The sequence below is a fragment of the Dermacentor andersoni genome, chromosome 1 (assembly GCF_023375885.2).
Source record: "Dermacentor andersoni chromosome 1, qqDerAnde1_hic_scaffold, whole genome shotgun sequence".
In the NCBI taxonomy this organism is placed as follows: domain Eukaryota; kingdom Metazoa; phylum Arthropoda; class Arachnida; order Ixodida; family Ixodidae; genus Dermacentor; species Dermacentor andersoni.
Window position 1 is genome coordinate 183,931,392 of NC_092814.1, and position 67,255 is coordinate 183,998,646.

General features: G+C 45.9%; 1 protein-coding gene across 1 annotated transcript; it reads left to right on the forward strand.

Annotated features, from left to right (window-relative positions):
* The first annotated feature begins 23,454 nt into the window (after window positions 1–23,454).
* LOC126547278 (uncharacterized) lies at window positions 23,455–39,875 on the forward strand. Its single transcript, XM_050195245.3, has 4 exons — window positions 23,455–23,609; window positions 35,131–35,319; window positions 36,233–36,325; window positions 38,859–39,875. The coding sequence occupies exons 1-4, from the start codon at window positions 23,534–23,536 to the stop codon at window positions 39,149–39,151; spliced, it is 651 nt and encodes a 216-aa protein (XP_050051202.1). The 5' UTR covers window positions 23,455–23,533; the 3' UTR covers window positions 39,152–39,875.
* Window positions 39,876–67,255: the final 27,380 nt, after the last annotated feature.

Consider the following 67,255-nt stretch of genomic DNA (forward strand, 5'->3'; position numbering starts at 1 on the left):
GCGTCCCAGAAAATGGGTGCTATGACTATAAAAGAGCTAACCAGCTCACTCGTGCATTACATCAAATACCTGCCACAGTACCTTAGTGGCTATGGCATTGAGCTGCTAAGCTCTAGGTTGCGAGTTTGATCTTAGCTGCAGCAGCTTCATTTTGATGGGGGCAAAATACATTAACACTCATGTATCTCATTTTAGGCATAGGCACTGACTATGGGGGGGCTCCAGGGCACGAGCCCCCTTCAAAGTTTTTTGAGGAGGACAGATCCCCCCCCCCCCTAAAGTGTCATTACCAGAGTTCTGTTACCCACATAATTTGAGGTTTCTTTTGAGTTGCCTCTACCTTTTCACTTAAAATTTTATTATGATGGTGGTCGCGAGCTGTATCAACAGGCAGGTTTAGCCTGGTGATCAAGGCCGGCAATTTCTCCGCCCAAGCGCCTCTTTTATTATCACTGCGGTGTTTCACAACACGTCCATCAAACCAATCTCCCTTGAAGATGCGATAAGGAGACGAAGTTTCTTTGTGGGCTATAACGGTTCCTTTGGGGAACACGAGGTGCTGCAGGCACGTATGTGGAAGGTCCGTGCATATTTCCTAAGAGAGCACGCCCTTCATCTTGGAATTTTGGGCACGACCACAGAAAGTGTTTTCTCCTGTCTTGTCGCATTCCGTACAGTTCGGAGAATTGATATGCTCTGTCTTAATCCTGTCCTTATTTGATATAAAAGTGAGGCCTCTCTATGAAATCTCTTGGTTACGCAGGGCATATTTGGTGGAACCCAAAGTGATCCAAAGTGATTTCGAATGTCAGATTTTTTAAACTTTATTACTGTTTGGGGCCTTGACTTTGGTAGGATGATAGAGCGCTGCATATGCAAGAGCATCATTTTTTCGTTCCCAGCAATACCAATGTGGGGGTGAATCAACTGAAATGTTACTGTGAAGCCTTTGTTGCCGAGTTCTTTCACGAGGGCTAGTGATTTGCGCAGGAACTTGATGGATGGTAGACCACAGTAGAGAGTTCGTAAGGAGAACCACATTCTGTGGAGGCAAAGTCTTTAGTTTGTGCAAAGCAGTAGCTATATAGTCACTCCTTCAACAACTGTTGGCGAGGCTATACATTCTAGACAGCCAGACCACGCATATCTCAGAGAGGGAATATAGAATGCAGCTGCACAGCGGTCTTCGTCTACTTTGACAGAGCCATCTGTGTATACTTGGAGGTGATTCAGGAAAGTTGTGTTCAAATGTTCCAGAACAAGTGACTTGGCTTCTGTAGATGGAATGCAGCTCTTTGACTGCAATCGTGGTACACTTAAGTTGCACGTCATATCTTCAAATGTCCAAGGCGAGTCTACCTTTTCCCTCTTGTCTTGAGCAGCGCTATCTTCAGTGCTGCAAAAAAATGTGAGTGCAGCCTGTAACCTACATCTATCTCATCTGATTTGATCTGATGTCACCCTCAGATAGTCAATCTAAGCGCTTAGAAGCGGTACACAGAAAATGTCTTCGACTGTACCTGGGAGACTGGGCTGGCGTCGAACAAAAAAAAAGTGCTCTATGGAGCTGAGTCACGCCCTCTGCAACTTCAGGCTTCCCAGGCTCTTATGACCCAGCTAATAGGTTTGAGTGAGTCCTTGCCCGGCAAAGCCCTCTTAAAAATTTTATTATGGCTAAATGCTTATTACATCATGGTTAGCGCGAACGTGCATGGCATTTAATTCATATATTCAGTTTATTTCTGCAAATTGCAACAATAGGAGGACAAGCGCATTAGAAGCACCAGCAGCGGCTATCTCATCCACATTTTTTCAGTTAGTTTCTTTTTTTAATTTCTGCTGTGAACACTATGTACAGACAATATATTTAGATATATACAGAGGACAAAGCTTACTATATTTAAGTTCGTAAAGAGGGATAAGGTGCCTCAGAAAGGCTGGCCAACGTTTCGATAGGAGGACCTATCTTCGTCAAAGGCGGCCTCGTCATCCTCGGCATGTTAGTTTTAAATGGTTAGTGCAGTGATGTCACGTGCGGGTGTTGTCGCTCGTGGCTGGTTTTAAAGGGAGAGACCAGCCGCGAGTGACAACATTCACACGTGATGTCACTGCACTAACTGTTTAAAACTAACATGCCGAGGATGACGAAGATAGGTCCTCCTATCGAAACTTTGGCCAGCCTTTCTGAGGCACCTTATCCCTATTTACAAACTTTATACCACAGTGTGCTATTCCATCTGTCAGCCCCTTTCTTGATATTATATTTCTTTAAAGATTTTAAAGAAAAGGAGGTAGCCAACTAAATTATTTCTAATGGTATGGATAGTGTATGCCTAGAGAATGAATATGTTGCTGTATGTTCGCCTCACTTCAAATTGCTTTGCATGCTTTCTTGGCCCTGAAAAACAGCTCCAGGCTTCAGTGACCCCTTCGACAGAGTCTTTTAACGACTTGTGAAATGCACATGAATGATGTGTCTCAGTATTGCTCTCTTTCCAATAGGCAATGCTAATGACTCATGAAAAAAGATGACCCATGAAGACCTACCTCGAGGATAGAGCATATTCATCGACTCGAAGGCAGCCCTGCATTGTTTGCTATCCGCTCTACGTTGTGGACCACAAGACCAACTTGTGCTAGAAATAAGGCAGCTATATCACGAGCTAGCAGAGAAAGGACATGAAATCACTTTTCAGTGGCTCCTAGGCCACTGTGGCATCAAGGGCAATGAAAACGCCGATGAAGCTGCTAGGAGGGCTCATGAAGACGCCGTGAAGGAACCCATTTCACATCAAGAACTGACGCAGCAGCAAAGCTTTGCATACTAGCACGTGATGCCACACGATCCATGTGGAACACGCCAGCTTTCCGACATACTCAACTGTACTGCCTGGACCCATCCCTCCGACTACGCATTTCATCTGGACTATCCCGAATTGAGACAACTTTTCTCTGCCGAATATGGCTAGGAGTGTCTTTCACGAATGCATTTGCTTGCCGCATCAGAATGACTGGCAATGCTACCTGTGATAGTTGCAGTAGCGAGAAAACAATCCAACATGTCCTCTGTCATTGTCCTCGCTACAGCTCCCAGAAACAGTTGCTCGTGACGGCGTTGGCACTCCTCAATGACCCGCCATTTTCTGAACAGACAATCAGAGTGCCAGCTGATGCGACCTTCACACCAGAAGGTGGTGAAGGCGCTACTGAGGTTTCTCCGGTCAAGCGACCTGCTTGAACGACTGACACTACTGCGTTACTGTGTGTGTTCCTAATTTTTCTTTCCCCTCCCACTCCTTTCATGTGTGTGCATTTTTTAAAGATCTTTCTGTCTCCTCTTCCCCAGTGCAGGGTAGCAAACTGGATATCTGTCTTCCGGTTAACCTCCATGCCTTTCTCATCTCTTTTATCTCTCTCTCTCGTGAAAAAAATTAAAGCTTTTAATAATTTGCATTTATTAGGGATGGAAACATCGCCACTTGCATGCACAGGTCATAAATATATCGAAGTAACTCACTCACTGTAATGAGGCCAAGCCGGATTCACTCGACATCAGAATCACTATAGTAAGATACAACTTGAAAAACAACAGTTGGCAACCAAGGCACACGAACCGTGCAGCGTTGTGCTACTCCGCTAGCCAATCACAGAAGCAAACAAAGTTGTCATCATGCGACGTTTTCAAAATGGCGTCGTACTTGATACCTCTGGAGCGTCTGCTGTTCTTGGAGAGTTTTTTTTCATCGGTGGAAACGATGAGATGTACAACAGACACGCACAAAGTGTATGGAGTCTGAGTATTTCACTCTTCAAAAGTCCGCGCTGAGCCCGTTTTACTTGTGAAACTTCAACGCCAACTGAAGTGAAACTTGACAGTAAATAGCTGCAACGAAGCAAGCATCTTATATCAGTTCAATAAAGAATTAAGGCTTTCACCGTTCTGCTATAATAGACGAGGGAAAATTTATAAACTTACGCTCATATAATTTTATTTTTGTGGTTACCGCCTTATTTAGGTAACAGGAAAAGTTTGAAGTACAAACTATTTGCAGCCTCGCGGAGCAACAGTGGCTGGCGGACTCGTAGTAAAAAAGAAAGAGAGAGAGCGCAAGAAAGAGGCTGTAGCTTCGCCGGAAAGGCGAAACTGTATTTGTGATAGCAAAGTATAGGAAAATTACACTAAAGAAGATTCTTAACGTATAAATACACATCGGAGCCACACCAGTGTAAAGGCCGCACCCTCAACTTGACAGTCAACATTTAAAAAAAGAAAGAATCCAACCGAGAAGCAATCGCATTTGGCCACCGAACATGATTGCTGCTCGGTTGGATGTTTTCAAATATTAACTGTCAAGTTAGGGTTGGGCCCCTTACAAGGGTGTGGCTCTTACACGGATTTATACGGTAAGAATCTTCATTTTTGTGATTGTTTTATACTTCCCTAATACTTTCTTATATATTAATGAACGAGAAGAAAGGAATCCGAGGAGCCCGGTTTTTGTTAGTCATATCGTAAGAAGCCAACAAACAACGACAGCAATGACAGCATACAGGAAATTACTTGTGCTTATCAATTGAATTAAAGAAATGATAAATGAAGGAAAATGAAAGTGGATGAAAATACAACTGACCCAGAGTGAGTTCCAGTAGATAAACATAAATGTGAGTTCCAGTAGATAAACATAAATTCCAGAAAAAAAAACGGCGCCGCGGTGACAAGAGCATCACACGCACGCGTAAGGCAAAGACGTGTGTTTGTATCCCCCCTGCGGTCAGTTCTTTCATCCACTTTGCATTAATTTATGATTTCTCTAATTCAATTAATAAGCAAAAGTAATTTTCATTATGCTGTCCTTGGTGTCATTGTTTAATTGTTGGCTTCTTATGATATATACAGGGTGTTTCAGCGAGCACTTTTAAAAGTTGCCCCTCTGTGGCAGATATAAAAATTCTAGTTCATGAGCTGGTCTACTCGAAGCGGCTGACAATACTTGACAAAAAAATCGATATGCAAATCGACTAATAAGCACACAAGTAACTGGAACGCCAATGCATTTCTCCGCAGAGTTCGGGAATTTACATATCGAAACTGGTGTCGTCCTGTGAATTTGTTCCAAGTGGATCTGCCTTGCAAAGTCCACTGCTAGAATTTGTAAATTGCAATATGGGTCATAAGATAATTAGCTAGGAAGTTAATTAGTAAATTCTTGTTAATTAGCCAATTATGCATTTCAAATTTTTTTTTCAAGTGGTGTCCGCCGCTTCGAGTAGACCGGCTCATAAATTAGAATTGGGCTATCTGCCACAGGCAACCTTTAAAAAAATCTAAAAGTGTTCGCTTAAACACCCTGTATATATGAGGGGAAGTCAAAAAGTAAAGGGACTATTGAGAAAAGGTACATTTATTCTAATGATGGAAAACTGCAAGATGCATTATTTTTCTACGTAACCTCCCTGCACTTCAACGCACTTTGCCCAACTATTTCACAAGTTTTTTTGATCCCGTGGAAAAAAAGTTTTTGGTATCACCTGCAACCAATTTTGCACTGCATGAATGACTTCTGCATCGGTTGCAAATCTTCCCCTGAGCGCTTCCTTCAATGGTCCAAACATATGAAAATCGCATGGAGGCAGGTCTAGACTGTATGACGTGTGTTCCAGCAATTTGAATCCCAATTCCATTATTGTTTCAGCCGTCCGTTTGGCAGAATGTGGCCGAGCGTTATCTTGCTACAGGACGACACCTTTTCGCAGTTTTCTACGACGTTTGGATGTGATTGCAGATTTCCGTTTAGTTCGCAACACATCACAATAGTTCTCACTGTTCACAGCTTCGCCTCTTGGGATGAAATGAACGGCTACCACACCTTCCATGTCCCAGAATAGGGTTAGCGTAATCTTACCAGCTGATGGATGACGTTTAAAGTTTTTAACTTCTGGTGATGATGAGTGTTTCCAAACCATGCTCGCATACTTTCTGGTTCGCCATGATGTACCCAAGTTTCATCTACTGTAACGATTTGCTGTAAAAATCGATCTCCCGCGCTACGATAACGGGCCAAATGTTTGAGATGTCCAACCTTTGTGCCTTATGCTGCGCTGACAATTCTTTTGGTTTCCATCTTGCCATAGGCGCCAACTACGGGGGGGGAGGAGGGCTCCGGTCGGCCTTGAGAGATGGATAATAACTGTGACGTAGATAGGAAGGAATAGCTGCAAAGCCGCGAAACCTGCTGTTGGTGCTCCTTCCGTACCATAATCAATGGGGATGCGCTGTCTCTTCGGGTATGCGACAGACAATGCAGTTGCTTTCAATAAGGTTATTTGAGGGCGCTGATTTATGGATGCGGTTGTCCCCCCCCCCCCCCCCAGCGCAGTCACGTCGTGTTTTTCATATTTCGTGAGGTTTGTTTGCCAGTCGGAAAAAATTGCGCGCAATTAGTACGTCGTTGCAAACACAGCAGTTAGATGTCATTTGGAGGTGCCCGGGGGTCCCCACAAATGCCTCATTGACACTTTGATAATTAGGGAAGTACTTCTCGAATTAGATCATTAATTTCAATTATCGAAATAAATTCAAGGAACGAAAGAATTACTGGCGGCCACTCCACTGTACTGGAAACAATATGCACTAGGTTTTCTACGAGTAACGCAACTGCTCTTAATTTAAGTCTTGCTACATGGTAGTTGGGGCACCCTGTATAATTCACTCAGTAACCGAAATGAGGCCAAGGCGGATTCACTCGAAATCAGGATCAACAGCAGTCATGCGCAGAGCGCTTATACTCGAACTCACAGAAAAAGAAAAAAAAGATAGAGAGAGGCTGCAGTTTCGCCGGAAAGGCGAATCAGCAGTAGTGGTAGCGAAGTATACGACAATGACACGAAGGAAAATTACACCTCCGAGAGACGCCATATTCTTGGTGGTGCGAGAGGACTCGGGCCTTGAAATTGAACTGTCTCCTACTATGAGGTCTTGTTCAATACTCATATAAGGTCGTCACTTCAGTGAACAGTGCTTCGAGGTCATCGTAGTTTCATAAAGTGCATTTTACACACACACACACACACACACACACACACACACACACACACACACACACACACACACACACACACACACACACACACACACACACACACACACACACACACACACACACACACACACACACACACACACACACACACACACACACACACACACACACACACACACACACACACACACACACACACACACACACACACACACACACACACACACACACACACACACACACACACACACACACACACACACACACACACACACACACACACACACACACACACACACACACACACACACACACACACACACACACACACACACACACACACACACACACACACACACACACACACACACACACACACACACACACACACACACACACACACACACACACACACACACACACACACACACACACACACACACACACACACACACACACACACACACACACACACACACACACACACACACACACACACACACACACACACACACACACACACACACACACACACACACACACACACACACACACACACACACACACACACATATATATTGTCCGTGTGTGTGTGTGTGGTGGTGGTGGGGGGTTAGGAAAGCTGGTTGCCCCCCCCGGAAAAATGAAAATTTTCCGCCTATGGTTTTAGGCGTACCTCAAAGAAACTCGGCAGGTCAAAATTAATTTGGAGTCCCCCATTACGCTGTGCCTCATAATCAAATTGTGATCTCGGCATGTAAAACCCCGTAATTTAATTTTTACACTAAACCAGGTGCCTGGCATTGCCATACCAGACAAGCATACAGTTATTGTAACTCCTCTTATGCATATACCAAGAAGGGCCTTTCTCAATATCAGTGTCAAATTAAACGGAAAACAGTGTCAATTCGACAAGTTCAAACAAGCACCTTACCAACACCAGTTCGATTCCATCTGGTATGGGGCCTTCCCAATGACCCCTCCGCACATCGCGCAGACTGCGAAGAATACCTAACCCGTCACAAGTACTCTGGCTCCTGTGTGCCGCTGCCCTTACCTCTGCCCCCAAACTCCAGGTGGCTGACTCAAGCCGCCACACCAGAAGACTAAGGGTGCCTGGTGGGCTTCATTGAGTCGGCTCCAGTGGAACTCGTCAGCAAGGCTGAGGGCTTCTCAGAGCCTAACCACTTTAATAAATTAAGCTTTTTGCTCTCTCTCCTATGCAGATGCTTGCAGTTACAGCTCTTTTTTAGGTGAACAACTGACATTTTACTTATTTGTGTTTGGTTTATTGGTCAAAATGGTGCATCTCTGTTACTAGCATTAATGGCAGCCGGGTGTAGAAAGCACCTCACAGGTGGTTGAAATTTTGCTGTATGAAAGGGATGCTCTTGTTGAGTAAAAGGTATTCACCGTTCTGCACAGGTCTATGTTTAGGCACAAAACTAACATCTATCTCATGGTAGTGCTAGGCCTGGTTTGAGACATTGCATTTTATCTTGCTTTCTTTGCTAGTTGATGCATTTATGCTTGAATTACCTCTGGAATGAAAAACAGTTCAATGCACACACTGTAGGCAATGAAGGGCCACATAACAGGTGCGTTCTGGAAAGCCAATACATCTTTCAAGAGAAAGTCAAGTGTGGTTGTACTTCGTGTAGCTACTTCTGCACATTCTTTTTTTTTCGATATAGTACCCAGAGGTTACAGGTTCAGTGCCCAGCTGCAGCTGTATTGCATTCGAATACCAGGAAGCTGGAAGTGCGTTTTCAGCAAACACCAATGATTTGTCATTAACAGTTAGGCAATACCGTATAACACCAAGAACATAGAGGCAACTAACTCTGGGGCTGTTACATATCCCAATGAGGCTGTGTTTTTCTATCACTACTACTATATATTTTTTTCTTTCCCAGTAAAGTCGCAGTTTCTCCCGAAAGGCGAAGCATCGATTGCGATAGCAAATTATTAGACAGCTATGCGAAGTAAGGATAGCAGTTTTGCAAACATTTGCTTCCTAACTAAATTAACAAGCAGGGTGGCACGCGCGCACAGGCAAGCATGAACACATCTCGCTCAATAACCGTGGGCACTAGTCAAAATGCTGGCTTGCGGAAACGCAGCAGCAGCGGCGAGCGAATTCTCCTTCATGTTGCCTCGCGCTTCAATGCGAACTAGGCGCGTGAAAACAACGCACACGAAGCTGTCAGCTTTATCCGGCCGGCTAGCCTTCGACGCCAGCGCAGATTACCTCCAAGATAGGACATGGGCGGCTGCGCTTCAGCGTCGCAGCTGGAGTAGAAGATGCGTGCTAACCTGCCCACCCCCTCCAGTGGTGTACCAACTACTTCTGGAGTGGGGAGAGGCAAACCGCAAATTATTTTACCTCTCTCTCTCTCTCTCTATATATATATATATATATATATATATATATATATGCACTTAAAGAAGCGCACGTTTATTTCGCCGTACCAGACAGAAACAGGACTATGAATAACAGTACATTTAATCAAAGATGGAGGAGACATAATGCTTGGAAAACTGGCGGCTCTTTATACGAAGTGTGTATCGACTGCAAGGGTCCCAGAAAACTGGAAGAATGCAAACACATAGATTGCGAATTCCTATTCATCATCATCACCATCATCATCAGCCTGGTTATGCCCACTGCAGGGCAAAGGCCTCTCCCATACTTCTCCAACTACCCCGGTCACGTACTAATTGTGGCCATGTTGTCCCTGCAAACTTCTTAATCTCATCCGCCCACCTAACTTTCTGCCGCCCTCTGCTACGCTTTCCTTCCCTTGGAATCCATTCCGTAACTCTTAATGACCATCGGTTATCTTCCCTCCTCATTACGTGTCCTGCCCATGCCCATTTCTTTTTCTTGATTTCAACTAAGATATCATTAACTCGCGTTTGTTCCCTCACCCAATTTGCTCTTTTCTTATCCCTTAACGTTACACCTATCATTCTTTTTTCCATAGCTCGTTGCGTCGTCCTCAATTTAAGTAGAACCCTTTTCGTAAGCCTCCAGGTTTCTGCCCCGTACGTGAGTACTGGTAAGACACAGCTGTTATTACAATAAGTTAGTTTTATATTTGACAGATATATAGCTATGTATCAATTACACATGATGAACCATGGATGCCAGAAAAATAATTTGAATTTACATTTATTTTTTTAGAACTGTACAAAATCTCAAGATGATGCCCGGATAAAAGGCAATGAGTGCCTGACAGAGGGCCCTAATCTCGTCCAGTAGCAGCAGTACAGCGCACATAAAAAAGGAACATTTGCTACAAACAATTTTAATAATTAAAGAATTGTCATCGGTGTTTAAGTCTACAGCATAAATATATCGTTAGTTTAGGTAATAGTATACACAACGACATATAATCCACATAACTGACTTGCAATATTCCCAACAAAAAAGACATCAGATGTGTGCGACATTGGAGAATTACAACCCATTTTCCAGCTAAGCTTTATCTTTCGAACAGTTGCAATAAAAGTTTGAGGTTCTTGTAATTACATAACATTTACTGTAATTTATTAACACTTACCATGGTGCCCTCCTCCTCCCCCCCCTTCAATTAATTTTCGCTAGATTTTATATCAGTTGAGTTCACAGTTCTCCCAGGGCAGCGGGATAAATTCTTCTTTGTTCGTAAAACTCATTCATAAAGCTCCGCATCGCTCGCTCGGGTAATTAGCGCAAATGTCATAATTAGTCCCCTGTCTTAGAAGTCTACCTACATATTACCCATAAAGCGCTCTTTATTTTCGCCAAATATAAACAAAGTGTCGTATTTATTTCACCGAGGACATCGCTGAAACCAATAGGATCGTCTTATGACGCATGAAAATCGGGGGACCAACGACGGCTCAGTAATTATTTGCAAAGCTTCTAACTGGGAAGAGAACGAAAAAATTTGCCGCATGTTGCACTTACCATGACCCCTCCCCACTTTCTACGAAATATAAACCTGTTGTAACCTTCAGCTATGCCGGCACACTGGGAAGCATAGCTGATAGCGGCCATATCATATATCACATGTCATATCACGCGCTTTAACACTTGAATAAAACATTCTTACAAATGCCGTGCTTGATGCAACTGCATTTAACTTCACACAAAGAGTATCCACAGCGTTCCAACAATTTTTGTTAAATTTGGTCTTGATAGCTTGTATAGTTCTGCCAGGGCAGCGGACTCAATTCTGACATACTCGTTAGACACGCTCATAACACTTTAGGGTGCTTGAATACGTAATTCATTGCGAAAGCCCGAATTAACCCTCTATATCGAACTTTACCTGCACATCACCCATTACCTTGTCCTTACAGTCACCGAATATAAAGAAGCTGCCTCTTTCGGTTCAGTGAGGACACCAGCCGCACCTAATGTATCACGCATGAAAAAAGTAAAAAGAAAGTGCTGCCTATTTCTTCAAAGTATAAAATATCTGAAACGCAGAGTTCCCTTTGGACGTTGGTAAACCTAGATAATAACCGCAGCGTGACACTTTTGAATATACTTGCCTACAATTTTCTTTTAAACCTATATTTAATCAGCACGCATTTCCATCACAGAGAAACTTGGCGTATTGTTTCCCTATGTTCGCAAAATTTGACCTCAGTTGTAGCTGTAATTTGCCAGCGCAGCCAAGTTTTACACCGCTCGTAAAAGGACGACTAGTAACGCTATGGACATCTTGCATACCTATTATACTGGAAAAGGCGCATTTAACTCACCCATTTGGAACATTGTCTACACATTAGCCATACCATGACCCTAATTTTACGCAGATATAAACAAGATGCCTTGTTTAGCTCACTGAGGGCACCGGAGGAACAAACTACGAATCTCGTATGATGCGCTGAAACGCATGGAAAACGAAGGTTTAGTAATTATTTGCAACACTTGTATTTAGAGCAGGAAAGAGAAAGTTTGGAAACACATTGCGCTCAAAATTCTTCGTATTTTCATGAAATTTCAAGTCCGTATCTCGTGCTGTTGTTTTAGGAGACTGGGAAACATGTCGATTAGCGGCAGTATGACATCCTGGAATGCTTTGATGAGTAACTTTCTACAAAGGCTGTATTTAACCTACAAAGAATAAACATTTATCGCTCGTCACTCAGATCATTGCTTGTACTTCACATAAATATAAACACCGTGCCCAGCATCGATTACCGCAGATACAGGGGGAAAATAATTTAATGTTGTGTATAACGCATAAAAATTGGGAGAAATCGAGTAGTCAGCAACTGTTTCCAGAGCACATAAGCAACATATATACAGAGTTCAAATTTTCTGTACACGTCACCCTCACTTCTTCAAAATATGAAATGTCTTTCGTTTTTCACTCTTGCTGTGAAACAAGTATTAGCACTGCTCTTATTTAGAAACAGCCTGGGAATTAAATCGACAGAAGTGACCCACGCCTTTATAAAAAAATTCAAGTCAGTGTTCTATGGTATTGAAGTAACTCTGTACGTTCGGTCAAAACCATTTTCACGAACATATCTACGATAATTAGGGATTACACAAGGAAATTCGACAGTTATACCTGTAAGAGGTTTCATTAGAATTCTGATGTTCATAAGATACCGAGACTGCAATGCTATGTAGACTATCACTACACGGAGATAAAATAGTTGCCGCATTTGATAATCCAACGATTTCATGCCGTAAGGCACACCAGTCGTAGGGTGCGGCTGATTATAATACTTTATGCGGACATCCCCGTCGCCCGCTGATTAAATATAGCAAGCTGACTGTGCTTTCAAATACGGATATACCTGCCCCTAAAAACTGGACATGATGCAAGTAGCGCAAGCTGACATTTGTTGGGGCGGAAATCGCCCAGCGCCAGACCTTCTGCGCAACGCGAAGCGTATGTGGAAAATCCCGCGCGTCGTCCGCTATACAGCGCGTTTTCGAGGCGCCGCAAAAGGCAATGCTCGCTGCCCAAGCAGGGTATACGGAGTAAAGAAAAGCATTATTTACGTGGCCACTTTATTAAGAACGAAAATTGAGCTTCAGCTATAGTTTTGTATATGGTACATGCTGTATTTTTGCTGGTACATGCTGTATGTTTGCTGTATGGTTTCAAGCGTGCATGCCGAAGGTGTCCGCTTTCAAAAGCGTGGGGGGAGGGGGGTCAAATGGCATACTTTACACCCCCCTCCACACTTTCCCCCAGTAAATACGCCTATGACCCCCTCGTCCTAGCGTGCATACAACTCCCCCGCTCCCCCTCCTTGCGCGTGATGGAAGACTGCGCGCTTCGTCCCCGCCTTCCTCCCTAGCGCGCGCGAGATCGAGCCACCATGCTCGGCTCACCATCGCACGCTTTCACTCGCACACTTAGAAAACGACACGGGGCCATGATGTTATCGCACTTGGACTTTGTACAAACTTCACGGCGACGGCGGAAATGCGCCTGCAGAATGTCCATATAATTGCTATCGCAATAAAAAAAAATGGGCCCGTTTATGACAGTCACACATTTAGTGTTCACAAAGCCCACCGACCGAACATGGGATAGACACAAAGTGTCGCACAATTCAGCAGGTGATCATCATCACCAGTGCTCGTACGTTAAATTACAGTGCGTGCAAGTGCACACTGCAAATGGTGCGCTTATGAGCTCTTGTGCAGTGTGACAGGATGTTCAGCAACAGTGACATTGACCTACTGTTGTGAAATATGTTCCACTTTGTGGGCATAGGTCTTCAAATGCGTTACTTCCATATGCGGAAAGAAAGGAAGGTGTAATGTCTACAAGAGCAGTTGTGTTGCAGCATTCCTGAATGAAACAACCTTCAGGTATGCTGCACTTTTCATAAACGCCATAAATTTATCCACTTTGTCACTGGAGGAAGCTCTAAAGGGCGGAAGTCCACCCCCAAATATTTTATCCTGCCTCCCCCCTAACCTCTCCCCCTCTTACCAAGTGATGAAGTGTCCTCTTGCATCTCCAACAGAAATGACCATGCTCTGCACTCGCTGAGCAGAAAAATCCTGACTGCATAGCTCCTTGTCACTTCCTTTTTCAAGTTAAATGGATAAGACTTCGTCGCTCTTGTGCATTTCAATCTACAGTGGCCGCAATGGTGGCGTCACTAAAGTCTGGATGTCATCAATGTTCGCTGACGTGTGGCACTTAGTATGTCTTTGGTACTTATTTCTGAACTCAATGCAAACGATTTTCAAAGAAGAAAGTTGGAAGGCGATTGAACGTCTAGTTGACATCGATGAAAGACAATGTCTGCCTTAGCTAGTTCGCCGTGAGAAAGGGGTGGAGTCACTGCGCACGGCACTCTGTGGCGTCACGCCTCGCGTGAAGAGTAGGAGCGTCAGACTGCTAGCATACTCTTACGGTTCGCCGTGAGCACATCGTCGCTTTGCACATTGGATCGCCCGTTATGGCGCTAATTTTTTTACTGCACTTTCTTTAGGATCTGCCCACATTTTTAGACTGCACATACCCACGAGATCGGCCCACATTCTACTAAACTACCTTCGGGATCGGCCACATTTTTAGAGTGCACAACCTTCGAGATCGGCCCGCGGTTTTACTGCACACCTTCGGTATCGGCCCAGATATTTAGACTACACATACCCACGATAACAGCCCACAACTTTAGACTGCATTACCTTTGGGATCGGCCCACATTATTAGACTGCACACACCCACAGGAAGAGCACGCATTTTTAGACTTCACAATCTTCAGGATCGGCCCACAATATTCACTACACACACATTCAGGATTGATCAACATTTTTAAACTGCACATGCCCATTGGAACAGCCCACATGTTTAACCTTCTTTACTTTCGGGATTAGCCTACATTTTAGATCATACTCACGGGAACGGCCCACATTTTTGGACTGCATTACCATCGGGATCCACCCACATTTTAAACTGCATTATCTTCTGGATCGGCCCACATTTTACACTGCACAGCCTTCGATATCGGCACACATAAAATGACTGCACATACTCATGGGAACTGCCTACATTTTTATGCCACACTGCCTTCGGGATCGGCCAATATAAAATGACTGAACATGTCCATGGGAATGGCCCACATTTTTGACCGAACTTTGGGGATCGACCCGCATTTTTAGACTGCACAATTTTCGGGATCAGCCCCTAAAATTACTGCACATATGCCTACGGTAGCAGCCCACATTTTTTACTTCACAACCTTCGGGATTAGCCCACATTTTCTCACGCCACAGTCTTTGGTATTGGCCCATATAAAATGACTACGTACCCAAGGGAACGGCCCAGATTTTTACACCGCACTACTTTCGACATTGGCCCGCATTCTGTAGACGGCACATTCGGGATCAGCTACATTTTTAGACGGCGCATATCCACGAGAACAGCCCACATTTTTAGATTGGACTGTATAACGACACGCATTTTTAGATTGCACTGCCTTCTGGATCGGCCCACATTTGTACCTTGGGGATTGGCTTGCATTTATATACTGCACATACCCACGGGAACGGCCTACATTTTAAAACTGCACTACCTTCGGAATCGGCCTACATTTTTAGACGTCACAAACTTCGAGATCGGCCCACATTTTTTACCTTACTGCTTTCGGGATCGGCCCACATTTTTCACTGTACTACCTTCGGGAACGACCAACAATTTTGGCTGCACTATCTGCCCCAATGCCCCAAGAATGTGGCTGGAAACATACCCGATACAGAAAAGGGGGTTAACTGGCAAAGGAATACAGTGTATTCAAAATAACGTGTACTCTTGAAAACAACTTATACCCCAGCTTGATTGGCCAATTTTGTGTTACTTGGAGCATGTGCGCTTCGCTTCACTGAATGCCAGTTTGGTGGCTTCGTGCTACATTGCAAAACAAAGCGTCATACTTATTCGATGGTGGTGCTACAAAACACTTGAAATTATTAGTAGCCTATGGAACGTGGTCAATAATGTTGTTTTATTTATTATGAAAGACGTATTTTAACCCCACAATGGCCAACGTACAATTTTTCCTGTGCCGAGTTTCATACCTTAAAATTCTGATTAAGCGCTTGAAGCAACACAAGGCCCAAATATAGTAGCTTTGACGGTACATTGTAGCAAGGCTTCCGCCGCGTATAGTTAGCAAACCTAATTAATGTATTGATTAATTTTTACTCAAATGTGTTTTGTACGAATGTAGTCTCGATGGCCAGAAATAAACACGTTGTACTAATTTTCCTTGATCTGAAATGCCGTTCGGGCTTTGCGCGTTTAAATGGTGTTCACAGTAGCTGCTTTGGCGGCAGCACTATCAACCACCTGCGTAATTTTATCATTCGCTGTGATAAGGTTGTCGAACCGAACCGGCACTTAACTCCAAACCGGAGCTGAACCGTTATCTTAAGCTGAACCAGAACCGTACCGAACCGCTGTCTTCTTGCCACCGTGGAACCGAACCCGCACCGAAATTTTTGGGAGGAACAGTTCCGAACCGGTTCGACCTAAGGTTCAGCCCAGAATCGTTTTGAAGTTCCACGATCGTGCATGCCGCTGCGTTGACGAGAGCAGACGACGCCTCTTGCGTGAATTCGACGCAGCGCGCAGAGTATTGCCTTAAGAAGAGTCACGTGGCTCACCAGTCACCAAATTTATCTAATTGGCTCACTCGAGTGTACGCGTGGCCAACTCAGTTGTACATTATGGTCAGCGAGCACAGCCTATATACTGAGCGTTGCAGACGCTGCGTCGTCGTGCAAAAACGCACTGCTCACGCTCTCCTGTACGCGTGTTGCTGTTTGAGCGATACTTTCGGTAACTTGTTGATTCTGCCAGAGTGATTGGGGCTTCGAGGAAATTTTCCACGACAAGCGCTAACGGCGAAACTAAAAAAATTATGCAGATACAACACACATGTTGAACTTATGTAAAGCAAAGCTTTAGTGACGCTATTAAATATTCGCAGCTAAATTCAATGCATACTAATGTGTTTATTTTCATCCTATACAACCTGTCATCTCATGCAATGTATGTTTTGCATTAATTAGACCGTTAATAAGCGTTGCCAAAATGCAAATACCAAATTTGGCGCATGCACAGTACGAGACGCAAACGGTGAGGTGCATATGATGCTTGTGGGGAGGAAGAACGTACTTACCGTCACATCACAACGTACAGGTGTACAGGCGCGATCAAAAGTTTGGGAACCAAAGGTGCCGCGTTTTTCTTTTTTTTTTCGAGCCTGGGTATTTCGGCTAAAATCAAGAGCGCTCGCGCACGCACGCGTGTTTGACCAATACAATGTATTAAACCAATTCCAGGTCGCGAAGCTGAGCTTCAATATATCTTTTTGATCGCGACCGTACGTATACACTGATGACAGCATTACTTTCTGCTTCAAACGACATACATTCACTCTATAAGTTCGGCAGACGTCTTTGAATGACATTGAAGTGTTGCTTAATGGACTACACATGTCACTATCAGGGTCAACAAAATTGCACTCCTGAACTTTTCCTGTCCGAATGTGTGATATACAGTCATGAAATTTTACCGCAGATAGATTCGCTAAAATACCTGAGCGTATAGTATAAACATAAAAATTTAATTGACGTTCACACATTGAGTACATCGCATCTAAAGAAGTACGTGCGTTTGGATTGGTAAGAGTCAGCATTAGACTTTTCGGAATGCGCAGAGAGACTCTGCAGATGACTTATTGTATGTATGTCCGGCCCCATTTTAACGGTTGCGTATTTTTCTGTGGGGGTCCTGCTTACAAATTTCACCCTCTTCTTCATTTATAGCGTAAGCGCAATGCTGGCTCCTGCCATAATCGTTGAATTTGATAATATATTTCCTAACAATGCTAAACTCATGCCTATTCGATACCTAAAGGGCTTGTTGGAAGACCATCGCGAGATCCTCCAAATAAATACAGAGATAGCCACAGGTGCTTCTGCCAGTGAAGAGAAGGCAGGAGGGGTAACTTTTTTGCCATCAATAAACTGGTCTTTTTCGCATAGAATGCCCGACTTCACATATTCCAGGCAGAGTTACTGGCGTTCTATAGCACTACGACAACGCTCCACATCTACTATTAAGCTGTCAGAATGATCAACTCCTTGTCCGTTTCTTCTACTCTGAAAGTGACAAATTTTCTAACGTTCTCTAATAATTTCGTTCATATATTTCCAAACACTTACGCCTCGTCATTTTGGTAAGGATACCAGGCCAGACGGGCTTCGCTTTAAATGAGTCAGTGAATGCACTAACGGCGGCATCCCTTAAAGGCCCGGTGCTTAGGGTTCCACCACCTTCGAAATATATTACGGCTACAAGATTGAGAAAATTTCCCGTTCATGAGAAACATGCTAAAGCATCTGTCATAAACAACACTGATCTGATTCCATTAGCAAAGGAGATGGTGTTTCACAAGAAATTTTCACATTTCACTTATACCAGCTGGGCTGCGTTGCGGAATACCAATGCTTAATCTTTATTCACAAAGGTCGGGTTTAGATCCTTCCTCTCAAGGTTATTATTGCAGTGAACTTGAAACAATGAAACATTTCTTTGTAGAATGTCGTAGGTTTTAGGATTCAAAGGAAAGGACTTCTGGAAGGTCCCCTTTGCCAGCTTATGCTGGGCCTTGATGGCATGTAACAGGCATTCGCATCTCGAAAAAAAAGAAAGATAGGAAGCATTACAGTGTTCCAATTATTATTTTTTTTCGTATCTTGAACGATGTATACGTTATTAACATGTATAGGTATTACAAAGGACCGTGTACAGGTCTCTGCGCGTATTGCGCCCATGCTTGTGTCAGTACGAAGAGAGAGAGAAAAAAACTTTATTGATCAGTTAGTCGGAGTTATGGCAAGTCTGGGTGGGGCCCTCAGTCCAGGGCTCCATTGGCTCTTGCTGCTCGCTGAGCTTGGTCCAGGAGGGCCAATTGGCTCCCCTGATCCTCGCTTGCGAGCAGTGCCTCCCAATGCCGTACGAAGTCCGTGACCCTTAGAAAAGGTGAGTTGACGTTGCTTGGGCGAGCCGTACATTCCCACGTTATGTGGGCCAGCGTGGGTTTTGCGCTGCACCACGGGCAGGTGTACGTGTAGTATGTCGGGTGCTTCTTGTGTAAGCGGTTTAGGTGTCAGTGCGAAGCCATCGTGTATCCATCGAAATCCACCAGTTAGTGGCGCAGCGCAACAAAGCACGTTTTGTCGTGATAGCAGTAATGACTTGAGAAACGGGTCTGCAAACTTAACGTTCAGTAGATGTAATGCAGTCGGTCCGGGACACCACTTCCTTATAGTAGGTCCTATAGTGGGTCCAGATGATCGGCCACGGTGCACATGTACCGCTACGCCGAGGCCCGTGACGCTCGGTTGTGATTGCCCCAAATCTCCAGCACTTTGCCTTAACTTGGGCAAAGAAATAGTGACGATGAGTTTCCTAGCAAGCATTCATCAAGTCCGCGACGCCATGATCTAGGACGGTCGCGACGCACGCGTTTGAGTCCCGAGACGCGCTGCGCGAAAAGACCGCGCCGCATGGCCGTAACATTTCGCTCTTCCTCTTATTTCCTGTTCAGCAAAGACGCTTCGACCTCACTTTGTTCGGGGCATCATCTAATTTGCGTCACTGCTAATTTTAACGGGATAGCGTTACGGGCCCCGTGTCGCAGAAAATCTTGCGTCGGCGTCCCGCGTCCGGCGTCGTTAAGGAAAATACCATCTCAAACCACGCATATCCAACAACGCAGGCCCTCCATGTAGCGCAAGGAAGTTACTAAACTAATTGAATTTCTCAAGGTAAGATAGGTCAGAACAATCGTGAAGTACAACCTACACAACCTACAGACATGTTAGCGTCGGATTGCAATTTGAATATACGATAAAACATAGTTATCTTACGTGGAAACTCAAAACACAAACGCCTTTTCCCGCGTTTCTACGATTCATAGAGCAGCCGTGGCCACCGAGATTTGCGCGCACCGGCGTACGCAAATCTTCAAGGCCATAAAGTGGCGCGCCCGGTTCCTTGCAACACCTCCACATGGCGCTCGCCTCCACAGCATCGCGGTCCACGCAAGAGGCCGCGTTTCTACCAGAAAGGTCACCTTCGTGCATAGCGTTCACCGCAAGCGTTTCCCGGTAAACATTACGGTTACATAAGCTGCAGTTGCCGGGAAGGGTGCACAAGCAGCCAGGGATTTTTGAATGCTATCGCGTTCCACTCTTAAAAGCGAAGCTTAAGCGTCTCCAAACTTTCTTTTATCTGCAGGGATCTCGACTCGCATCTGTTACTACATCTGTTCAAAAATGCATAAATGTTTGCGGCAGCATATAGTCTCATGACGCAGCAGAGGGTGCTAAGAATACCACGGTCCGAACAGGCCGCCATTGGAAACTGAACCTAGCAACGTTTAACGCTAGAACGTTATCTAGTGAGGCGAGTCTAGCAGTGCTATTGGAAGAATTAGAGGGCAGCAAATGGGATATAATAGAGCTCAGTGAAGTTAGCTAGGAGGACAAAAGAAGCATACACAGAGCTAAAAAGCGGGCACGTCCTCTGCTACCGGGGCTTAGCGGAGTGACGAGAACAAGGAGTCGGATTCCTGATTAATAAGGACATAGCTGGTAACATCATGACCAGGAAGTCGAAAGCTTCTATGAAGACGTGGAATCAGCGATGGGTAAAGTCAAAACAAAATACACTATACTGATGGGCGACTTCAATGCCAGGGTAAGCAAGAAGCAGGCTGGAGACAAGTCAGTGGGGGAATATGGCACAGGCTCTAGGAATAGTAGAGAAGAGTTATTAGTAGAATTTGCACAACAGAATAATATGCGGATAATGAATACCTTCTTCCTCAAGCGGGATAGACGAAAGTGGACGTGGAGGAGCCCGAATGGCGAGACTAGCAATGAAAGAGACTTCATACTCTGCGCTAACCCTGGCATCATACAAGATGTGGACGTGCTCGGCAAGGTGCGCTGCAGTGACCATATGATGGTAAGATCTCGAATTAGCCTAGACTTGAAGAGGGAACGGAAGAAACTGGTACACAAGAAGCCAATCAATGAGTTAGTGGTAAGAGGGAAAATAGAGGAATTCCGGATCAAGCTACAAAACAGGTATTCGGCTTTAACTCAGGAAGAGGACCTTAGTGTTGAAGCAATGAACGACAATCCTTATGGGCATCATTAAGGATTGTGCAATACAAGTTGGTGGTAACTTCGTTAGGCAGGATACCGGTAAGCCATCGCAGGAGACTAAATATCTGATCAAGAAACGCCAATGTATGAAAGCCTCTAACCCTACAGCTAGAATAGAACTGGTAGAGCTTTCTAAGTTAATCAACAAGCGTAAGACGGCTGACATAAGGAACTATAGTATGGATAGAATTGAACATGCTCTCAGGAACGGAGGAAGCCTAAAAGCAATGAAGAAGAAACTAGGAATAGGCAAGAATCAGATGTATGCGTTAAGAGACAAAGCCGGCAATATCATTACTAATATGGATGAGATAGTTCAAGTGGCTGAGGAGTTCTATAGAGATTTATACAGTAGCAGTGGCACCCACGAAAATACTGTGAGAGAGAATAGTCTAGAGGAATTTGAAATCCCACAAGTAACGCCAGACGAAGTAAAGAACGCCTTGGGAGCTATGCAAAGGGGGAAGGCAGCTGGGGAGGATCAGGTAACAGCAGATTTGTTGAAGGGTGGTGGGCAGATTGTTCTAGAAAAACTGGCCACCCTGTATACACAATGCCTAATGACCTCGAGCGTACCGGAATCTTGGAAGAACGCTAACATAATCCTAATCCATAAGAAAGGGGACGCCAAAGACCTGAAAAATTATAGACCGATCAGCTTACTGTCCGTTGCCTACAAAGTATTTACTAAGGTAATCGCAAATAGAATCAGGAACACCTTATACTTCTGTCAACCAAAGGACCAGGCAGGATTCCGTAAAGGCTTCTCAACAATAGACCATATTCACACTATCAGGTGATAGAGAAATGTGCGGAATATAACCAACCTTTATATATAGCTTTCATTGGTTACGAGAAAGCGTTTCATTCAGTCGAAACCTCAGCAGTCATGGAGGCATTACGGAATCAGGGTGTAGACGAGCCGTATGTAAAAATACTGAAAGATATATATAGCGGCTCCACGAGCCACCGCAGTCGTCCATAAAGAAAGTAACAAAATCCCAATAAAGACAGCCGTTAGGCAGGGAGATACGATCTCTCCAGTGCTATTCACAGCGTGTTTACAGGAGGTATTCAGGGACCTGGATTAGGAAGAATTGGGGATAAGAATTAATGGAGAATACCTTAGTAACTTGCGATTCGCTGATGATATTACCTTGCTAAGTAACTCAGGGGACCAATTGCAATGCATGCTCACTGACCTGGACAGGCAAAGCAGAAGGGTGGGTCTAAATATTAATCTGCAGAAAACTGCAAAGTAATGTTTAACAGTCTCGGAAGAGAACAGCAGTTTACGATAAGTAGCGAGGCACTGGAAGTGGTAAGGGAATACATCTACTTAGGGCAGGTAGTGACCGCGGATCCGGATCATGAGGCTGAAATAATCAGAAGAATAAGAATGGGCTGGGGTGCATTTGGCAGGAATTCTCAGATCATGAACCGCAGGTTGCCATTATCCCTCAAGAGAAAAGTGTATAACAGCTGTGTCTTACCAGTACTCCCCTACGGGGCAGAAACCTGGAGGTTTACGAAAAGGGTTCTACTTAAATTGAGGACGACGCAACGAGCTATGGAAAGAAGAATGATGGGTGTAACGTTAAGGGATAAGAAAAGAGCAGATTGGGTGATGGACCAAACGCGAGTTAATGACATCTTAGTTGAAATAAAAAAGAAAAAGAAATGCGCGTGGGCAGGACATGTAATGAGGAGGGAAGATAACCGATGGTCATTAAGGGTTACGGACTGGTTTCCAAAGAAATGGAAGCGTAGCAGGGCGCGGCAGAAAGTTAGGTGGGCGGATGAGATTAAGAAGTTTGCAGGGACAACATGGCCACAATTAGTACATGACCGGGGTAGTTGGAGAAGTATGGGAGAAGCCTTTGCCCTGCAGTGGGCGTAACCAGGCTGATGGTGATGATGATAGTCATGTTTTGCCCCGTCCACTTCGAGTCGTGGTTGCCAGAAAGGAATCAGATCAGTGGCCCGGAAGGATAAGCACCCGGCGCTTGCGAATGTGTGCGCGGGGCTTCTGTCGGCTGTCACCATGGCGCGTACATGGGGGCAGCGGCAGAGGCGGCGGCCCCATATCAGCACTCGAGCGTGAGGGCCAAGGCTCTCGCTCGAAACGACATCCGATATACACGGGGACGGGGAGGGCGTCCAACTCGCGACGGCTGAACGCGTATATAGATAGGCGCACACAGCGGCAGGCTTGCTAGCATCCAGACATTCAGATATCGTGGCCAGCGGACGCGGGTGCGCCATCATGTCACCGCCGCTGCTACTCGTCCTGGCCTTCGCGTCGGCCGTTCTCGTGAGTTCGGCGCTGGCGAATCAGTACGGTCAGTATACACGCTCAGTAAAGCCCCTTCCCCTAAAGCTGTACATTCCCACGACGGACCAAAATCCGGCGGACGAGCATTACGTGGCTCAGTGGTGCCCAATCATGCCACACGCAGATAAGCTGCTGGAGGCGCGATTCGTTGTGGCTCAGCCACGTCATACTTGTTTGCGGAATTCGGTCCGTCGTGCGAGTCGAGCTTTAAAGCCGCCACGCCCAGTGAAAACAATTCGTCCGTGGGACACCTGCAGCTCGCTTCCAAATTTACACGCACAACTTCGGAGATGGGCATCTGTGTCGGGGATCTAATTTTGGATATTCTATCCAGGACATCGGCAACAAGACATTTTTCGACCTATATATGTGAATTGTCAATCACCCAGAATATTTTGGTCTTTCGGTTTCCTCGTGAGAGAAGTATGTTTTGTGATATGTTCAAATTATAACACAAAAGTTGTACGCCTCCAGCTTATGTTTTAGCTTTACATAGTTTATTTTCGAGTGCATTGTGTTTGAGAACTTTAATTAGATAAATATGACCCGCTACGGTTGCTTAGTAGCTTTGGCATGCGCTGCTAAGCACGAGGTAAAGGCATCGGATGCCGGCCGTGGCGGCCACATTTCGATGAGGACGAAATGCGAGAACGCCCGTGTACCGTCCATTGGGTGCACGTTAACAAACCTCAGGTGGTCAGAATTAATGCCGAGTCCCCCACTACGGCGTGCCTCATAATCAGATCTTAGTTTTGACACGTAAAACCCTAGGATATTTTTTTTAAGTTGAATATGCCAGCTGTGTCCCGTCGGAGAACATCAAATAAGAGGTCAGCCACTGGCACATCCGTGCTCGTGCATGTGAACATGACGGTACCTTATCTTGTGTTAGCGTTGTGCCCGCGACAGACGTATGCAAAACATTGTATACATCACTTAGCGATATCGTATCCATCTTGTACGCTAACGTACCACCCTCCACACAAAAGGAAAAAAAAACTGACTTTGGGTTCGGCGTATGCATACAGTCGCTTGCCCTACACTGGGTACGCTATCTTTACCACTTTATATTCATTCTTGACATTAAAAATGTCAGCAAGAGCATTGGATTCTCCGTTCGTGGAGATAAATGGCGCGAAATCTGACGTCCTGAGGGTACCCTCAGGTGTCCCTCAGGGGTCTGCGCTAGGTCCCATGTTATTTTTATGCCACATCAATGACATTGCAGTTTCCACCCCGCTCCATGTTACAGTCCGGCTATTCGTTGTTGATTACTTAATTTATTAAGTTATCTCAAAGCAAGAAGACCAGTTCGCAGTACATTCTGCATTGAACACTATTATTTATTTATTTATTTATTTACTTATTTATGTCAAGTACCTGCAGCGCCCGAAGGCATTATTGCAGGGGGGGGGGGGGGAATACACAGTGTTACATAAGCTCTATCACATACACAACTGATCAAACAAAAATAACACAATAGATAGGTTCACTCCGCTATAAATTCAACAGAAATACTCTGAACGGTGCTCCACTGCGACAATCAGCACTTTCCTGCGGTAGATGATTCCACTGTGATATTTTGTGTGGAAAAAATGAGTGCTGGAAGACGTTCGTTCTACAAATAATTTGTTACTTTGAAAGAGTGGTCCCTTCTGTGAGATAAGAAATGAGGAGGTAAAAGGTAAGTTTCTTTATCTATTTTAACTATACCGAAATAAATTTTAAAAACATTTCTAATCACATGTTTTGTCTGCATGTGCTTAATAATTTCCACCCCAAGCTATCCTTAAACGCAGTAATACTATAAGTAAAGTCATAATTACTACAGACAGAACGGGCTGCGCGGTTTTGTACATGCTCGAGCATATTAGACAGAGTTTTGGTTTGCGGGTCCCAGGCCATACAGACATACTCTAATATGGGCCTTACGTTCGAAAAGTAAAGTAGTTGTTTAATTTTGGGAGGAGCTAACCGGAAGTTGCGTTTAACAAAATTTAGGATTCTACAGGCTTTCGCTGTAACATATTCAACGTGCTTAGTCCAAGTTAAATTCGATGAGAAATAAACAACAAGATACTTAAACTCAGTTACTCGCGATAGCTGGACATTGTCTAATGTATAATGAAACAGGTATGGATCTTGTTTACGTGTAAAGGAGACGTATACGTTTGCCACTTAACACACCAGCGTGTTATACAGTCCAAATTGCGTTGCAACTACTCGTGGTCAGTGGAAGACCTAATGCAGTGATAAATCACGCAATCATCCGCATACAGACGCACTTTGCATGACACAACCTGAGCAATATCATTGATGTATTCCAAAAATAGCAATGACCCCAAAATAGATCCCTGGGGAACTACCGAAGTAACAGCAATATAATCAGATTGTGAACCATTAATTACAACACGTTGCATGCGTTTTTCTAGATAACACTTAATCCAATCAAGCAATGAAGGAGAGATACCGAGGGATGACAGCTTATGTAACAGCAAAACATGGGGAACAGAATCAAATGCCTTTTTGAAATCTAGAAATATACAGTCGGTCTGTACACCGAGATCGAATGAATGAAAAAGATCTTGGCTGAATTCTAGGAGCTGTGTCGAACAAGAAGGATCAGACCTAAAACCATGCTGATATTCGCTACAAAAGTTATTGTTTTCTAGATGTTTTATTATGGCACTGTACACTATGTGCTCCAGTGTTTTACTACACACACTCGTTAGAGAAATTGGCCTGTAGTTGGAGACAATATTTTTTGGGCCACCTTTATGGATTGGTACCACGCTTGCAACTTTCCACGCCTTACGTAAACAAGACGTACTTAACAATTCTCAAATATAATAACCAGATAGTGGGCGATTATGTCAGAACAAGCCTTTAACACATAAGAAGGTATACCATCAAGACCACTTGCAGAAGAAGCATTTATATTGTCAAGTAACTTAAGTATACCGCCGTGTGTCACGACCAGCCCCGGCGTAGGTTCGAACACATTGTCGGGAATATGCGGTAATTCATTATGACAGGGAGTTGTGAAAGACTGGAAATAAACATTGAAGCAAGAAGCTTTATAGAAGTCATCAGCAAGAAGTACACTGCCGTTTTTTAAGCTTGGGATGCCAACTGATTCTTTGCTAATTGTTTTTAAACACTTCCACATTCCTTTCGGGTTATTTGGTAACTTTGGGCCCAATGCTAAGAAGTATTTTTCCTTAGCAACCTTGTTGTTTTACTTTTAGATATTTTCCAAGGGATTTTAGCATTACAAATACAGAAGGGTTACGCTGCTTTATATAAGCATTCAGAATACGATGCCTCTTATTAATCATTCGCTTGACCTCCTGAGAAACCCAAGGGTTATCACTTCGTTTTTTTCTTTCTTGCAGAAATATGTTTGCATGGAACACGTGTGTCAACCAACTGCCTTAGTGTGGATTAAAATGTATCCCATAGGGTACTGCAATCTGCGGACTCAGCTAAGTGACTGAATTTCTGCAGGAATATGGCAAGATCATTAGATAATGAAACATAATTGCCTTTCTAAAAAAAATATACCTTCCTTGGGTATATACACATCACACGTATATGCATGTACACATCAGAAGGGGACGATCTGAACTTGCGCCACAATGCAGTCATGGTCACTAATACCGGGAATTACCGCGTTGTGAGACATAAGCAATGGCTGGTTTAATAAAGCAGATCTAAGACAGAAGAGCTATTCGGACCCACCTAGCAGGTTGAGTAACAAACTGATAAATATCATTGGTAACTATTGCCTCGCGGAATGCTACAGACAGAGCAGAAGAATTAACAAGGGCAGGCTTATTGTGGACCCGCCTCGTCAGGCATATTTAAATCACCGCCAATGAGATAGTCATGATTTAGTGTAGAAAGAAACACGGAGAGGGCTGTGAAGGTCTCAGGCGATGTGGAAGCGGGGGAACGGTAAAAGGAGCCAACTGTCAGCAACTGCCCAGTTTGAAATCGGATATTGCACCAAACTGACTCGGGACAATCAGTTGGGATTAACACGGGAGACGACTGCAAGCACGAGTCAACAAGTAGAAAGACTCCACCGCCATGCGCATTGCGATCGGAACGGTAAACGTGAAAACCAGGCAGAAAAACATCGAAACTACCAACAGATTCGTCGAGCCCAGACTCCGAACCCAGCGTAGTGTTGTGAATATTGGTCGGTAAATCTGTTGCACTACGTCCTGTAATCCACACAGCCGCTAGACGATTGTGTTACGGTGGTTGTTGGTTTCTAGTTGACTGAACTAAAATGTTTGTACTTGTGGCTGTGCGCACTTGTTGAATTGTATTGTTTGCATTCACCCTGTAATCGCATTATGGCTTGCAGTATTAATTAATTAATTAATTAATTATTTATTAATTAATTAATCGATTCGGTTATTTATAGCGAATGATATTAAGGCATTGTCGTAGACAAATGGTTTTTCGCATGTACAGTTCAAAAATCAATGACGCAACGCGTCTGCAGCATACGCAAGAACGTGCGGGGATGTCTGCAGGATGCGGAAAGCATCAGAGTCTCTAAATAAGTATGAAACAAGCTATCGCGCGGAAACTGTGGCCAAACGATAGAGCAAGAGACGTATACGCTGTGTGTATACAGCACATGCCACTGCACATATATTAGCAGTGGTCATCCACTTCGGTCACTGCAGACGCACATCAGCAGGTCCTTTTTGTCGTTTTGACACGAGCTCTCACGTTCGCCAAAGTGCATGGTCAGCTTGAATCCGGAAAGGCTGGCCACTGTACACTGTCCACGCAGCTGCCCCATGCTCAATTGCGATGGAAAAAGCTCGTATAGCGACTATATGCATATATACACAACCCTTTGTATTTATAAGGCGCAATCAAATGAAACTTGTTCGTTACAACAGTTGACACAACGCACCAATGTTTTAAAGCGAAGCTTTCTTTGCAAACTGACCGTGGCCGCTGGATGTCGCTGCTGTCTTGCTGAATAGCTCAAGTTCAAGTTTATTCTTCTTCTAGTACAGACTAGAAACGTCCTCCCGGGCTAAAAGCTGCCGTCAGCAGCTTGACTGGACCCAGGAGACGTTATACATGGCAGCGCGATAACAGTAACCTTTTTGGTACAAAAAAAAAAAACTTAAGCAGAAATTTACTAAACATAAACTAAACATAAATTTGAAAACTCAGATACATGCTTATGACAGGATATGTAAGAATCAACAAGACATTTTTGTACAAATAAAACAAAAAGGCAAAAAAGAAAACATGGTCATTTATATGCATCGTTATACATGAATATATATGTTATAGGTTAACGAAATACATCTTCAACTCTTTACGAGAGAATTTATTAGCGTGAACATGATTATTTAGAATTTTCGGCAAATTGTGTTTAATAGATTGTAACTTATAGTCGGTGCGAAAGCGCGGTACAAGCCAAGGTTCAGAGTTTCTGAGATGCACAGGTATGTCATGGTGATGCAAGGTCGCTAGCGATGTAAGAAAATCTCTCCATTCTTTCCTTGCAAAATAAAATATTTGTAAAAGACGATATTCGTAGTATCGATCAACCCATATGATTTGGTATGTTTGTGACAATGTTTTTGTTGTTGATCGGGCTTCAATATTAGCAATATGTCGGAAAAGCGCCTTTTGTAATGTAACTATATTATTTATGTTAGTTCGTGTTGTGGTTGCCCATACTAAACTGCAATAATTAAATTGCGAGGTGAACAATGCATGATAAATTTGTAGCTTGGCTTTTGTCGGCATGTAAGCTCTACAGCGAGATAGTACACTGGCGACTGCAGAAAACTTCGGCGACTGCAGAAAACTTGTTTCGAAGGTTACTAAAATGAGCATCCCAACTCAAATGACATGAAAATATTACTCCAAGGATTTTGTGTTCATTAACTAGTTCTATGTGTTTGCCTAAATAAGTGATCGAATGTTCCAACTGAAAAGGTTTGTTTCTGGCTCTGAAAAGAATAGCTTTCGTTTTAGTGGGGTTAATTCTGATCACATTTGAATGTGACCAATCAGATAGTTTCATTAGCAATGCATTACACCTGATAATTAGTTCGTTTGCGTCTTTTCCACAGAAGAGTATAGTGCTATCATCCCCATATATAAAGAAATCAACTGTAGGATCTATATTTACTAAGTCATTAATATATAAGTCAAATAATAGTGGGCCCAAAACACTCCCTTGCGGCACTCCATTTTTAAGTGTTAAGAAAGAAGATAGGATGTTGTTAATACATACACACTGAGTTCTATTTCTGAGATATGATTCCATTAAAGTGAGTGGATGTCCGCGTACTCCATATATTGATAGTTTATATTTAAGAATGTCATGACTGATGCAATCAAATGCCTTGCTAAAATCAATGAAGAGCCCGAGGGCGAATTCTCCGTTGTCTATGCTTTGCACAATACTTTCTTTCAAGGATAAAAGGGCGGCTTCCGTAGATATACCTTTTCTAAAACCAAACTGTGAGTTTGTTACTGCATCATGTCTGTCTAGAAACATTGTTAGGCGCGTAGCAATAATTTTTTCTAGCACTTTGGAAAAAATGGGTAGGACAGATATTGGTCTATAATTTGAAACATTATTTATATCACCATGTTTGTATAGCACAGATACTTTAGCTCGTTTCATGCCATCTGGGAAAGTCGCCGATTCTATTGCTAAATTGAATATATGGACCAACGTGCGGATAAATGGTAAGTGATGCAAGACATATTTTATTGGCTTAATTTGTAAATTGTCAATATCCAATGCATTGCTGTTATTAAGATTTTTTATTGTTGTAAACACCTCATGTTCGTCAGTTGGCTCCATAAATATAGTTTCTGAAACACATTTATCTAGTGAATACATGACTTGGGAGTCATGGGTGTGCGTGACGCTTGCATTCACAAAATGAGTATTGAAATGGTCTGCCAGTGCTTTACCGATCAATTCGCAATTTGCGTAGCTTATCGACTTGGGTACGCTACTTTTAGTTTGAAGATCTAAAACGTTATTTATTATTTTCCAAACCGCATCCGGACGTTTCTTGTTGATTTCAAAAAACAGACGTTGATAGTAATCTATTTTTGCCTGCCTTAGTATTTTATTCAGTTTATTTCTTTCGGTGTTGAAGTCCTCAAGTTTAATTTCTGATCTGGAGTGCAAGAACGCTTGATAAAGGCGGTTATTTTTTATCATTTTGATGTGTTCACTCATAATCCACAGTTTTCGTATCGTTTTTGATTTCCTAACTTGCTTGAATGGGAAATGCGCAGTGTAGATGCGCACAAATAGTTCAAGAAACTTGTTATACGCTTCGTTAACATTTTTTTCTCTTAACACGGAATCCCAGTTTTGCGTACCTACAGCTAGACTGAATAAATCCAGTGCTTCGTTAGAAATGTGTTGGTAGGTAAGTAATCCAATGTTTTGTTTGATACTGTTATCTAGTGCGTACACTATAAAGACTGGACAGTGATCACTAATATCATTAGAAAGTGTACCCGCGGTGCAGACTGAGGTTTCTATATTTGTAATAAGAAGGTCGAGGGCAGATGAGGTAGATTGAGTAACCCTCGTTGGTGTAGTGATCAGATTGGTAAAGCCAAATGATAGTAGTAGATTGTTTAAATCCTGCACATGCTTATGTTTATCTAAAATATTTATGTTGAAGTCGCCTCCACAGACAAAATGAACAGAACTCCAGAAGCTTACCAAAACAACCAATGAAATTCTCAATACTTCCACTCGGAGGGCGGTATGTTACTGATAAGACCCTTTTCTTGTCCTTGACAGTTAACATCTCGCAGTCAAGACTTATGAATGTAAATTCTGGCATCAGTTCGTAATGGTAATTATTTTTAGTATAAAGGGCAACGCCACCCCCTCGCCTATTCTGACGGTTTAAGTAAAAAGAAGTATATCCATCCAGGCCGACGACATCGTAGCTATTTTGAAACCAAGTTTCAGAAATCATGATGACGTCGAACTGGAAAGAAAATTGGTTGAGAAGACAAGAGATACTGTCACTTTTGTGAATAGCGGAACGGGAATTAAAATGCAAAACAGAGATAAGCTTGGTATCTTGTAGATGAACGTTTTGTGGTAGCGCAAATTCAAAATATTCCATTTTGAACAGAAAGTACAAGATTTAACACAACACTTAGCATATCTTCGAAAGGTCTTCGTGATGCTGTATTCTTACAATGGGTGTGTCGTCAGACTGCCTCGCGAATATCCTGCCATTATACGACCAGACGGACTTCCATCCATGGTCACGTTTTCTACCGATAGCGATTCCAAGTAGTTGCTTTAGGGTAGGGCATAGGCGCTCGTTCACATAAATTTTGTGAGTGTTATCATTTCCAATATCCTTGTTAGAAAGACGTGCCCTCTTTGCCTTGTTAAGCACAGCATCGCGCTTGGTCCTGGATTTAAACTGCACAATGATATTCGATTTTTCTGGGTCTCGGGTGGGTACACGGTGACATATTTCAATGTCAGTGTCGACAATTTCTTCTTTGACAACTTTCCCGATCATCTGAACGGTGTCCAGCACATTCTCATTATCTTTTTTTTACGACGCCTTGTATTTAGAGATTTTTGTTTCTCGAGTACTGCTCCGAGTGCACAAAGCGTTTTTCAAGTTCTCGGGCCCTGCGTTCGAGGGCGTTGCATCTTTCTTGAAGCACTATATTTTCATTTTCTAGTTTTCGTCTTGCAGTTTCTTCAGCATTCAGTCTTGTCTTCAGTTCTTCAACTGAGGCGTGACCAAACTCAATGCTCTGAATTCGATTTTTGTGCTCTATTTTCATTTCTCGAATCTCATTGCGCATGTCCCTTTCCAATGCCTCACGATACTGCTTTAGTTGATCCCTAAATTCCTGTTTCAGTTGAGTGAGCTCAGCTTTCATTTCCTCTTTTAGTTTAGCTATTTCCTTAGCCATACCTTATCAACACAAAATATGCACTTCACAAAGCAAAGAACAAAGCAAAGAAAAGCAAAGAAAACAAAGCAAAGAAACCCGGCAGCAGCGACGGTAAATTGTATGCAATAGTATTAGTACAATAGTATCTTAAAGCACCAACCTGCGGCAAAAAATGCAGACAGGCGTTCAGCGTTGCAGTAGATGCGTCGTCGCTGCTGCCAAGTGAATCGAACTCCCGCGAAGCACTCGTTTATGAAGCTTTGGCGCTATGACGTCGCCGCCGATGCCGCAGTTGATTGGCTCAGCTAATAGTCGTGCTTTACCAGGAAAATCGCTGCCGTGTCCGCCACGTCACGTCACGCCACGCTCCGGACACGCTTGCAGAACGAACTGGTGGGGGGCACAACTTGCAGCTTCTGGGACCGGGGAATCTGCGGCAAAAAATGCAGACAGGCGATCAGCGTTGTAGTAGATGCGTCGTCGCTGCTGCCAATCGCTGCTGCCATTAAAAAAAATTGAATTACGCACCTTATGCCGAGATCGATCCTCGGTACCCCCTGCACAGCTGCCCGATGCTCCAACCATTAGGCCATCGTCTCACGTATGCTTCTAGTGCGCAAGAGCACATGCGCGCGCGCCAGTTTCCTTTACGTCAAAGACGCAGGAATTTAATGGGCAAACTTATGACACGTATTTAATCGCTTCCCCAAAGCTTCGGGTCACATAGATTCCATGATGCGCGTTGCATCTGCATAATTTGTTTTTTAAGGAAGCTGAAACTCGGCGGCCACGCGTGCGCGCGGAGAGGCCGATTCCAGCAATAACTTTGGCGCAGCGCTTCGCTTTTTAATCCTGTAGATGCCAGCCGAAATTCGCGCTTACACACACCTTTGTTCTTGTTTCTGTTAAGCACGAGGTCGCGGGATCAAATCCCGGCCACGGCGTCCGCATTTCAATGGAGGCGAAATGCAAAAAAAAAACGCTCGTGTGCTTAGATTTAGGTGCACGTCAAAGAACCCCAAATGGTCTAATTAATCCGTAGCTCTCCACTACGGCGTCTCTCATAACCCCATAGTTGTTTTGGGACGTTAAAATCAATCAATCAATCAATACACGTACGCACGTAGGGGTTCCCGTTGACTGCTTGGCATTGTAACGCATGAAACATTACTAGTAAGCCACCTGCTGGCGCACGAGTTACTGGGAGCAAATGCCACGACGCGTTGCGAAAGCCGAGTTCAGCACGCGGCGTGCGCACCGCACTCTGCTTTCACATATAGTAAGTAAGTACGCGTTATTTTCTACAAAACAAAATACAGTATTGCGAAGGGAAAGTGGGGTGAAAGCTGCTTGTGGCAGCTCGATCAACCCCAAATATCTTCTTTAACACAAACCGATGTTTTGGTGGCGCAATCGCCTGCAAAGTTATCATCACAGAAGCGGGCTTCTCCGCACAATGTTCTCTAATGTGGAGAAGCCAGCTCCGAAGAAAGCGTTAGTGTGCGCCGTGCACGCATGCACGGGCCAGCCCTGATTCGTGCTTCGTAAGCACGTACACGACGCAGACTGTGTCCTTGCTAAACTGCTGCCGTTGAGCAGTAATGCTGAACGCGTATCGACAGATGCGAGTTCCTGCATGCCGCAGGACTGGACGAGCGGCTTTGGTATACAGGGTGATCGTTTTTAAGTTTTATGGAATTTGTAGACATCGCCTGTGGCAGGTAGCATGATTCTTGTCCTTGAGCTGAATTATTCGAAGAGGCAGACAGTGCTTGCACGATAAATCGAAACACGTGTTCAACTGGTTAACAAAAATTTACTTATAATTACTTTACGGCACGTATTGCGATTTACGAAATTGTAGCCGGGGAGTTTGCAAGACGTATCCACTTGAAATGAATTTTCAGGGTGCAATCAGTTTCTAGATATTATTTCCTAAAGTGTGGAACGAAATACATGGGCGTTCCAGTTGCTTTTTTGCTCCAGCGCATAAAATAGCATTTTGTTAAAAAAGTAAGCGGAACAACATTGCATTTTTACGGCAAGTTTGAGGGCGCATATCTCCAAACTGGCATTATTTTGGAAATTTATTTCAAGTGGATACGCCTTGCAAACTCACGGGCTACAATTTGTAAATTGCAATAAGTGCCGCAAAGTAATTAATTCAATATATAATTAGCGTATCTTGTTAATTAGTTGGACATGTGTTTCGATTTCTCGTGCAAGTACTGTCCGCCTCTCTGAATCATCCAGTTCAAGGACTTGAATATGTTATCTGCGACAGGTTATATTCAAAAATTCCATAAAACTTAAAAATGATCACCCTGTGTAGGGCCATATAAATACGCGTTCACTCGTTCTCTTCTCGTCATCATTCATCCCCATACTTTCACTCCTCCTTCCCTCTTCCCCAATGCAGAGGAGCCAGCTGGAGCGCACCAGCTCAGGCCGACCACTCTGCCTTTCCTGTGAATAAAACCTAGCTCCCTCTCTCTCGTATTAATAGATCCAAACGAATTAGAGGGTGGATCTTCACGGTATTTTTGTTAAACACATGCACACAGTTTGGGGAGCAGACCCGCTCGCCGGCGACGCGTCGCAGTTAGACGAAGTGGTACCCGAGCCGGGCGCAGAGGATCCGGCGAACAAGACGGTGATCTGGCCCAGCGACAGCCGCTGGTGCCAGTGCGTCGGCAACGAGTGCGGCTGCTGCTTCAACATGTCAGCGCCACGCTTCGGCATCAAGAACAAAGGTAGTCACTCCCTTCACGAGGTTTAATGGAGCGGAGGCAGTCTATTGCAGTTAATGGAGCGCAGCTTGAGAATGCATGATAGTAAAGAACACGGTGCCGCATAGTGTCGAAGCATCTTTTCTAGACCTGTGTCTGAATCCGCCTGGCCTTCCCAGCACGTGGTCACGTTTGTTGTTGGCCTTGCGAGGCCGCAACATTACTCATTGTGCAGTGCTGGTATGTCCTTCTCAAGTGCGCCCAAGCCAGTCAACGCGCCGTTACAGCTCGAATCAAGACCGTGATGAGGGCCTTAATTGTACTACATCCTCAGCACTCCAATGCTCTAAAAGATAAGAAGAACTCCTCGGACTCTGACTTGACAGAAGCCCAGTGGCGTACAGCCGAGGAGCAGCTCTCCTCGCGCGCGCAGGGGCTTGGAAATTTTAGTCGTACACTGCATACCTGTTGGAAGGGACGCTGGTGATATGGCTTTGTTTTTGCACTCGCACGTGAAGCTTCGCTCGAACTAGACCTTCAGCAATGAAGCGCCCGATAAGAGCTAAACAATACAGCACCTAGCTCTTGAAAGTGCCGTATCACTGTAAACTAGTACAATGATACACAAAATAATTGGCGGTTTTTTCTGCTTTGTTGTATGGCGCGCGGTCTTGTAGGCCGCGCATACATGTGGCATCGTGCGGCCAGGACGCAGATGGGAAACAAATGCCCAGCATAAAAGTGATCACAACAATTACCGCGTTAAGGTCACTTCAGTTCGAGCCCACAAAAAATGTAGGAATTTCTTTCTGTACGCTACTTGATGCTTAAACTATCCTCGCGTTTTGTCAACTGCGTTGCCGGTTCCGATTCACTTCACCTGCCCGTAGTTCAAACTCGGTTAGAGGGGTTTAGTAGCACTTGTATTGCTTTGCAGCCTGCAGCAACCTGACGTACTACCCCGACCAGTACGCTTTGGGCTTCAGCATCTCCATCGATGACATCGTTGTCCTCAACCGAACCGTGTCAGGTAAGCAGTGGAAGATAATACGCCTGTTGATACTAATGGCCGACACCTCATCGACCCGCAGAACGCCAGTTCAGCCAGGCTGTTTTTGTCTAGTGCAGCCCACGTGTTACCACTGGCGCAAAATCCGGCGTCATTCGAAGGAAACCTTTGGCATCCGTTTGCAGCGCTCCTCGCATGACACACCAGTCAGAACTTTGCCCACCTGCTGTCTCTCGGTTCAACATAGCGCGCGCGCAATGTTGGACTAAAGTTTTATTTGCTCTGCAACGCACTGGAGAGCTCTTGACAAAGTGACACGCTCAGTACCATGGAGGAAGGAAACTCAGGAGAGGCCCTTACGTCACTGTTTGTGAAGCTAAGTGAAGCCAAAAGTTTTCGTTGCTCATGGCGTTGCTCCGCCTATCTCGCCAGCTCTCCTCTCTTGTTTACATTTTTCGCGAAACCATGCCCCGCTGCCCGCAACCGGGCTGCTCGGACGCGCGCGCTCCGCAGCAGTACTACACAATCGCTATGTCTCATTGCATGTTGCCGAAGTAATCTTGAAAGAAGTTCATAAGGAACTTCGCAAATTGGGCTGTGAGGTCGAATCGGCTGCTTTTACCGGCTTTTATGAAAATAAATATGCCTTATAAGGCCAGCCAACTGAATTGTTCTCATCAACCGCAGGTACCGGCCGCTACCCAGTTCTTGCGTGTTTTTTAAAAAATGTCACCTTTATCGCTGCCTTCTACTTGCATTTCTCTCCTTGGGCTTCCTGAGGCTCTCAGACGGTCTTGCGAGCTAGGCGTCTGACGATACGAAAAAAATGTACGCATTCTCACTGCACTGCAAGGACGCACTGGAGACACGTACGACACACCGACCCATTTGCGATCCATTTGGAGTTTATGAACACAAACACATATTCTCGCTGTGGCTTGGGAGGCAGAATGTCATTTGTGACTCCGCGTTTAGATTCATTGACTGCGGCCTGAGGTGCCTTCTTCCCACGGTGAGTGAAGCTTCACGGAACCAAAGTTTTGCGATAGCCGGCGCACGGTGCAGAACACTACGCGCGTAGAACCGGCCTACGTGCGACCGTGGAACAGCCGTTTGATGTGTTCGCGGGCGTACGTTCTGTAGAGCCTTGCTCACTCTTGCAGCGCATCCGCTAACCTTCACTTCCCTGCGCTTCTCGCGCGCACAGATAAGATACGCCTGCGGTAGGGAGGATTCGTTCCTTAAGTCAAATCAGCCGCTTCTTTCCCATCTTCCAGGATGAAGCGTCGGCTGGCCGGCGCACGGTACCGAGGGCAGCAAAATGCACATATTCTGCGTAACGCTCTATCAGCGCGTGTATTGAAGTACACTTGTGCAGGTGTGCTTCAACCTCGAACGCGTTCTGCTTAAAAGACTTCGTGCTGTCGCGAGTACTGCGAGAAACAAGCAACAGTTAAGTAACATGTGTTTTAATATGCACAAAAGCAAGTTGTTAATGAACACGAATGTTCTAAAACAAGGACTATGCATTCTTGCATATCGTACGTTCTACGTGCCGCAAATGCACCATGTGCTGTAAAAAGCCGGAATCACTGACCTGCAAGGCGTTCATCGTACAGATTCTGAAACGCATCGGTTTCGGCCTGCGATGGCACGTTAGCATGATTCCGCCAATGAGGGCAAAATTTCCCGCGGTATTCCTTCGTCCGTTGCCATTGCCGTGGCGCAGTACAGTGCGTACAGCGTTGCACGCGCGTTCATTTCACGACCTTTAGTTCCTCCTGTCCCACCTGGCCACAGCAACATCCGGGAGAGCACGGTTCAGATAACACAGCGCAACAAAACACGGAGACCAACGCAAACCTGCCCACATGGCGCCTTTGCCACAGAACGAAACCTACGGAGCAACACGTGTGAGCGCAAACAACCATAACAGAGCCGCCACTGTGGCCCGAAAGGCGTGGCCGCTACAACAAAAGAAAAAAGAAACAGCAAAAAAAAAAGGAGAACGTACTACATCATTCCCTCCACACTTTTCTCCTAGTGCGCGGACGGGGTAGGGCGTCTCCTAGTTTTCTTTCTCAGTACCATTAACAATCGTGCCAAGAAAAAAATCGCTGACAGACATTTTCCGAACACAGGAGCCATGATATAAACTTTACTTTCTTCGCCGCTATATGCCGGGTGCGGAACCTAGAACACGGAGTACGCACGCGCTGGTTGCACGCATATGCACCTGCATGCCTAGGGAAATTCTCAAACTGAATTGCATTTGGACCCTCCATTTCAGGTGAAGCGTACACGTGTCGACCGCAGGCCTCCGTGCAGAGGCAGTCAATTGTCACATAAATAGTACAGCTTTTTTCGCCATTGGAACTCTTGTCGAGCGTTACGAACCAGTGCAGAGAGTTCGCCGCTCAATTTCAAGCTGCGCGCGCGCGCCTGTGGTCTGCGAATTATATTTTACAGCTCCCGTATTTTCTTTTTTCAACATTCGCAACGGGATTCGCACTGCGAGCCGCTCACTCACGCGCGTGAATGTCGCGCCACGCAGGCCGCGATCCGCCGCCCATCTGCTGGCCCGAGCAGATCGCGCAGCTGTGCGTCCGCTTCTACAACATGACCTACCACCGAGCTGAGGTGGACGGCTGCGTGAGGCTCGAGGGCGTCGTCGCACACGAGGTCATCGTCAGCTACAACGTGGGCTGCTATGTGCTCGACAACGATGCCGTGACGACGCGCATCGCGGGGCTTCGCAGGTTGCTCATCGACGCGATCCGCCGCCGTAGGCGCCCGGACCTCTGGCCAGAGGGCGCCGACGAAATCGACGACAGTAGGGAGAGATGATGTGCTCTTCCCTGGTCTCCCACCCCTTCTCTAGCATAAGCACTTGTCCACGCGAGGTAAATGTGGTGCATTTTGCATCGGCCGGTCCGCAAATTTGAACGACTGCGTGCCTAAAGTGTCATCAGCATTTCAATGCGGGAATAACGCGGAAGGCAGAAAAAAAGAAAAAAAGACGACTACACATTATGTCAGTGCGTCGAGACAGAACTAACGAATGCCCGTCGTAACTCATATGGATGTACAAAGGCAATTTAAAAACATTTTCCCCGTTCTAACTGAACCGCCTCGCGCTCAAACATACCGCATAATATTCTCTAATTGTGGTAGGCTTTGCCCGACACTACGCTTGACGATGAGGTTGGTGTGCTCCTACCGAAACAAATATACGGGTGCGTCGTAGCCTGAGGCCCAGAGTATCGCGCGGTCAGCGTACAATCAGCAAATGAATAAAAATTTATCACGGAGCATGATGGAATTATGCTCATTGTTTGGTACAAGGGGTAGAGCTAGATCCTTGCAAGGATGCCTGTTCATTGGGCGAAATGCCACAGCAGGAACCGACTAGCGTTGGCAGTGCTGTGGTCCAGCGTTTGGCATTTATTTGCGTCTTGCTGTTCCGTATATATAGCTAGCGCGATATGTATGGGCTCGCCCCAGAGAGTCGCCTACAAGTACAGCTCTTGCCTTGTGCGCGCTCCATATTAAAGAAGAAGAAAGAAAAAAAGTTGTCGGTTATGTTCTTCTCTGCGCCGTAGTTCGCAGCCGAGCAGCATATACGCTGCTCTGTCTGGGTGCCTCGACCACCACGGTGCCCTTGGCGGAATTAAGTGTCCGCGGAAAAGCGCGCAGTAAAGCGTGCCGATTCACGTAGTCAACAGACAGCAACACGATTCAGCAAAGCATTTGACCACGATTAATAACATGTTTGGTGTCAAGGCGGGCCATGGGTGTGACTTCCACGGAAACCGACCAAAATAAGAGCACGAATGGTTTCCTCTCTCCCCGGCCAGCTCTGCAATGCTGGGCCGATGCGAGATGCGTCCAACTACCCGCTGTCAGCTTCTGTGTCGCGCAATAATGCTTGTGTACAATTAACAAACAATGCATATTCGCCAGAGGAAGCAGGCTGCAAGGCAGGTCTCGAGTGCATATAGACTATTTTACGGAAGAATTTGAGTGCCACCATCTTGGATTGTTAAGGCTGCCGTTTTCTGTCAATAACAATTAAGCAGATGTAGGACATATTACAGTCGATTCGTGTGCATGAAAGTGTTTCGTGCAGACGCGTTGATTATGATTTTTGCAAAGGGGAGCGCAGAAGCGTTTCGGAAAAATGAGACGTGGTCAGGAAAGACGCTCACTTGCAACTAAGTATATTTTCAGAGACAAACTACTAGGAACGTTATTGCGCATGCGCTGCTATCGAAGATTTTCTTTTTTTAATGTTTACATTTTTTAAAATATAAGATTCGCCTAACAACGGGGCATGCAACACTACATCAATAATAACAGCTATAGTGTAGGTGATAGCAACACATGTAAGTGGCCTGACAGAAGTCATCCAAAAAAAAAAAAAAAAACTTCGGGGGAGGGACACAGAGGAGGGGGCGTAGAAACTTTAGCCAAGGGCGAGGAACGTAAATTCCTTATCCATCAGAGCCACTGACGGGACACTAATACAAAGGTTTACATGAGCTAATCGCTACGCGCCGCGGAAAGAGTTGAAATTTCGATAGCGTTTCATACAATAATTATTGTATGAAACTCTGTGGGAATTGCTAACCGAACGCCGTTTGCCCTTCTCCCGGACGCCGCGCTAGAAGCCGGATGGACGATGTACAAGTGCTATTAGCCCCGAGAACGAACTACAGGTACAGTGGCTACTACAGGGGCGTTGCGAGCGCCGCTCGCGTGACGTCAGGGCACGGACTCGCGCCTATCGTCTGCTGCAGTTCGGGCGGTGTCCGGGCGCCTTCAGCAGTGTTTTGGTTTGTTCGCTCTCCTTCCCTCTTCTTGCATATTTATGGCGGTCGTCTCAAATATATTTTCACGACGTCTTCGTTCGCCAAAATTTATTCAAAGAGCTTATTTCCTAGACGACAATACAGTTCTCAAAGGCAACGCTACAGTGTCAGCCGAAGGAGCGCAGACCAACCAATTGCAGGTTTTTCATGCGTGGATCGACAACCGCAAAAACGTAGCATATAAGAATCCAGTTAGGATGCCATACCTGCAGCGGTGAAACAAGTATGTTATAAACGCTGGCTATATACGACTTCTACAACAGTTACCTTGATTTTAATCCGCTAAAACAGGTTTGCACACGACGAGTAGTTCATGGTATAATATCGAATTTTCGTATTTCTTTACAGAAACGCTCGGCGGTAACACGAGGACTTAACTAAAGCTGCAGTTTAGATTCTATCAGCACCACATGGTCCTTTAACTGTTTTTCAAAATTAGCTGGTTCTTTACGTGTTTGTTTTAAGTGGCGGTAATTTGAAGTAAAGTTAATTGAGGCTTACAGCCGCTTGCAGAATACGAAAAGGAATGTACCAATATATAATTCCTTTTCCGTGCTACACGTTTAACTGACCTGCGCAATTTACTGGTGCTTGTTGCTTGAGGAATATACATGACGAATCTGTTTGGCGAACTGACACAGGCTGCTCGGCCCATATTATTTAGTGATATATGCCTTTTGGACCGTATGGCTGCGGCCAGAAAGAAGCCGAAGCGTCAATCATTAGTAGTATGGCACATATTGAATATCTCATAATTCTCCGGTGGAGAGTCAAAAATCAAGTGAAATATGTAATGCTTGGGGTGTCTTCCTTATGAAGGTTTGCAAGGTTCTCTTTTGTGTACCACCGAAGCGAATAGTTCTCCGTTTATATAATTAAACAACGCTGGATCAAGACATGGTGAGGCAGAAGGTGCTTGAATTTTCCTTTTATAGGCACCCTAAGCTGCGCTGCAGTACCTCGAGTATACTTTAGGCATTGCGAGTGGCGCTGTAAAAGACTGCTTCATAGTTTCAATTCGAAGTTGTAGGTATCTAATGGGTTTCGCGAACAATGCGTGCCTCGCCAGTCAGTCGGTTGCTTCCGTAGCATGAGGGGTGTGCCATATTGTCGGTAAAGGCTATTGAGGGCCACCATGAAACATTTAATCGCTTGCAATTGATTGGCTCTCGATCTTAACCACGAAACTTCTCTTTCAGGTGATTGTTACTATGGTATTTGTGAATTAACTATGTATATACTCTACATGACGCGCCGTCGTGTTAGGAGCCATGAGTTTCGTTTTATGGGGGCCTGTTTCAGAGAGCGGTGAAAGTAGCAGCAAATTTTCATACGAAATGCGCGCCTAACCCTTTCTTTTACGCATTAATACAGTGACTATATTTGACTAGAACCACTCACCAGAGTAACAAGAATCATAAAGACAGCTTAGCTGGGCAGTGTCTTTCTAACACGGATAACATGTTGACACCAAATACCAAGATTTTTCTTCCACGTAGAACGCAATGTCTGTCATAGCTGAGTACTAAAAAAATGTTAAGTGTTTAGCGAAGCACTGTATACACAACTTGGCGTGTTGAATTTGGAGACATTTGTTTTTACGCAAGATTTATGGACAGACACGGCGCATATATGCATTGAAAAACCAGTAGACCCCTTTACCGCTACATAGCTTGCGATGTCCAAGCCGCAAATTTTCTCGACTCACGCGCTTTAGAAGAAGGAAGTGTGGTTCAGGCATGGCAGCACAAAGAAGCCGACATATCCTTCAAGACGTACGGCTCGAGCCACCCATACCCCAAGCCCACACGAAAGGATCGAGCGCGCGCGGCAGCCGAGCGAGCCAGAGCGAACGGCGTCCTGGCCGTGACGTCACTAGCGAAAGGGCGCCACTCCAAATTCTCGCCGCTAATAGTACGCCTACGCACATGTCTATGCTCATCAAGTATTTATGGAAATAAAAAGTTTGATTTTTGAGAAAGTGTTGCGCCTTTGAGAAGGAAGGAAGGAAATAAATTTTATTTTTCAAAAAGAAAAGTAGGCGAGCGTGGTTGGGCCCTCAGTCCAGAGCTCCACTGGCGCGAGCGGCTCGCTGGGCTTGGTCCAGGAGGCTCTCCTTTCCCTCGTCCGCAAGCCATGCCTCCCACTGCCTATTTAACATTAGTGGATGTGCAGTTATATATGGGATAGTAATATGTAAAGGCCTTTCCAGGCACTCCCATGTGATATGTTGTAGTGTGGGTTTGTTAGAACACCATGGACAGACGTCCAGAAATCTAGTTGGGTTTATTTTACGGAGTTGATGCAGGTTGGGGAAGCTGTTTGTTTGAATGCGTCGCCAGTCCCTACCCTGCTGTCTGTTAAGGGCCTTGTGTGGATGACCGTACTCTATGCGTTCCTCCCGCTGTTGTAGAAGAATGTCACGAATGCTTGGAAGAAGTCCCGCGCTCGGCTCGGCCGCAGCTCGGTTGTTGAATCCTCGAGCTATACGGTCTGCCGCAACGTTACCCTCCAAGCCCTCGTGAGACGAACACCAAATAATGTTGTGGTGTTCTGTCAAGGTTTGTCCCAGAATTCTACGTACCATTTTGGGTACCATCCCTTTGAGAAACAGGCGACATGCTGTATGCGAGTCGGAGAGTATGACTGCCGATTCGTTTCTGTGTTCCGCGTCTGCAATGGCCACGGCTATTGCAGCCGCTTCGGCCGCACACGTGAACCGAGTTACGACTGTGGCCGTTATGACACGTTGTTTTTGAGTGTCTGCTAGCGTGCGAGTCTCTCTACTGGCTCTGCTAGCGTCTGTGTAGTACGGGGTAGAACCTTTCTCAAAACGATTCCGCAGGGTTGCAGCTCGTGCTCGTCTTCTACCTGCATGGTATACGTTGGGTGCATATTCTTTGGTATCGGTGCTACCGTGATATGAGATCTCGTGTCCCTGTCCAGTAACACTGTATCCTCGTCGCAGTACAGCGGTCGTGACGTGAAGCCCAGCTTTTCTAGAACTGCACGTCCCTGGTTCGTTGTGCAGAGCCGCTCTCTTTGAGCTATGAGGACAGCGATCGCGTATTCCTCAAAGGTGTTGTAGATGCCTAGTTTCTCAACTTTATCGTTGTTAGAATTTTCGGAGAGGCTAAGCGCTGCCTTGAAGGCTTTCCTTATAATTGTATTAACTTGTTTCATCTCCTGGTTTGTTAGTGCTTAGTACGGGAGTGCGTACCTGACCCTGCTAATTATAAAGGCGTGGACCAGCCTGATCATTTCTACTTCAGTTAGCCCATCTTTACTGCTGGATATCCTTCGTATCATGCGGGCTACGTTCTCTGCTGTTGCTCTCAACATTTGGGTGGTGTGTGTGGTGCCTCCGTTCTGTTGTACCCACATTCCCAGAATGCGCAGTATTTTCACCTCCCTGACGGGACGTTCATCCAGATGTATCGTTATCGGAACAATATCGTTTTTCCTCGCGTATTTAGCCCTGATTCTGATCAGCTCGGTCTTCTCAGGGGAACATTTCATCCCTGTTCCGTCCATGAAAGCCGTATCTTGTCCACTGCTCTCTGGAGTGTGTCCTGTTTTTCCGCGTACGACCCTCTTCGTGTCCAAAGGGTTATGTCGTCCGCGTAAATGGCGACGCCTAAATCTGTGTCCTGCTGTAGTAAATGGCGAGCTTACGCATGCCCACACTGAAGAGGATAGGAGAAAGTATAGCTCCTTGCGGGGTGCCTCTGTTCGGGAGGTCGAAAGTGTCGGATCTACTCGATCCCAAACCTATCGTCGCGGTTCGGTGCGTCAGGAAGGACCTAACGTACGCGTATATGCGGCGGCCACAGTTTATGGACTCCAGGCCTTCCATGATCGAGTCATGAGAGATTGTATCAAAAGCTTTCTTTATATCGAGCACCACTATAAAATTGTCACTCGAGCCTCTGATCTGGTACAGGACATCGTACTTCAGAAGGAGGAACACGTCCCGAGGTGATACGTGTGGCCTGAAGCCGAACATGTTGCTGGGTAGAAGGTTTTCCGTCTCTACATAGTTGGACAGTCTGGTTAAGATCACTTTTTCAAACAACTTTCCCGCGCATGATGTCAGCGAAATCGGTCTTAGGTTCAAGATATCCCTGGATTTACCCGGCTTGGATATTACGGTGATATTGGACTCTTTCCATTCTATGGGAGTTCTCCGCCCTCACTCCAGACTTTCTCATTAAAGAAGTCCATGATTTGTGTTAGGGCTGCGTCACTGAGGTTTCGGATCATGGCATTGGTAATCTGATCATTTCCTGGAGCCGTGTTTTTCCGAGATGATTGGGCTGCCGCGTATACTTCTTCCGGAGTTATAGGTGCGTCTAAATCGGGTTGCTCTATTTTTTTTATTCAGTGTGTAGCAGCTCTGTAGTAAGGTTGTGCCCGACATATATCTCCTTAATCATGTTTATTAACTTGATGTCGTCTCCTTTAAACTCGTTCTCTAGGGTTTTGAGTGTCCTATTCGCCACTGTTTTTCTACCTCCGGGGTCCATCATGCTTCGCAAGACGTGCCATGTCCGCTTAGTACTCAGTGTGCCTCTGGGCGAGTCAGTAAACTGTCTCCAATCGGTGTCACTCAAACGTTGCGCATACTCATTAGCTTGCTGTGCTAGCTGGGCTATACGTATTTTCAGCTTTCGGTTAAGTTTCTGTCTCCTCCAACGTTTGGTGAGGCTCCTTCTGGCATCCCACAAATTAAGTAGGTGTTTATCGACCGCCGGAGTTTCAGTGTTTGTTTCAATCTCCTTCGTTACCCTCGATCGCGTGCGTCCTTTTTATTTGTGCTGTCCATGTGCTGACGTCGGTCAGGTCTCCGTGAATGTCTAGCCCTTCGTGGAATTTCACCCAGCCCGAGATCTTGGCTTTCCCGATCACCCTTCTTATCGTGGCCGCACTGAGCGATATGCTCAATATGAAATGGTCGCCGCCAAGATTTTCTCCTAGATTCGTCCACGTCGTGTTCCTTGTGGTGTTCGTGAATGTCAGATATAATCTGGTGACGTGTATTTTGAGACACTATTACCAATGCGTGTGAGGAGATCTGGCTGTGTAAGCTGGTATAGGTCGTACCTTTCCACTAGGTCCGCTAGCATTATTCCTTTGGGGTTCTCTTTGCAATAGCCCCAGTTAGAGTGCTGTGCATTAAAGTCTCCTAGAAATATAACTTTGTTCTTTCCTTTTAGAAGGCCCAATGAGTGCACTAGTATATTCTCGAAGTCGGCCTGTTTCTCTCTGGGAGGGCTATAAACATTGATTATTACCGTTTTAGATCGGCAGCGCTTTCGAGGCCAGACCGTGATTACGCGATGTTGGGTAGGCTCGTTCCCTGCATATATCTAATACTCAGCGCCACGTCCTTCTTTGCGAAGTAGCTATTTGTGGGTACTCTGGGGTCTTGTAGCACACGTAGCCCTTCAGATTTACTTGGTGTTTGCCTACCTCCTGTGCGCATATAACATCGGGAGGGACTGGAGACGATTCAATTAATTTTGTCAAGCTTTTTCCGCAGTGAGCAGCAATTCCACTGCCAAATTTCCACTTGTTCGGTCTGTTTACTATTACTCTGTCTAGCCATGATTGGTGTTCTCGTAACCCGGTCCTACTTCTTTCGGTTGTCTGGTGGGAGAGCCCGGGCTTTCACTAGTTCTCTTGTGAGGGATCTGCGTCTGGCTTAGGTAGCTAGTGGTGCGTTCCATCTGTCCTAGTTTGGCAAAGACAAGCTGCGTCTGCTGTACGAAGTACGCTAGCGACACTTTTTGTGGTTGCTGCGTTGTCATGGGCTGCACAACAGGTGCGTTCGCTGGGCCTGGCGTGTTGCTCCATTGTTTTAAAAGTAGTGCCTCGAGGCGTGCCGTCCTAGACTTAACCTCCTTTAATTCTGTTTTGAGTTGTCTGTTGTCGTCTACTACCCTTCTGTATTCAGGGTGTTGCGTGATCGGTGGTGTAACAGATGTATGTTTGACAGTGGAAGATACGACTTGCGCCCAGCTTACCTGATTCGCCTGTGGCTTGCTCTGTACCAGGGATGCCCCGGGTGACTTGCTTCTCGGATGGGCTTTCGCCTTCGTGTTCTCCTGTGTGGTTGGTTGGTTGGACGTGGAGCTTCGGCGCTGCTGCCCTGATTATCCGTGCTCCGAGCGGTTGCTCGATGGCGTACGGGTTCTCGAGCGGCTCCTGTTAATCGCACCTCGTCCGCACGCCCATTCCGATTCTTCGTCCTCCGAGGAGAACCAGCGAAGTGCTGGCTTGTGTGGCTTCTTGGGTGGTTTCGCTGCCTGGTATCGTACAGGCTTGAGGCGTTTTGCGCAACTGCGGTCTCCAGTTAGATGGTCTCCAGAGCAAATTGCGCATGTCGGGGTACCGTTGTGCAGTTGTGAGTTACTTCTCGGTTGCGCACTCCGCAGGTACGGCACGTGGGCAAATCTGGTTGCGGGCACACGTCGGTGCGGTGGCCAACTTCCCCACACGCTCGGCAGAATTGGACCGTGTTACGAAAAGGAATACACTTCTCACCTCCTCTGTAGTAAATGTATCTCGGTAGGACGTCTCCGGAGAAAGTAAGGAGAGCACTCTGAGAGTCTCCCAAGATCTGGGCCTCTACCAGCTCCACGCCCTGGGTGCGAAAACGGATGCTCGCTTTGAGTCTCAGACGGAGTGTGCGGCTCTATACCGTGGATAACACCTCTCCTGGTTCCTTCGCCTGGCGTGACGTAGACATTGACTAGGTGCGGTCTCCCGTTGATCTTCAAAGACGTGACGCCGCTCATCACCATTGCGACGGTCGCATCCGGGCTGGACGCTAGTGCTATGTTGGAGCCCTACCGGATGCGGAGAATGAACTGGTCCCACCTGATTTTTCCTTGACAGGCCTCCACTACTGCGTCGGAAAGCGCTTGGGTGGTTACATTCCTCAGAGGCAGTCCCTGGTGAGGTCGAAAGACCACTTTCAGGTCGTCCTTGGGTAGGGGTGGGGGCTTGCGTCTCGTGGGCCGACCCCGGCGTTTTGGCTGGTTGTTCGCTGTATTTTTCTCGCAGACGACAGGCACTTGCGAACTCTCTCGCTCTTTCGAAAGGCTGCGTCGGCTGTCACGATTGCTGAACGTCTTCAAGTACTTTAAGCACATCTGCTGCAGTGCTAGCTAGGACGCTTGTGGCCTCCTACAAGTATGGTTCATTATATCTTATATTTACGTACCGCTTCTGAAGCGGCCGCCAGCAGCTGTTATGGCGTGGCTTTGCACTTACCCATTTTGTAACAGCAGACTACAGCCAGGAAGCAGCAACCTTTCATACCACAAATAAGCTTGTGTTTAAAAGTCCTAAAACACACATTTCAATGAGCACATAAACGAGCAATACATAATAAAGGCCTCAATAAAATTTGATTGTCAAGGCACTGGAAGTTTAACTTTGTCTTGTATCAGTAGTGCCTTCCTTTTGCTCTTCTGAAGTTTCATAAAGTATGTAACGCTACAGCGCCAACCTAACACACTTAACAAACCAAGGTCAAAACGGTCAAAACACGTTCTTTCAACGTTTACGATGCCGTCGCTTTCTTGTGAGCTTCGACGCCACACGACACAAACATCGGCCCAGCCTCTGACCCAGCGCGCTATCGCCACTTCGAGCAACAGAACAAAGGCAGAGAGCGTTGCGTCGCACCATCCCACTGCGGGTTATAGCAATTGCGCTTGGAGCGAAACCAAAACTGCCAAAAAATACCTCTAAGACTAGTCCGCCAGTCAACAAAACACCAATCCGTAGCCTGTACTTTCCATCATTCCCATGATGGTTGAACGACCGCAGCGCGAGATTTACCTCTAGTTACAGTAATGTGAAACTCTATGGGGCAAGTGGAGAGCCTCTTGTCAGTGGCGCTCGTCTCCTAAAATCGTGGCTAGACGAGGTTCTGAATGAATATCATGAATATCATGATATTCATGATTAATTAATGAATATCATGATAATATCAATTACAGGCTTGCACGAGAAGTCAGCTGGCGACTTGCTGGTCGCGCTGTTGCTATTTTAGGGGGCCCATGGGCGCTCAGGAGGCCAGAGTAGGTAGTAATGAAGAAGGTCCCCTAGGGGAACCTCAGAATAGCATCGCCGTCAATAACATAAAAAGGAGGAAAGCAAGAAAGAGAGCTCGCCATGCAATAGGCTAGATAAACATGCAGGGCGGCAGAAGAAAGGAAAAGTGGGCAGAGATTGAGGAGCAGTTAAATAGAGAACAAATAGGGGTGTATGCGGTTACAGAAACGCACCTTAGAGACTCGGAAGAGCCGCCAGTGATTGAGAATTATGTTTGGGAAGGGTGCAACAGAACTAAGTCGGAAAGAAAGGGAGGGGGAGTCGGAATGCTCATCCATCAGGGAGCCAAATGGAAAAGAGTACATTCAAAATGTCAAGAGCATCTTTGGTTATCAGGTACAATGAATGGGGGAAAAACTTGGCTGGATGTTACGTATTTGTGGACCTGAAATAATTGCACAGAGAAGAATAAAGAGTTAGTGGAATGCATAAGCTCTGAAAAAAAAAAATTATTGGGTTTTACGTGCCAAAACCACTTTCTGATTATGAGGCACTGCATAAACTCTGATATTACGGATTTCGGGAATGATGCTGAAATTATCCTATTAGGTGACATGAATACCCACTGTCAGGATTGGGGGGCTCAATCCCATCGCTCGTAACCCGTTGTCAAGATTGGAGTCCGGCATGAAGTAGAAGGTAGCTGGCCCATGCCGTCGTCCAACTTATCCACGCTGAGGACGTTGATGAAGGGAAGGACTGCTTCTCATCGAGAACGAGGAATATGGGTTTATTTACAGTATTTACATGCAGTTCATCATTTTAGCATGACTGCGAGAGTAAGTGTGTCAGTCTAACATGATTGCGAGAAAAAGTACGTCAGTCTAACATGACTGCTTGAGAGAGTGTCCTGAGCATCCGCACAACAGCGGTTTTTAAACACTTGGTCCCCCCTCCCTCGATTCCAAGGTGACGGAAACGTTCGTCCAGTCATCGTAAACAGGCCGCCTCTCCGCGGGACGACTTACACAGACACACGCACACACACAGGTTCATGGTCCGGAACCGACGTCACACGGACTTCGTAGAACTCGGGGCTTACTGCAAAAACGGTGCGTGGGAAGGGGTCTACGTCGACGTTCCCGCGGCGCTTCCCCGCTCGCGGCAGACCAGGGCGGCGGTGGCGAGTGCAGGTACAAAGCCTGCTTCGTCGAACTCGGCTCCAGCGACGAAGAGTGGAGGACGCGCGTATTGTTCTCGACACACAGTCGACTTAGTCACGCCGTGGCTAGAGGTTTGCGGCGACGCTCCAGGAAAAGATGACGCCCGCGGTCGCAACTGGTTGGCAAAACTTGCACGTCGGCGGGCCGTTCTTAACAGCGCCTTCATGGCCCGGGAAATCTCGACTGTCCAGCGCTGACAACCGCTGGGCAGGAAGAGAACGGCTGGTGGCCAGGGGGTGATGCCTTGGCTCGCAGCGACCACTTGTGTAATGATGTCACCGCCCCAAAACATCCAACAAGGACAGTTAACTGCAAAACGAACCCCACAACACGGCTCTGCGCCGAGACGACGTACCTTGGCTCTCACTTTAGAGCCGCTAGGCTTCAAAGAAAACATAAATGCAGAAACAAAATATGCTGCATTTCGCTATGCCAATTTCTGAAGCAATTTCGTGCTGACAAATTCAGCAATCATGGACGGAATCCTGCTAAATGAGAGGGGATCTTCTTGGCTTAACAAAATTAACACCAGTAACCCTAAAATTTAGGCGGGACCCTCAAACGCAGAATTCAAATTAGCCTGCTCAAACCATCCGCATTGCTATGCAACTTTCCCTTCTTATATCTAACGGAGAAGTTGTACTCTTAGAGAGTGAGACTCTATCGGAGCAAGCGGCCATTTCTGTGTGGCATTTGATTGAGCCACGTCAGAGGACAGTGGTGGGTCTCGAAGATGAACTTCGCTCCGTACAAGTAACACGACAACTTCTGGGCGGCCCAAACTAAACAAGCGCATTCCTTCTCTGAGGCGCTGTAGGCTTCCTCTCTCACATTAAGTTTACGGCTGGCATAGAGGATAGGATGCTCCTCGTTATCGTCGCCGACCTGACTAAGTACCACGCCCATACCTCTGTCGCTTGCGTAGCATTGAACTAGAAATTCCTTCGTGTAGTCTGGCGCGCGAAGCACAGGACGAGAAACCAATAGCGTTTTCAAACTTTGTAAAGCGTCCTCTTTGTCCTTATCCCAGTGTACGCTACTCGGTGCTCCCTTTCGGAGGGCGTCCGTTAATGGACTTGCCATGTGCGAGTAATTCGGAATGTACCGTTGATAGCACCCCACAAGTCCCAAAAATGAACGAAGGACTGTTTTCGTGCGCGGCTGAGAAAATTCTCCAATCGTAGCTATTTTCAGCTCGGCCGGCCGTCTCGTGCCCTGGCCGACAACATGGCCCAGATAACCTGCGAACACCCAAATCTACAATTTTCCGCTTTCGTCGTTAAGCCGGCTTCCCTCAACCGTGAGAACACCTGTTTGAGGTGCGATACGTGTTGTTGCCAGCTGTCCGAAAAAAATGCTACATCATCAAGATATGGCAAGGCGAACTCCTGCAAGTCTTTTAGGACAATATCCATTAACTTAGAGACGCTAAACGGCGCGTTCTTAAGCCCGAAGCTGAGTGCGAGAGGGCGAAAAGTAACTACAGGTGAGATGAATGCGGGATAGCGGCTGGCACTTTCTGAAAGGGGAACTTGCCAGTACCCCCGCACGAGATCTATAGTTGAAATGTATTTAGCAGCGCTAACTCTTTCAATTCGTTCCTCAATGTTGGGTATCGGGTACAGCTGATCCCTAGTGATGGCATTTAACTTCCTGTAGTCAACACACGGACGAGGGTCCTTGTTAGGGGTTTCTACCAGTATTAGCGGTGACATGTAGTCACTCCCAACGGGCTCAATACCTCCCAACTCTAGCATGCGCTGTATCTCTACCTCCATAATTTCTCTCTGTCTTGGAGACACCCTGTAAGGCTTTGATCTTACGGGTTCGGTTGATGTCAGCTCTATTTTATGCGTTATTAGTTCGGTTCTACCTGGCCTATCGCTGAACCTGTCGATATATTCCCCTAATAACCCTTTTAGGTCCTCTAGCTGCTCGCGTCTTTGAGCGCGTGAGCTTACGAGCTTACCGAATGTTTTACTACTTCTTCTAGGCCGATTTCAGAGTTGGAGGTCGCCTTTTACTCCTTAAACTTGGTAGTACCATCCTGCTCTTTGAGGGTATAGTTAACGACTCCGCTCCGCTCTACATACGGCTTCATCAAATTGCAGTGATGTATCCTAACCTCCTTCCTGCGACCGGGCATTTTCAGAGCATAGTTAGTATATGAAAGTTTGTGCAACACTTTAACGGGCCCGTCCCAGTGAACTTCAAGCTTATTCTTTCTTGAAGGTTTGAGGATCATTACCTGGTCTCCGGCGTTAAACGTACGCAGCCTCGCATTCTTGTCGTAATAGAATTTGGCGTTCTTTTGCGCCACTTCCATGTTCTTTTCGACTAGCTCTTGGGTTGCGCTTAGCCGTTCCAGCGGATTTAGCACGTATTCAACCACTGTTGGACTCTCTCCTCTTTCCTCCCACATCTCTCTTAACATTCTTAGTGGAGAACGGAGTGTCCTCCCATACACTAGTTCTGCTGGCGAGAACCCTGTCGCTTCATGTGGAACCGTTCGCAAAGCGAACAAAGTTGCCGGCAGGCAGTTCTCCCAGTCCTCCTTGTGCTCGTAACAGAGCGCACGCAAAACTCGCTTAAGCACTGAATGCCACCTCTCTACACTGTTTGACTGAGGGTGATAGACGGAACTGTGTATTAAATTTACCCCGCACTTTTGCAAGAATGTGGAAGTCAGTGCGCTGGTGAATACTGACCCTTGATCCGCCTGAATTTCGGCTGGAAACCCAACTCGTGCAAACACTGTCAAAAGCGCGTCTACTACTTCGGTGGAACTGAGCTCTTTCAGAGGGATTGCTTCTGGAAACTTTGTAGCCGGACACAGCATGGTAAACAAGTACCTGTAACCTGATTTTGTTTTTGGTAGAGGCCGTACCGTGTCTATCACAAGTCGTCTGAAAGGTTCTGTTATTAAAGGCACAACCTTTAGTGGAGCTTTCCATGTCTCTCCTGGTTTACCCGAGCGCTGGAAGGCGTCGCATGATCTTACAAAGTTTTCTACGTCTTTGAAACAACCAGGCCAGTAGTATTCCATAAGCAATCTTTGATTTGTTTATGCCTAGGTGGCCGGACCACCCATTTCCATGACAGAGACTCAAAAGGTCCTCCCTGTACTTGGTAGGTACGACTAACTCATCTAAAATCCTACCGTTTCGATCTCTGTAGTGCCGATACAACAATCCTCCTCTCTCATGTATCGTCACGTTGCGCCTAGCAATGCCTTCTTTAGCTGTGTGATGTAATTTAGCTAAGCTCTCATCATTCTTTTGCTCGGCTGCCAGTGACTCTCTATCCACACGTAAGAGCTGATCAAAGTTCTTTGAGGCCGGTGATAATAACGACCCTGTCTCGCTTGCGATTGCGTCAGCTTGCTCTTCCTGCAGGCTGGAACTTTGACACTGTAGTGATACGCTCTCATTGAGCTGGTCAGCTGGCAGGCTCTCCTCAACTGTTTTTTTGTCCCTCGGGCCTAGCTCGGATTCGGGTATTGAAGTTATCCCCTTTTCTGCTTCCGCTGGAGCAGCTTGTGCATTTTAAGCCGAAAGCGACGCGATCTTACGAGCTTGGCCTCGCGTCAATGCCTGTACTACGCCCTCTCCCAATTTAAGCCCTTTGTCACGCAGTAACTGATTCGAACGATTCGAAAAGATGTAAGGGTACTGCAGTGACAAAAATTTGGAAACTGCAGCCTCAGTCTCTAGCTTCCCGAATGGTCCACTGATTTTGACTTTAGCCATGGGCAGACACACGCTGTGTTCTTCTACAACCTGTTTGATCCATGCTACTTCTCCGGTGAAGTCATCTACCGTCACGTAAGACGGATGGACAATGTCCATCGTGGCGGCACTGTCACTTACCACCCGGCGTGGTTTGGCATTAACTTGCAGGTCGTAAAGATATGGGCTTAAAAGTTCCATATTCTCGTCTTTTTCATCCACGTAGGAAAAAACTACGCTAGGCTTTCCGCAGTTCACAGCGATGTCCCAGTTTGTGGCATTTATAACAGCGGCTGGGCCTAAAATATTCGAATTTTCTTTTCTGTTCCTTTTGTGCGGTTTCCCCGTTAAGTTTCTCCTCGCTCTTTTCTGTGGGCTTTTCCTCCACGTCTACAGACTCCGATCGTCTAGTCTGCGAACCTTTTTATTGCGAAAGCAATACTGCTCGAGGTTTCTGCTCTTGGTCGTCGTCCCGGAGAATCCACCATTGACCTTTAGCGTGACCTATGTGTGACGTCATACCAGCTGTGGAAAAGCGGCCCCCCCAACTCGGCTCGTCGCAGTCGTCCCAGCGAATCCTCCACGGTATGTCGGATGATGTGTATAAGGCGAAGCTGCAACGATTTGCTGCAGCTAAGAAGCGGCGGCGTGCGGAAGAAACGGATGAAGAGCGGGAACAACGTTTAGCTAAACGGCGTGCATATTATGCAGCCAGGCGAATGCGTTCAACATCTCTTGATCTGGGTGCATCTACAAGTATCATGCATGCTCTCAATGCTGACGCGACTTTGGCGACACCTGATCGTTCGACAGCAAGCCTTATGGATGCTTTATATGGCGACGAGACTGCATCTACACGTTCGATGAGCACTATGGAACTCTACAACCTGAACAGAAGATTGCTTTCGCAATCCACTAGGCTTAGCCAAGCTAAGCCTCTGCCAATTTTTTGAACGGAAATGGTTTCCGCGGTCCATTTCGACCGCCCCAATTTCCGTCCTCGGCGTTCCAACTTTCTAGGCGTTGCGTACTCTTCGGCTAATTCAGCCGCCCTTTCCACAGTGTTTACATTCCCTCTGTCTTGCAGCCACAGTTTCACAGCTTGGGGCATGCTTTTGTAAAACTGCTCTAGACACATGCATTCAATGATCATGTCTCTGCTGTCGTACGCTTCCGCGCTTTTCAGCCACTCGACTAGGTTGGCCTTTAAGCCGTATGCAAACTCCGGATACCCCTCGCTATCTTTCTTGCCTGTGCTCCTAAACCTTTGCCGAAAAGCTTCGGCTGTAAGACGGTATTTCTTCAGGAGACTAGCCTTAACTTTCGCATAATAATATGCGTCCTCTGCACTGAGTGTGGCGATTACTTCCGCTGCCTCACACGGCAACATAGACAGCAACCGCTGTGGCCATGTACTCGGACCGAAGTTCATCTTCTCGCAAGTCCTTTCAAAATTGCTTAGGAACAAGCCTATGTCGGTCCCGACCTCAAATGGCTTTAATAGCCTGTCCATGCGGAATGATTCTGCCTCACTTGATCGTCCCAGAGCCTCTTCACTTCCTTGAGACAACTCCAAACGTTTGCTTTCAAGTTCAAGTTGCATTTTTCTTAACTCGCGATCTTTATCGCGTTCCTCTCTCTCTTGTTCTTTTCTCTCTCGTTCTTCTCTCGTTTTCAGAAGTTCAAACCCCATTTCAATTTCTTCCTCACTGGCCTGTTCGGAAATTAGCTCCAATAATACCGATTTTAGCATTTCCTTGCGTGCATCTAGGCCCAGTTCCTCACCAACAATCAACAACTCGTCTCTCAGCAGTGTCCTTAACTTCATGATTGCTGCTTTACTGCCTTGGTCCTGCTCGCTAAGTTTAGCTAGGAACACACAACCTAGCCAACACTCAACAATCTAGCTTCCCTACTGTTCTAAACAGAACAACCACAATATGAAGCCTAGAGAGTCAAAGCAAGAACCAAGCACTCACCGCAGACACAGCACCACGTCGCAAAGTCCATCTCACCGCTGTCAGCCAATTGTCAGGATTGGGGGGCTCAATCCCATCGCTGGTAACCCGTTGTCAAAATTGGAGTCCGGCATGAAGTAGAAGGTAGCTGGCCCATGCCATCGTCCAACTTATCCACGCTGAGGACGTTGATGAAGGGAAGGACTGCTTCTCATCGAGAACGAGGAATATGGGTTTATTTACAGTATTTACATGCAGTTCATCAGTCTAGCATGACTGCGAGAGAACGTGTGTCAGTCTAACATGACTGCTCGAGAGAGTGTCCTGAGCATCCGCACAACAGCGGTTTTTAAACACTCGGTTCCCCCCCCCCCCCTCGATTCCAAGGTCACGGAAACGTTCGTCCAGTCATAGTAAACAGGCCGCCTCTCCGCGGGACGACTTACACAGACACACGCACACACACAGGTTCATGGTCCGGAACCGACGTCACACGGACTTCGTAGAACTCGGGGCTTACTGCAAAAACGGTGCGTGGGAAGGGGTCTACGTCGACGTTCCCGCGGCGCTTCCCCGATCGCGGCAGACCAGGGCGGCGGTGGCGAGTGCAGGTACAAAGCCTGCTTCGTCGAACTCGGCTCCAGCGACGAAGAGTGGAGGACGCGCGTATTGTTCTCGAAACACAGTCGACTTAGTCACGCCGTGGCTAGAGGTTTTCGGCGACGCTCCAGGAAAAGATGACGCCCGCGGTCGCAATGGTTGGCAAAACTTGCACGTCAGCGGGCCGTTCTTAACACCACATAGAGGATTTAGATGGCTATACCGACAACAACGGGAAGCCAATGCCAGACTTTTGTGAGCAACATAACCTCGTTATCGTGAATACAGGGCCTAAGTGTAAAGGGTAGATCACGTGGGAAACCAGTAATCAACAATTGATTATTGTCTGATGACAGAAGGAATTCAGGATAAGTTGAGAGAAATTGTCATTGATGAGGAAGGGTATATCAGCATAGGCAGTGCCCATAAACGAATCATCTTGAAAATGGGATGTGTAGTTGGGAAATAGAGCAAGGAGTGCAAAATGGCCAGTCCAAATTTGAACGCTGAGAAATAACAAATATAATCACAAGAGGCGAGGAAGAACTTGGCAAATGGCCAAGTAAAGAGTGGGAGTACAGTGAGCTTCTAAGTGTAATAACGACAGAAGTACAGAAAGAGAAACAACATGTTCGTTGGAAAGGAAAAAAAAAGAAACCGAAAAGCTGGTGGAACAAGGAGACACGAGAAGCGATCGCCGAACGACAGACATCATCCCGCGAGCACAGGCACGCAAAGAAGGCGCAGTTGCCGCAGGATGAAGTAACCAGTAAATGGGAAATATACCGGGAGAAAAAGTCTATGGTGCAAATACTGGTGCAAGCAAAATTAAAAGGTGAAAGCGAACGTTGGTTGTCAGAAATACGTGAGAAAAAGAAGGCCGCACCTAGAATATTTTGGAACCACATAAAGTTATTAGGCAGGAAGTCAACAACAATACAACATATCCTAGACGAAGATGAAAACAGACTGGAAGGAGAAGCGGCATTAAATTACATCCGAAAAATAACAGCCGAATCTTTCCAAGGCAATGACGAGGTTGTATTCGAAGAAAAAAAGAGCATGAAAGAGACCCAAGTGAAAAAGGAGCTCGTGCTGACAAATTTCAACTGGAAGAAAGCGGAAGAGAAAATTCCTAAGTGCAGAGCCACAGGGATAGACGAGGTTCCCGTTAGGCTGATTAATGAACTAGGACAAAAAGTAAGGAAGCTCTGGTGAAAGCAGTGGAACAAACTTTAAAAGATAGACGAATACCAGACAGTTGGCGACAAAGTAGAATGAATTTATTTATAAAGGCAAGGGGGAGAAAGATAGAATTCACTCGTATATACCGTTGACCATTACATCGGTAATATACAGGCTAGCAATGCAGGCAATCAAATCAAAGCTTCAAGTTTGGGCAGAGAATATGGCATTTTGGGAAATCTTCAGAATAGGTAGGCGTTTAGATTATAACTTATTTGTTCTTACTAAGTGTATTGAAACATCAAAAGTAGAAATCAGACCGTGGCCTTTTTAGACATTACAGGAGCCTATGACAACGTAGACCGCAACATTTTGTGGGATATTCTGAAAGGGGAAAGCTTAGGTGACGATTCAGCTTTTGAGAGAGATTTACCTAGAAAATACCGTTTGCGTTGACTGGGAAGGGATGAGAAGCGAGGAGAAAGTTCATATCAACAATCCTCCTTTATCCGCCTTAATCCTGCTTAGTAGTCCCAATCTACCTTAGTACACCCTAATCCACCTCTATCAAACTTAATCCAGCTCCATGGTCCTTAATCTATCCTAATCGGCCTTAATCCTACTTTATCAACCCCAATTCACGTTAATCCATATTAATCTTCCTTTATCCACCTTAATCCTTGTTCATGCCCCCTAACCCACCCTAATCGGTCTTAATACCCTTTCATCAACCCTTCACCTTAATGCACTCTAATCCACCTTAATCTTCTTTAATACACTCTAATAAACCTTACTCCTCCCTAATCCACCTTATGTCAATCACTAATGATTCATAAGTTAACTTGGGTAATCATTCTCTTATACAGGATTGAACATGCTTTGGGTCACCTCTGGCCTTCTTTGGGTCACGTGATAGTTCCAGTTTACAACGCGGCCTTGCAACATAGAGATCTAAAGGCTTTCGCCTAACGCTCATCGCCTGCAATACCACGGGTATACTTGCCACAAATTTTTTCAGGGCGCAAAGAAGAATCTATTATGCTGCACTTCCGACTGTATAACAATAGTTAGCGACGTGCGAGGTGATGGAGCCGCCCCAGAATATTAAGCATACTGAGAACCACAACAAAAACGCTGGTGAGCAGGCCGGAAGAATGAAAAAAAAAAAAAAAAAAAGGCAGCATTACGGGATGCTTTGCTGCGGGCTATAAGACGCCTCAGCTCGCAAACAACGCTGTTCTTTGTCGGAACAAAGTTATTTCGGCCAATGTCATGCAGCCACTGCTTCCTGCGCAAGCCGTCACGCTTTCCTTGTGGTATCATAAAAACGGCATAACCATCTTCAGGCTTCTTGCTGCAGTTATATGCGCAACAGCCCGGCATAGCGCTAGCACATAGAGCAGGAAACACAGCGTACAACGTTCGCTACGCCGAGCCAGCCGTGCTCAGGAGAAAAAAAAGGCGCGAACGAAAAAGAAAAACACAAGCAAAACTCAAGATCCGCGCGTTTCCAAGGGCAACGGCAGGGAGACCAATCGCGCAGAAAAACGAGGGAAACTGGTTGCCGCGGGGGGAGGGGGGGGCGCAAAGGGCGAGGAGGTCGCGCGGCGGCGGCAGAGTTCAAAGAGTGTCGTTACTTTCAAATTATCAAGGGACTTTACGCATCTTTACGCATCCGCAGCCCACTGAAAAGGCCGCATTTCTACCAGAAAGCTCGCCCGCTCGCCTTCGTGCATAGCGTTCGCCGCCAGCGTTTCCCGGTAAACATTACGGTTAACTAAGTTGCAGTTGCTGGGAAGCATGAGAAACAGTCGGGGATCTTTGAATGCTATCGTACTCACTCTTGGAAGGCAAAGCTTAACGTCCGCCAAATTTTTATAATGATTGCCGCTTAGATGTTTCGGGGTGGCATTGCTTTGGTTGTACGCGAGCTATCTTTCAGTTCCCACGCCGAGCGATCAGATCGTGAGATTTTCCAATTCACGATGGCAATTGAGACGCCGATTCTCTGAGTGAAAACCCGATACAGCCAGAACAGTTCACAACACATACACTGCGGCTAATGATGCACGTTGCATGTTTGCGCAGCCAAGTGAATTTCCGCATACTGTAGTTAGAGTACTGTAACGGCTGCACTGAAAGGTTACACAGTGGCTCTTCAACGAACTTTTATGACCCGACATCGCACAAGCTTCACCGAGAACAAGCTAAAACATTCAAATAGTTCAGCAGCCTGCAACGGCAACACATTAAAGCAGCGCCGCGCCGGTCGCACAAGCTAGAGGAGGAAAGGTTCGTCGCGCGCCCTTTCCTCCTCGCCCGATGGCTGCGGATTTAAATAAGCCGTTATTAGAGGCCGTGGAAACGCCACACTGCAATATCTACGGCAGCTTACCGAGAGACAAGCGTCGATGGCATAGACCCTACGCGGAGTTTTACTTTGAACGTTCAAAAGTCGTGCCCAACCCACGTTTCCAAGGAATTTAAGGAGCATATTTATTTTGAAGAGTTTTAAGGGCCCTTGAATCTGTTTTTCCAAATTCAAGGTGTACGAACCCAGGCAATATGAAAAATGCCCCTCTTTTTCACTTCACGTAACACAACTAAACAAGCGAACATTCTATACTGTGCTGCTGCATCTTTATTAGCCACACGAGGTTGGTCAAGAAAATAAGCTCCATGCAGAACACCGCAAGTGGTGGTTGTAGAAGTAGCCCACCATGACCACAGCAAAGCCCTAAAATCAAGGGTTTTGACTGCGAGTGTTTTTTTCTAATTCTACCTTGTCTGCATCAAAAGCAACGGGGCAGCAGAAGAGTCCTTGCTTTCCGAGGTGCTTGACAATAGCAGCAATGGTGGCTGGAGCTAAAGTTTTGTCCAGGTCTACTTGAGAAGCAAAAGCACACAATCATGTACGGTGGCATCCACAGACCGCCAACACATCTTGCAGCTGCCTCGCAGAGGATGCTGGGAGGCCAAACAACCTCAGTCATGTGGCGTATTCGCCCCTCCCTCGCACCTGTTCTTAGAGAACGAAAATGCTAAACAGTCTTGCTCTCACGACTCTGCTGCTCTACCATGGGGCTACCCTCGCTACTCGGAAGCCTCCGCTACTATTTCCCCACAGAAAAGCGCAAAGTGGCATTGGTCCAGCCTGGTCCACGACAAAGGTATTCTATTTGCATGGCTGTCCAAATTGTCAGCAGCACCGCTACCGTAAAACAAAAGTAGCTTTGTGACAGTGTAGCCAGTGCAATGCGCTACAGTAGGTGCTTTCTACTGCAAAAACATGGTACCACCTGCAAATGCAAACACCAGTGTTATGCTACAAACAGTCGCTGGGTCATGCGCAGAATGCCACTTTTTATTCGCATCTTGCAAAACAATTGAGCCCCACCGTCGACAATAGCATACATCTGCCGAGATTTCGCCACAGGGAACCAGCAAGCAAGCAAGGCAGGTAGAACGCCTAACGCAACACAGTTGGCACTGCCAGGTGCAGGCAGGTTGTGCATGGCGCCCCTCATTCATGCCAACACACACTGGTCACTTAGATACCACTTGTCGTCTCATAGTAAAAAAAAAAAAACTGGTAGGGGAGGCAATTGCGCTCAAGTTTAAAATGAAAAATGGCCTCAATAAATGCACTCAGCAGCAGCCTTCAAAGATCATCTCTGTGCATCATTTGATAAGATAAACAGGTTGCAAGATAAAGTGGCACCACGTCAATGTGTTCTCACGATCTGCAAGCACCAGCTTCACCCACTGATGCCAGCAGACACCCTATGGGTGAAAAAAGCTACAGTGGGCTGTTCCAGTGCTGCAGTCAGATTTTTTCTACACTCTGCCATGTGATGTTGGTACTGGTACACCCACACAGAACACAATGGCCCGAGTATGTGGCCACTACCACATGCTGCGAATTCCAGCACAATTCCCTTCAAGTGGTGCGACTTCAGGAGGGCCACAAGTGATTGGTCACAAACAACATGGCGTTACGACTGCTTGTGTGTCCAATAATTACTGGGCAGAACGAAAACAGGCAAAATATCTGAAGTGGTGCACACAGTCTGCAATAGGGCCAAGGAAAAAGTGCTGAACTGGCTGACACGCAATTACATGATGGACAAGAACAGAGCAGTCACAAGAAGACTTATATCCCAAGGCTTAAATTGCAAGTTTCCAGTAATAATTACTCATGATGTAGGCTTGCCTTAACTGCCCACCAAAAGCAGCATGATTGCATTTTAAACAATAGACAGTTCTATTTTAACGTTTAGCGTAATAGCAGAGTTAAGGAATATAGCGTAGTTTACGTGTGGTACTCTATTCCATTGCAACAAATTTTGCATAGACAATGCACCTAAGTGATTCTATTTGCTAAATTTTGTTGTGCGAGCGTCCGGAAAGTGCGAGAGGCAGCACAATGGAATCCGGGAGCACATTGCATTTGTACTTTCCACGTCTGCCAATCCGCGGCGAAATCAGTAGCAGCAGTATAGACTGTCTACCATAGCCTCCAAGATCTTCTGATCTCAAAGACCTTATGTCATTGTCACTCGTACCTCCCAACTTCACCGATAGGTAGAGCTGGCATCTTGAAGGTTTTTCTCGTTAAGCCTCGACGCATTTGAAACGAGAAGCTATCGCAAAAACTCTACAAGGTTATACATAATACTCTGTCATCGAAGTGGCTTCACACTAAGCGAAAACCGTTTACAGTCATTTACTACAAATGAAGTGAATTCTACAAAAGCAACACCAAATTCAGCTCAAAGAGGGCGGCCAGGACCGCCACCATGTTTAGCGTAAACTACGTAAACCACACAAAGAAAGTAACGCTAAATCTGAGAAATAGCGTGCGTACGCTGAACGCTATGGGTCGTTTAGCGTTTTGAGCATGTGCATTTCGATCCCGCTATTTCGCTAAGCCCGCTATGACGCTAAACTAGAACTGTCTAATAAGACAGTGTGGAGAGAGAGAGCTGAGAGCAAGCAGGCGAGACAAAGTGCCTCACCTGCTCCAATCCTGTATTGCAGGTAGGACAGCGCCGACACCAAACAGTGTGTGCAATGGCAACAATGGTATTTTTAACACTTGGAGAATAAACTAGCCACCACTGTTTTACACCAGTGACCACATCACATGCCGGCCTGGCCAGCACAGCTGAAGCCCAGTGCTCAGTTTTTCATATTCCCCACAACAGCATAAAATACGATGGAATAAAAAAAAAATAAGAGCCAGGGCCAAAGAATTTACGCATGGTCGCCTATACTTGAAAACTTGGTGCATCTATGCCTGTGGGCTCTCCTTGTCAGAAAGGAAGCTAGCTACTGCACTGGACAGTAGCTGCTTTCATTGCTTATTGCTTAGCTACTTGCAACAAAGCAGCAAACCCTCCCCGTGGTGTTTAGTGGCGTCTCCTTACTATGGGCATGACGAAAAATGAGCAGTAGAAACAACCCGTAAGTTTGACAAGAGGAAACACAACCAGACACTTTGAAGCAGCAAAATACGACATGACAGCTACAAGTGCAAGCGCACCTACTGCATACCAGATCAATGCACCCACAATGCTTCTCAACCTAACCCTGTATACTTTGTAGGCCAATTCTTGCATTAATTAAAAACTCCGCACAGAACCCCCCCCCCCAACAAAAAATCGCACCCAACAAGCGTGCTAGAACACTGGCTTTCGTTGAGGGGACCCTGCAACAGTTGGGAAGGTGGTGCACAGCTTGTGGTCACTTCAGCCACAGGAAAGCACTTGTCTCCCTCTCCCACCTTCCTACACTTTCGCACCAATTTCATAAGGTTTGTGGCTGATAAAGAACCATTAGCAGCATCATCATGTTGACAGTCTATACTGCTGTGAATGCAATCATACAATTGAGATATTGGTTATACATTCATGGGAAACAAAGCCCCACTTTCGCCCACCAAAAGTTTGGCTTTTGTACTGTCAACAGTTTAAGTGCCAAAAAATGAGCAGCATGACAAACAGCTCACTTCCACCAAATATGGCTATCACAAAAACGAAGTAACCTGAGTAAGTGTCCACACAAAGTCAGCATCCGCCTCCCCCCGCCATCTTCCCTTTTCACTTTGTATATTAATGTTTTCTCTAACAAAAATAAAGAGTTTGTAGTTTGCGCTTCATCCGTCTGCGTCCTTCTCTTCTTCGCCATCTTTTTGCCACTGTAAAACTCAGCTTAACATAATCAAAACTGTGCACCAACTAGCCCCTTTCGTTGCTTTAGCTAAAGTAACCTGTTTCAGGGTCCCTTCACTGAATGCCACTTACAAGCACATTTTTAACTATGCAGACTTTAGTCACAGCTGATTAAATGTCAACTCGACTCCAGTTTCCTAGTGTGCCTAACTCATCACAAAGAACGAGGTAAAAAAAAAAGCATCACAGCCCCTGCACATGTACAATGGCACAAAAGAAAACTAAAGGCTGTTTAATGCAATGGGCATCCAGCCAGACCCTAAATTAAGTCTCCAGAGGTTGTGTACGCATGACTGCACACTGAGGCAGCAGCCAGGCAATGACTGTAGCCCATCACTCAGTGCAGCATGTGAATAAATGTAGAAAAACTGACTAGCCGCATTTTCACAATAGGGGGGAAAAAAAGCACACGCACACAGGTTGCCCCTCTACTCGACAAGACTTTTCCCTCTGCATGCGACAGTGAGGGATTACAGACACACATTTCAATTTATTTACATCAGCATAGTATGTAGATCTACTATTATATATAGGTTACACTGTTGTGAAACATTATGTACATCACATCTGCACATGCTACTTCCCAGCAGAAACACGGAAGCAGCTGGCTAGGGGGGACTTAAGTAGGACAACGCATTGAGAGCAAGAGAAGATCCTAGCCTAGTCACATGAGACGAGACACAAGCAGCTGTGTTTATACATAAATACGGCCGTACACCCCTTCCCCCAGGGTTGAAGACCAGCTTAGAGTGTGAACAAAAAGTTGTTCCATCTCCACAAGCATCTATATCACAAAGGCAGACCTAGCCATGTAATGTAACAGCAACAACTGCATACCCTCCAGCCTGTTTAACAGGCACACCTAGTTAAAAAATAGCATATGGAAGCTGGCTGAGGCAATGCATGGTGGAAAAATCTCAAATATTCACAAGAATGTCTCTTTCAATGTCTGAGAAGAAAGACCGTCATAAACCTGAAACGAGCGTTCAGTATCTAGGCAAGCAGAGGTACAAGGAGAAAAACATTTTACTGGGCACAGCCTACGTGGCATCTACAGTTTCAGACAGGATCGGATTAATGGAACAGCTAAGGCACCACTCAGTTCAAGCAGTTACTAACCACAGTGTAGTCCTTGTGAAGAGAGATGAAGTGAAAAGCAATTTGAGAAGGAAAACCTTGTACGAAAATAAATTGGGGCTACTGACAGGACTTTAAGGCGGACTATAGAGGAAGCATATTACACACCATCTGTCACAAGACATCTTGATCCAAGTTTCTTCTGCAAACCACGCTCCTCAATCTGCAACAGTACTTGGGCACTTTCTGTCAATAGCTGCAGAACAAGTGACCAAGAGAAGGACAACATAAACCAACATGGAGAAAGAGGTTTGGACAGCAATTTTTCGGTTAACTTAAGTGCGAAAGCTCTAATCACAGCTTCTAAAAAAAAAATGCAAAACTTGCCCTACAACTTATCAGGCCAAAAGAACGGATACCGCTAGATTTTAGCAGCAGTGCAACAAGTGCCCTGTTTTGGAATCTCTCCAGTACTCTTGCTCAGTAACATCAGCAGCACTAATTTCATGTACAGTGTAAAGAATAAGCAATTCCTACATGTACTTAACCCTTTGAGAGTCACCGCCATACATGTACAGCAGAGGAAACAAACACAAAGTGGTCACGACACTACATGTACATCGGCGACAAAACGTTTGAAAACACTTGAAACACTTTGCAAACTTTTCGAACAAACCTTCTGCGACTTTTATAAAAATTCTTATTGTACTACTGCCCTTCGGCTTCCGCCAGAATTTTTCACTTCGCCCTACTGCAGCTGCCACCGCAATAGTTTGGGAGTGTTCCAACTTCGCCTGGTTTACTGCTGCGTGCCCGCACTTTTCACACTTTATATCTACATCCTCACGCTTGTTGTTTCAATTTACGGGCATCAGGAAAAGCGATTTCTATCTCGTTTCGCACCACTAAAAGCGTTATCCCGAGATGCTCTCGCATGGCTCTTCCATAGGCATGCCATTACTTTGTTTACAGGCGGGTGCTCACAAAACAGCAATTCTGCTGCGTGTGTGACTGTTTTTGGAAGATGCGTGAGAACTGATAGAATCTTGTCTAGCGATCTAACAATTCATTACTGCAAGTTTTTCGCTCGCTTTGTTCTTCTAAAGGGTACGCACCCTTGCATGCATTTGCTTGTGGGCAATGGCATGGCATGCCTTGTTTTCACTATGGCTGCATGTCATGGGGCCGCATTTTCTTACAATCCACTACATTATCCATTCTTGTGGCCTTTCATCCTTGGGATGTGGCTCAGGGCTCACCGCACTGCAGTCTTTGCGGGGTTCACACCCTCAGCACGACACGCGATGTCAAAATACAGGCCTTAGTGGTGTCAAACTTATTTAAAGGGCCCCTAAACCACCCAGAGTTCGAAACTTAGTTTTCATGATGCAGTTGTGCACAAACTTACAATAAATACATAGACGCGAGAATTTTTCGAAACGGTGCCATAATAGCAGAGTTGCACGCACTTGATGATCAAAACGCAGCCCTCGCTTGTTTCACTCTTTCCTTCACTACGCTACATTCGCCAGCTGGTCTCTCCTCCTCGCCGAGTGCTCCTCCAAATGTCATGTGAGATACACCACTGCCAACGCGCTTTTCAAGACACTGTCCACTTCTGGTTACCACGACTCCACGCTTCTCGGCTACCCGCCGTTGCTGCCATGCCAGCCCGTGCTCCTGTGAAGCATGCCGCTATGGACCCTGTGTTGTGCACACGTGTGTTGCACACCAGGCATTGTGCAGGGCTTCATCATGAGGCAGACGGTGTCGCTTCACTTCGTTTTTCCAGTCGGGGCAAGCACCGCACATGGATGCCTTCTAGCCATCGCAAAACACTTGAATTTGGCACTTGCGTTGCGGGCCGTAGTTACTGATTCGCAAGCGCACATGCACCTGCTAGCAGACTAACCGGAAGTCGTAGGTGCTTGTTCGACCAATCGATAGCATCTGCTTCTGTTGACATCACCAGATGCAGCCTGGTGACGTCACGACAAGTGCTGGGAATA

Bases quoted from the DNA above. Each gene is read 5' to 3' on its own strand.
- LOC126547278 (XM_050195245.3), top strand. From the start codon at position 23,534: ATGTCACCGCCGCTGCTACTCGTCCTGGCCTTCGCGTCGGCCGTTCTC. The intron at 23,610-35,130 runs GTCAGTATACAC...ACATGCACACAG, and splicing joins GGCGCTGGCGAATCAGTACG to TTTGGGGAGCAGACCCGCTC. The intron at 36,326-38,858 runs GTAAGCAGTGGA...CGCGCCACGCAG, and splicing joins CCTCAACCGAACCGTGTCAG to GCCGCGATCCGCCGCCCATC.